We start from the raw sequence: 70,650 nt of genomic DNA on the forward strand, positions 1-70,650 counted from the left end.
TCTAAAAGTTTTTAAAGTCTTCTTTGTTTATATTGACTTTTGAAAACATTTTATGTTTAATAATATAGTGAAAATCTCATCACCAACGCCGGATCCCTCGCAAACAAAACGGAGGAGCTACAATCAGAGATTTACTACATTCCCCATTTCGTGGTACATGTACAGTGACAATAAAGGGCTATTCTATTCTTCTATTCTTCTCTAAAATTGAGCCTTTCCCTCATTGTTAGTATTTCCAGGTTTATAGAGTCATAAAATAACACAATATCCCCTCTGTAGAAACTTTTCACTCTAAGATGTCAAATCATTTAAACAAGAATTTTGAGCTTGATGTTTTTAGGTTTTTAATTTGCCATCTTTTTGAGCTCTAGTCTGAATAAATATGACAAATTAGTACAACTTTCTGAGATTTGGCTTCAAAAATAATGATCTAAGTAATCATCTGGGAGAGCTTCATTGTCTGTCTTTCACCTGTAGTATCATTAAGCAGAGCTGCACTTTGCTTCTTTCTTTGTCACATACATTACCTGCCTGCCTATCTATCCTCAGTGACTTTATAAAACACATAGTACATGACTGAATTATAAACCTCCATGCTTCACATTCATCCTGCCTACTGGTATGCTAAATTCTGGTATGCTAAATAAGTCCCACGGTCACGCAAGGTGAGGAAAATTTTGTGGCAAAGTCAAAGCAATGCCCAAGTATAAAAGAGGGATAAAAGCCAGAGAAAATCCAGAGGATTTTGCTTGCTTGCCCCCCGTCAAAGAATTTCAAACAGCTGGTTCAATGATTCAGGCAGCTTTTCCCGGAGCAGATAAAAGAGAGCTCTGTGGAGCGAGCAAGCCAGCGAGTGAGTAAGAGCGAGAGAGGAAGAAAGTGGAGGCTGCTTGACAACAAGAAGTGAGAGTGATTCAGCGTAAACTCAGCATCCCTGCATGCCTGAAGCTCAATCACTCAAACCAGTAAAAGCCTGACGGGGTGAAGCTGCCTCAGCAGGATGTTTCAGTTGCCTGTGATTGTGTGTGCTGTGGTGCAGTATGAGAGGATTTGCCTCCATTGTGCCCTGCGGTGCGCCGTGATGCCTCAGGCCTGCGACTCCTGCCAGGTGACTGCGGGCACTCCGTGAGCCAACGTAGCTCCTCGGTTTTCCTCTTTCTGTATCTTTTTACAGATTTCAGCCCATCTCATTTATAGATGAGGGGACTACAGAGTGCTGCATCACTGCGACACAGCTGGCAGTCCTTCTTTACTTAGGGCTCCTCCTGCTGGTAGAGATGTGGCACCTACAACAGTAATCCCTGTTGCAAATAAATAGAAAAAAATGTTAGTAATGTAGGAGGAGATGAAGTCAGCTAAAAAAGCACGACCTTTGGCATCTTTGAGAGCCGCATATCAGGTCATTCCATATTTAATCTTTTATCGATCTTCTACTGAGGAAAAGATCGTTTGACAAAGTCTAGACAACATCTAATACGTTTTACAGGGATATGTGTGATCCCCAAGCTCAAGTCCTCTAGCAGAGGCCTGGGTTCTGCACAGTATCATAGATGTTCCTAAAACTGCACTCCTCTTGACGGAGACCTCTGATGTTGTGCTGGGTCTGCTGGAGTTACAGCTCCTTTAATGCTCCTTTGACCACTGGAACCACTTTGGACTTTAACTTCCACATCTGCTCCAGTTCTCAGAAAGCTGATTCTGTTCATCTGGATGAAGCGTTTTCAGTAATAGAAATTTTTCGTCACTCAGCCAAATAAAATACTGAGATGAGGGCCCAAAGACTGAAGTGGCACAACATTTCAACTTCGTCCAGATGAACAAAATAACCTTTCTGGAGCAGCTTTACCTGGATGATTGAGAATGCTTCAAGATATCTGCCTCTGGTACGTCTCTGTTTTCTCATGCTCCTTTTTCCTGATCTTGCTGTCCACTGGGATTGCCACAACTATCACAACTGCTTCTGCTCCTTGTCAACCACCATTATGTCTGGTTGGTTGGCCAACAGCTACTTGTCTGTCTGGAGGCTGAAGTACCTGAGGACCTTAGCCGTGTCGATCTCAGCCAGGTACATATGGGGCACAGATGTTCCTGTACTCTATCCTAGCCACTTGGTTATGTCATCCAATGAACACTGCTGCTACTATATGCCCGACTGTCTCTATGGTGTCTTTGCAGTCTGTAACTTGGATCGGCTGTGATAGCTGTGTGCTGGCCTCTGTGGATCTGGAGCCCTCTTGGGGCTTGTTTATGTACTGTCATGGACTAGCCACTGGTAGGGTTTCTTTAGTCTGTCACTTGTACATCACATGGCAAGGCTTGATCTTGCACAATACTTCTTCATCCTTACCACCATCCCTGTCTGCTATCAGCTGCCTGAAGCACTCTTGCAGCAGCTCATCTCAGGGACACGCTTCCCGATGTATTCATGCTGGTTGTTTCATCCTGGATCATGGCACTGGCACTCCACTTTTTTGTTGCTCACAGAGCTGCAGGGTCCTGGATTTGGATGAAAGCCTCCATGCATGGAAAGGAATTTTCACATCTGGATATCTCCTCCTTTGGTTAGCTTATCATGACATCTGTGTAGCTGATGACTGCTGGACATGTGGGCTGATGGCTTGGGACCTAAAGGCACATTTTAGTGTCTTTTTTATCTTTGGTGATTTTGGGGGATTCTTCCTCTGTGTTGAACTCTGCTGTCATTTGCTTTCCCATTCCAACCAAACAGCATTCTAGCTCCCCATTGGGCCATTTGATGGAGAACACAGAGGTGGTTCTCTACAACCACTGTGTTGGTTGATTTTCACACCATCTCTCTCTTTGGATGGCCAATGTTAAGCAAAGGGGACAACAAAAGGTGGTATATGTCAAAGAAACAGGACCCAAGGTTTCCCAGCAGAACATTGTCCAAACACCCCAGAAGAGCTGCATCACAGTTTGGTCAAATTCTTACACTTGCACATGTTCCCTCCTAACACCTCAACTTTGAGGAAAAAATGTCACCAATGGGTGCTATGATGACGAGATGATGAATGTTATTAGCTGTCAGCAGTCATACTGTTAATGCCTGACTGGTGAGCTGCATGACCAAGAAGCAATGAAAATAACTGAATGGACTGTAATTCATTAGAATACAAGCAGTAAAGGTCATTCATTGTTTTTATTTAAAGGTGCAACAATAAGACAGTGAATGGGGCTCATTGTGACATAAATACGCTGTTTATTAACAAGCAACAGTAAGACAGTTACTATTTCTACTTCCATGTTCCCTGCTGCAGGTCTGTTCACCCCTCCCTCCCCTGCTTATGACTCCTCCGTTCCACATACCCGTCTACATGTACATAATCTATACATACAATCGATATTAACAACAGGTTAAATAAAAGTGCTGAAAATTCATGCTACAGTGCTGTGCTAAATCAAGACCTACAAGTCCCCTTTTGCAAAGAGGTAAAACTTCATTTCTTTACAAACGTTTCATTTGTAAACCTCCCAAACAATTCCTTTGAATCAGTCAATTACTGTCAGATTCCTAATAATAATTTAACTAACCGAAATCTAATGTTGAGCCGTTGAATGAACTCTGTGTGATGCTACAGTTCAATGTGTGTAAACCTTAACCTCGTACAAGACATTCAACAAGTTTACAGATACGTACCACATCCTATCCACATTATACAGTCGAAAAAGTCCAAAAGTGTTTACGCTTTATAGGAGACACATGAGAGCGGCTGTCAGTGAAAACAATCTAAGTTCACAGGTGTCTGATACACCATGTCAGCGGTATAAAAGTCATCCCAGATAAGGCAGAACGAAAGCATGCCTCGTGACTTTAAATCAGAGCTTCACTGAACAGTGACATGAGAGAAAACAAAATAAAGTGCCTATTGTGTGAATATGCAAAGATGAGAGCTGCTGTACATGAGCAGAGGTTCTGGACAGAGTTGTTTTTGAAGTGTGTCGAGGTGCTGTTAGAGCGGGACGTGTCCTCAGGAGCTCAGCGCAGCGAGTTGGTGGGCATACAGTCACACAGAGCCCTCCTCTCCGTCCTCAGCACCAGCGTCTCTGTCTGCAGCAGGAAACAAACAAACAAAAAAACCACAACATTTTACTACATTAAATATCAGGTTTCTGACCTGTTGTCTTCATCAGCTGCAAAATGTTCTAAAAAAATCAAATATTAAAACGTTTCATTTAAAGCATTTGATATGTTTCTATGTTCTATTGTGAATAATTGCACAGTATCCCAGTTTACTTCGATTAGGGTTTGTATTTCCCTGTGATATTTTGATACAATTATAATTTTACAGTTTAAGTTTTAACCATAGATGCTGCCACGGGATTTTTATTACATGACAGCTTTTTCAAACCTCGCAGATTTAAACAAATATAAGCCACAACATCACGACTGCAAATAAAACATAAACATCAACATAAAAGAAAACTGAATAAAGAGGTTTAACCGAATTACAAAGAATTTCTAAGGTTTACAAAGTGCTTACTGTCCATGTCTTGCACATCGGTTTTTATTCTGCTAGTCTGTAACTCTGCAGTTCAGTAGCTTATTGGAGGCTGGAAGGAACAATAGCTTCAGGCAGTTTGTTTTGCACTTTGGCCCTCCTGAGTCTTCTTCCTGATGGCAGAGGTTTGCCTTGAGAGGAAAGATGTGCAGTGTGCTTTGTTGCTTGTTCTGTAACAGCATGCTCACACGGGCTCTGTAAGGCCCGTACTCGTATTCCCATGACCTTCATGGCTGTTTTACCCAAGCCTGCTGTTAAGTTGCCAAACCATTGCAATTCCATATTTAATAAGGACGCTCTCTAGCATCAGCAAGCTCTGAATCACTGCTGCAGGCTTGCACACAGATTATTGATGTGTATCTGCCAACAGCTAAATATTTATATGAGGACGGCTGACAGTTATTGAGTGGATTCTGATGAGCACTGGTTCATGATCAATAACCATTTTCTCTGATTTAGTGATGCTTGGAATCAGACGATTAGTTTCACACCATTTTGATGAAGTTGTTCAATCTCATCATGGTACACAGAAGAATCCACGAGTGTCAAACATAATCAGCCCGGCATGGACTCCAATCCGAGGAGGAGAGCATACATTTTGGAATTTTAAATTATATTTTAATAGGTTTTGCAGCTTCTCCTGATACTACACCAAAGTAATTAAGTAATATAAATATTTAAAAAAAAAACAAATTGCAATAAACTCTACACATTTCTGTTTTCTACAATGTGTCTACAATAAAAAACAACATGCTATTTTCAGTGAAGTAACAGAAACTTTCTGTTTTCTTTCAAACCTCACTCTGTGAGGTATCTCACTCGGTTTTCAGAGAACTGGGGTTACATTAGTAACCGAACATTTTTCTTTAATCTTACATTTATATCTTACAGTTTAAATCATGCTGACACACTTCTTTCATTACTACAGCAGCATTTCTTTATCATGTAGAAAAAACTAAGAAATACTGTTGAACTTGCCTGTCGTTATACTTTTGATGTTTCATGGTCAGGAATAATGTGTCAACGTGTAGACAGATGATCCCTGTGAGCTAACAGTTCATGTTTCAGGCTGCCCTAAACTTTCATCTTCGTCAACATTTTTAGTCTTGGCTCTGTATGAAATCAAAAAGGGATTACTCCTGATGTGGTCCTCTCAGGCACAGAGCAGCCCCGCCCACCTGCTGTTTAAACGTTTTGTTTGCGATGGGCAGCCAATCAGATACAGAGCTACTCTAGTTCTAAGAACACAGCTGAAAACATCATAATGGATGCTGCTTAATCCACAGTCATATTAATATTAGTCATATTAGGATATGTTCTCCTACAGCAACTTGTGCACAGTGTAAAGTGTCATGCCACTTTCTCTCGCTCCGTTTCCTCCAGCCTCTCTGTGCGCCTGTGTTTGACTACAGGAGTGGAGTGAGGTGCGTGGGATGTCGGGTCACCAGCTGCCGCTCAGCACTTCCTGCCATAAATAAATCGTACCAGCTCCAGCACGCTGCCTGATCGTAGACTGTTCACTAGGTTGAGCACAGTTCTGCACATCTTACACCTCCTCTCTGTCTCCAGCCTCTACCTTCCTCCTCCTTCCACTCAGCTTTAGACTCTCCTCCTAGACCTTTCCCTTCATTTCCATTTGGACCAATCCATTTACCCCCCCCTTCCTGGCAACTGGCCATGCTGTTTGGGTCACAGTGGCTGGATCTAACTTATCTCCTTGTCTGTCAGAGTAATCGAGGGGTGCAGCGATTGTTTTCAGTCGCATTAACCTTCATTTCTTGGGTCCACACAATTAAATTATATAAACAGAGAATAAAAGTCATATCAGCTGATCCAAAAGCAGGTATGTGTGCCCTGAATTGAAATCAGTACTACAGTTCACACGTAAGCTCGGTGTGCTTGGAGTTAAAGTGTAAAATGTACAAATTCCAAAAATATTTCACAACAATCCAAACTATAGCGACAAAAAAAAAAATCCCTATTCTTTGCAGCACAGGAATTTATAGGCACAGGTATTATGACTGCTCTTTGGCACAGTGATGGGAGTGTGTGGGTGTCTGAGGTCATTTGGAAAATGAAGCACAGCAATCTCTAAAAGCTGCGCTCCACAATTTTCATATCTAAAAACCAGGAAATAAATGAAAAAGGACTAACCCTGCGCTAAAATGCAGATGTAGACATTAACATATTCTAAAACGTACCACATAATGTCACATTTACTATATAACAATATGGGAACTGATAGAAGCAGTTGCCACCCCACCACAAAGGCTCATGAAGATCAGTTATTTTATGAAATACATCAGCTGGTGCATGAATCTCTGCAGTAGTCTCTAGAATGAAAAGGAAATTAGAGAGGACTTACCCTGGCATCTAGGTTGAAAGCGGTCTTCTTTAGATCTTGCAGCGCCCTCTGCATAAACTCAAAGGCATGACAGTCCACACACGGGCGACCTGGAAACAGCAGAAATGAGTTCAGAAACAAAGGCAGCGGCGTGAGATACCAAGTTAGTACAGAGCCAGTATCACCGATACTTCTAAATGCAAATGATGTAGGTGGGAGTAGCATGCCGTGATTTATGAGGTGAATGTATCACTGATAATGATAATGTGAATGCAATTCAATGACCTCTAAATGACTGTGAATCTTGCTTTTTTCACTTTTTCATTAACACAACAGAACACACACTCATGGTTTTTCACATTTTGAGCCTGGATTTTTTTTGTATGTGTGCATGACTGGAAAGCATCAAATTAGACTCCAATTTAATGCTGATTTGGTGTGTTCTTGTGGCTGCAGACGTAAACTATAAAGTGTATTGAGTAGAAGTAGAGAATCAGTGACCTGACCCAGAGTCATCATTTACAAAAAGGAACCATAAATCTTATTAATGAGATTAGTCTGTAGCAGAAAGCGACTGACTGCTGTGCTTTGTCATCTTTGAATTGATCATTTATTTGAAGAAACAAATATTTTAAACAAATATAGAGAATTTAGCTTTGTGGAAGTGTTCATCTAGATTTTTTTTCTCATCTAGCTTTTAATTTACAAACAACATAATCAAGCTTTTCTACCTGAGCATCCATGAAGTCACACTTATGTATATTTTCCTTCTAACCTGCTCGGTATGTGTGCCTTTAAGCAGCAGTGGAGGCCCAGTTTCATGATCCAAGCGTACATTAATTAAGATGACCTACAATTCCCTCAACAGCACCCCTGTGAGACCTGCAGTCATTAGACTGTGGAAAGATCACCGTGGCGGACACATACTCGTCTAAAACATCTCAAAACTTGTACTCAACAGGTGGAGGGAAAAATTAATCTAATTTTTAAATCCACCTACTTTCGGCAGGGATGACAGTCCCCGTCTCATGATCCGCATCAGCTGCCCCGACACAGACGAGCTGCAGCGCCAGCAGCAGCACCACTGCCTGCACATACCCGCTGGAAGCCATGGCGACGGTGCGATCACTTACTCACCTCTGATCTGGAGAGTACAATTAGGCAAAATGTATAAATTAAAGGGCAGAAAATGTCCTACACGGCCGTCAGCCAATCAAATGAGGGGGAAAATGATGGGCTTTGTTCAGATAATGCTCCAGTTTCCAACCAGTAAATGTTTGTATGTGTTTAAAAGCTCAGCCCGCACAGAGTAATTACCGCTTATCTGACCACCTGCACGGTAACCTACCGTCAATCGGCCGATGATGGTTTGCAGATCGCCAGATGAGCGCAAGATGCCCACCGAGTACTGTTGTATGGAGATTAAATTAGTGCGCATGCGTGTTGGTTGGCTGAAATTTTCTCCAGGGGCCTCGAAAACGAGACTTCCGGTGACAGCACTTAAAAAAATAAAAGCCTTGATGGGCAGTTTACCCGTAGAGTTTATTGATGGGTAGGTCATGCATTCATTAACAGGATAACAGACAGAGAGCTCGAGAGAGCAATATTTACTTAAAAACTCAATGTAAAAAGCAGTATAGTTATTATTATTAAAGATACCTCATTTGATTACCTACATTTTAGAGATCAATACTGCATTTTGTTCCGTAAATTGAGTGCAGTATATACATACATGCACAGTTTCAGCTATAATTCCAATATTTAAAATTGTGTATTTCCATTGACCTATTTTTACATTAATATAAATCAAATACAACTACATTTTTATGATTTTCTTTTTAAAATAGGGTGCGCGATTTACAGCCACGTTGAACAAAAGCACTAAACTGAAATAGTTAGTCTGTTACTGCAGCACACTGAATCTTCATGTTTTTGACATTTACATGTTTATAGTCTGGCATTAAATGAGGCGACTATACAGTGTAAAGATATAGATACATATCCAATTAATATCCCATGTAATAAGTAAGAGCAAATAATAATTGACTATATACTTGTAAACAGCACAAATTAGTGAAGCAAGCTCATTTAAGATGTCTTTGTGGATCTAGAGAAAGTGTATATAAGGATGCCAGGAATAGCAGAGAAGTATGTGAGGGTGGTGCGAGACATGAATGATAACAGAGTGGTGGGTGTGCAGTAGGAGTGACGGATGAGTTCAAGGTGGGAGTGGGATTACATGAGGGATGGACTCTGAGCCCCTTCTTGTTTGCAGTGGTGACAACTTGGCTGACAGATGAGTTCAGGCTGGAGTCTCTGTGGACTATGATGTTTGCAGATAACACTGTGATCCATGGAGAGAGTGTGGAGCAGGTGGAAGTACGCACAGGAGAGAAGAGGAATGAAATCAAGTAAAAGCAAGGCACAATACATGTGTGTGTGGAGAGGTGAACATTTACAGATATTGAAGGTGGATGAGTTTAAATACTTGGAGTCAACCACCTAAAGCAAAAGACAAGTGCACGAGAGGGGTGAAGAAGAGAATGCAGGCGTGGTGAATTGGGTGGAGACAAGTGTCAGGATAGCAGCAAGAGTGAATGAGAACGTTTACAAGAAGGTTGTGAGACCTGCTGCGATGTATGAACAGTGGCACTGACAAAAAGATGGACTCATGATGAAATGAATCCATCAAAGGGATGGCTCAGGTTCAGCACTTTGGATCTTTAGAGAAACAAGGTTGAGATGGTTTATACATGTGCAGAGGAGGGATAGTGGATATATTAGACAAAGGATGTTGAAGAGGAAAGCCCCAGAGAAGATTCATGGATGTAGTGAGGGAGGGCTGGTGTGACGGGAAGATGTCAGGGATACGGTGGCAGGTGAACTGCTGTGGCGACTCCTAAAGGTCGCAGCCCGAAGAAAACACATTTTAAGATAAGAGGACATAATAATAATATACTTTATTCATCCTAGAGGTGGGAAAGTTTAGCACAGCAAACATATGACATCGATTAAATGGGTTGGATGTGCTGTGGTTTAACATAACAGGCTGCTTAAATGCAGTAAAAGCAGCATAGCAAATATCGGGGACCAGTGAGAAGTGTGGCTGCCAGTAGTGTAGTAAACTGTGACAGGGCAGGGTTGAAATAACCTGTTATTATGACAATACAGATGTTTCTCTGCTCGGCAGATGTGTAGCACTGTATTACATGAGGTAACAAAGACTTCCCGCATCTGCCCTTGTTTACACCTTCCTTCTTAAAACTTTATTAACCACACACTGTGTACAGTTCCACACTTAAAGGTGGATTTCACCCGGTCTCCTCACGGCTCTGCGTTCACAATTGCCCCCCACCCCACCCCGGGTTATGGGCGGGGTCCTGACTGCTGTTTTCTTAGGTAGCCTGTTAAAATGCCCGAACTCAAAACACTTCTTTTTCCAAGATGGCGTCGATGAAGGACAGCGACACCGGCCTGTGGCTTCACAACAAACTAGGATCCACGGACGAGCTCTGGACGCCTCCGAGCATCGCTTCGCTCCTCACCGTGTCGGTTATCGACAACATACGGCTATGTTTTTCGAGCTTGTCGCCGCCGGTGAAGCTGAAACTCCTGCTCGGGATGCTGCACCTTCCGCGGAGGACCGTTGACGAGGTGGGTTAGCTCGGTGTTAGCCTGGAAGGTACGATAAGTTGTTACCTCGGATACACGGCTGAGAAACGAGCCGATAATTGCGCTAGATTTTAAAAAGCACTGAGGTCCCTGTGACGGTTTAGTGGCATATTTAAAAGCCTAACAATATTAATAAACCTTTCCAGCTAACATTATGCTACCATATTTATCCGAAGGCTAACTGAAGAAGCGGCAAACTCGTTATTTCCTCGACATGCTCCCCATTTTTTCTTTTCTTAAACCCCGGCTTCAATGCACGAAACACTTTTACCCTCTAACGACAGGATGCTCCCGAGCTGACTTTACCCCTGCGCACATTTGTCTTTCCAGCGGTTGTTTACCGGCTACAGCGAGCAACGCTAGCCTAGCGGTGCTCGCACGGACATTGTGGTGGGATGGGCGGCTGAGAGCTGGCGTTAGGCTGGAGGGCGGTACTAGCTCCCGGACCCACTGATCACCTGTTCCCCCCGCAGGAAACGATACACAGCCGTCATTTGTGTGGCTTATATAGCCAGACTGTTCAATAACAAATGCAAAATTATTAAGCTAATTATTAATGGGGTTTCTTAAAACAAGCATTCAAGTGTGTTGTTTAAGTGAAATTGGCGGCTAAGCTCAGGAGTAATTTCCCGTATGCAAACCACGGAAGCTCTTGGCTGTTTTAATGCAAATATTTATTTTAATTAAGTGGTTTTGAAGGAGAGCAGCAAGTGTGAAAGGGAAGGTTTACTAGATGGTAGCGAGTCTTGCTATGATGAATGTTTTGGAACAGTGGCTCTGACAAAAACAGACAAGACCGAGCTGAAAATGTTAATATTTAGATAGAAATGAAAAGAAATCAATTGAGTTCAAGGCTGAGATGGTTTGGACATGTGCAGAGGAGGGAGAGTGGATCTATTGGAGAAAGGATGTTGAAAATGGAGCTGCCAGACAGGAGGAAAAAGAAAACGCCTCAGAAGAGATTCATGGATGTAGTGAAGGAGGACATGTAGTAGGTGTGGAGGGAGAAAAGGCGATGCTTCATAGACACAGGGCCACCAAATATTAATATTTTGTAGTTAAATGCCTTCAGCTCTTTTTAACCACCATCCTGCGATAACGTTAGCTGAGCAAACTTGCATTAAATTGGTTCAACTGTTTGAGAGCAAGCTAATGGCTCAGTCACAGGAGTAAAAGTAGTAGAGCTACCTCCTTATAGCTTAAAAAGAATTGATGTCTGCCTGGTGATTGCATGCAACAGATTATAACTTGTGGTTGCTCACAGCTTGAGGATCTTGCACTTATGACCACTTTTGATCACAAGGAAATTGCACAAGTCCCCTGATAGGAGGCCACCTTTCTGCAGACAGTCACAATCGTGCTTGGACTGACTCCAGTCACTCTTAGAGACACTGATCAAGGCTTGCAAATAAGTGCTGTCTAGCTTATAAACACAGACAGATTGCCAACATGCTGCCATCAGTCTGAATGACTCTTCGTCAATGAGCGCAATGCTACTGGCTGCCAGCTATTTGTGGGATACAACTGATAATGAAAGTTTAAATTTGAGGAAAAATTGCTAAATCACAATATATTTTGACGCAATATTCACCATATTGAAAAATGATAAAAAATTATGATATTGCATCGTGGGGTGTCTGGTGATGCAGAGGGTTGGTGTGACAGAAGAGGATGTTAAGGCTAGGGTACATGACAATATAGCTCATGCTGCAAACAATATCTCTGTGGCATTGTCCGCTATGGCCATAAAAGGGGAGAAACTCATGGCGTGGTCCTCATGCCCCCCTGACCTCAACCCTATTGAGAACCTTAGAGCATACTCAAGGAAAAGATCTATGAACTCAAGTTCAATGGATGCAAGAACTGCGAAGGTTCTATGAAAGAAGGGATCCCATGTTAACATGTAACTTGGTTTGTTAAGATGTTTTTGATTGAAACGGCTTTTGATTTCAGTAATGCTGCATATTGAGCAAATGACCAATTTTCAGTTCTTTACAACCAATAAAAGATTTTGAACCTGCATAAACATTTGGAACGGTGCATTTTGAGTTTACTTTTGCAAAAACATAGTTATCATTGTGAGGTTGCTCTAATGTGTGATGACTTGAATAATACTGACTGTCATTTGCATCGACTATGGAGGAAAGTCAGTGACAAATATCATTTGCAAAGTATTTTGGAACAGGGTTGATTTTGGCAACACTGAACCTATAAGTGCAGGGAGGTGGACAGACTCTATAGCCTTAACTCTGTCACGTGGATATTAACATGACTGCATTTAATGGTTGGTTGAAGCTGGCGTCCTCCTCGTGTTGCATGTTGGATGGCTTCCCTTTGATAAACATCACTGCACAAAATCAGGTTTCTTTGTATCCAGTTGTTAAAGTCTTGAAATCGCAGTTATGTGAATGTTTATTCATGCTGGATTTTCCAGAGATGGAGGAGGTGTGAATTTAAAAGATGGAAAAATGGAAAATACTCAGGGATAATAACTAGTATTCAGAATACTTTTATATTATTTCAGTCACACTCTGAGGGTTTGATTAATCTGGACTTTTTTGTCTGTACAGGAGTGATTATTTATCTTACAATTTGTAAAGTGTCGGGGTGGTGTGTGTCAGGTGTGAGCTTTTTTTAAAGGAAAAGTGTGTGTCTGAAAAGTTAAAGTGATTACACACACTCATATTCAAGCTGTCCGGGAGGATATGATGCAAGTTGTTTCTTCATGTAAGCAACCGGTGTTTTCTGAACCATGAGTGCAGACCAAAAATAGATTCACAGACTCGGTTGTGTGCTGTTAACCTGTGGAACTAATGCTAAAGTAACTACAGTGTCTGTAGGTTTCACTAACACCACCTTTCTTGCCAGATGAAGGAGGCCCTGTCGGAGATAATCCAGCTGGCTACGGTGGACTCAGAGCCCTGGGTGCTGATGGTTGCAGACATCCTCAAGTCCTTCCCAGAGACCGGCTCTCTGAATCTGGACTTGGAGGAGCAGAATCCAAATGTGCAGGATATTCTCGGAGAGCTCAGGGAGAAAGGTAGTTTTATATTCATTTGCATCATTTCCAGGTGAGCGCTGATGTCTTACACATTTAAATAAATGCAAGTGCATAGCTACAGTGTCTTTGCTTTAACTATATTCAGATGACTTGCGGAGCCATTCTGAGCCATGAAAACTACCCAGGTGGTTTCTGGTGTAGACGGATCTCATGTAGTACAGTGGTTTCCCCTCATGTTGTTTTATCTGTAAACTGGAAGGCAAGATGACCACAAGCAAGACTCAAAAGGTTTAAAGTGGAAGCACTTCTGCTGTTTTTTCCTGTCGCTGTATTTAGATTAGTGTTGATTGCAGAAACATAACTCCACGCTTTTATTTAAATTGTCATGTTTTGATATTTTACTTAAATATTTACTTCTATTTCATTTAAATTTAGTTCCTTAATTTTATATTAATTTTAAGTTTTTACTACTTGAGCTCTATTTAACTTATGCGAGCTGTCTTATATGTTGAATTCAATTTTTTTCAGCAGTAACAAAGGGATAAAGTATCTGTTAATGAAAAACACTCGTCAGCTCAGTCTGACCAGCCACAGACAGAGGAGCACAGTGGTCAGTGCTGCAGTTAACATCCCCACCTTTCTCTTCCTCCTCAGTGAGCGAGTGCGAGGCGTCGGCCATGCTTCCTCTGGAGTGCCAGTACCTGAATAAAAGTGCATTGACTACTCTGGTGGGACCCCTCACACCTCCCGTCAAACATTTCCAGCTGAAGAGGAAGCCCAAGAGTGCAACCCTGAGAGCAGAGCTGCTGCAGAAATGTAAGTTCATTTAATAATGGCCAATACACACCACGTCCCACAGCTATGGGGGGGAGAGACCGTGGGGTGGGGTAAAAGATGTGCATTTGTGTTCGTTTTACTGTGCCTGCCAGATTGTGAGTGTCTGGTGTTCTTCAAAAATTGATTGTCCAACTTAACACGTTTTAAACCAATTTGTTTTATAGCTACAGAGACAGCCCAGCAGCTGAAGAAGACAGCCGGAGTGCCTTTTCATGCCAAAGGGAGAGGATTGGTCAAAAAGATTGACACCACAAGTAAGTAAAAAAAAAAAAAAAAAAAAAGTCCTACTAAAAAAAGATTTAAATTATTTCACTGCATCCACGTTTGCATTACAGCTCCTCTCAAGGGGATTCCCAAAGCCCCATTCCGCAGCCCCACCACCCCCAGTATGTTCAGCCCTCCCAGTAACCGCACACCTATTGCTCCCGCACGGACGCCCCTGCGTAAGGAGCGGGGGGTCAAGGTAAGTCGTACCCAGTGTATCGTTTTTCTTACGGCTTTCATTCTTTCATCCTTGTTCTTCGCTTTCATTGAGCTCCTGCAGGATTGGAGTGACAGAGGGGTTTTTTTCTCCTATTGTTCAGCTGTTAGATATTTCAGAGCTGGATATGGTTGGAGCTGGAAGAGAAGCTAAGAGGAGGCGAAAGACTTTGGGTAAGTAAATTTACAGCCTTAGTTAGATTTTCTTGAGCAATAAAGTGTGACACTGTCGGTGCTTAACCTGTGCTTCTTTTTATGATATAGAAACCGAGGCTGGAGAGAAAGCAGCCAAAGAAGAAGCTGTGGTGGAAAACACCACACCCGACTACGCTGCTGGCCTCGTCTCCGCACAGGTATTTAACCCAACGTATATCTACTGTTCTCTGTCACACCAGCCCCCGTTTGCCTCTCTGCCATCGTAGGTTCACTCCTTTGTGTTGTTTCTCAGAAACTGGGGTCGCTGAACGAGAATCCTCTGCCGTCAACCAGCTACCTACCAGCCACACCCAGCATGGTTCCCTCCTCGTCTTACATTCCCAGCTCCGAGGCACAGCCAGGTTAGCCGCCTACCTCCCAGGGCTCAGCGCTTTCTCACTCAAACATATAAAGTAAAATTCCCTGCTCATGCGTTTCCTTCATGTCCTCCTCCTCCAAAGCCAATGCTGGTGGTTCGGGACGGGACACGCTGCAGGCGGCCCGTCAGCCAGAGGAGTCGGCGACAGCGACCACAGGTGCCAACGCCACCTTACCGGGCCAGTACAAGCAGAGACCGCCTATGTACAACGCGGGAACCACAGCAAACCCTGCAACTCCCACATCCCCCAGCACACCGGTATCCACCCCCGCCAGCAATGGACCACCAGCAGCTGCGACAGCCAGCCAGCCAGAGACCCCCACTCAGCCTCCCAGCACACCTCAGACCCCCACCCCGACAGCAGCCCCTACGCCACCACAGCCACAGCCCAAAAAGAACCTCTCACTTACGGTAAATAAACACCATTTCAAGACTTTCAAAGTCAGAGGATATTAAAACGTCAGCTAAATTATCTGTCCCCACTGTTTCCGACCGTCAGAGAGACCAGATGTACGCCGCCCAGGAGATGTTCAAGACCGCCAACAAGGTCACGAGGCCGGAGAAGGCCCTCATCCTGGGCTTCATGGCTGGATCCAGAGGTATGAGAGTTTTTAGCTGCTTGATGCAAATATAAAAAACAACAGCTTTTTCATAAATGCATATTACTCCCTCACAGAGCCTGTATCCAAAAGTACAGATTATTTATCTAGTTTACCATTTTACCAGTTTTATTTCCTGTCAGACCCGTTTTCATTCACTTCACCCTTTTTTTCCCCTTTTTTGCAAATTAGCTTTAACACAATGTGACTTTGGTCACTAGCAGATTGCTGCAGATGCATGTTTGGATGGAAGATGGAAACTTGTCTGCAAACTCTCAAAGTGCAGTAAAACTTGGAGATTGTGCACCTTTTTAAATAAAAGTTAAACCTGTTGTAGCAGTGAGGCACATCTTCTACTATGAATGTGTTTGAACAGTCTCAATTTCCAGTTTGCATTGAATTCACCCAGCACCTGCCAGCAACATTTTTCCCAACAAATGAAGGTCAATAAGGTCACTGACTGGTCTCAAGGCCTGTGTAAATCTGAATTCCCTGTAGTCATTCAGAGTTTCCCCACATTTGCTGCAGGATTTTACAGAATATGTTTCAGTTTAAATGCAGTTTTAACTACAGTAGATGTCCCTCATAATTTCTCAGCATTTATGCACATCTGACAAGGCAAAAACTTAACCAGCCTACCACTCTAACTCCACCCTTCCCTACCCCCCATCCATTCCCTGCAGAGAACCCATGCCCGGAGCAGGGGGACATCATCCAGATCAAGCTGAGCGAGCACACAGAGGTTTTGCCCAAAGCCGACGGCACTGGCAGCACCACCATGCTGGTAGACACAGTCTTCGAAATGAACTACTCCACAGGACAGTGGACCCGCCTCAAGAAATACAAACCCATCACCAACACCTCCTGAGGCGATGCGCTCGCTCAGGAATCCCCACTTCAGACGTGTTTACGCACAGTTACAAAGTATTTGCATACACATTTGGGCCAAATCGAGCACGGGGAGGGTGAAAGATTGTCAAGGAGAGAAAGGTTCTCCCTTTTGCTGCACCTCCAAAATGTGGGACTCTTTGAAGACTTGCTTTTTTGGGGGGTTGTTTCCCTTACCCTTTTATTGTTTTTATGTCACTTCCGATTTCTGAATGATGCTGTTGACAGGAGAGAGATACGAGTTATTCTCACGGCAGGCACCTTTGAACATTTGTACTGAGGTACAAGCATGTCACGTGTTTAGAAAGACGACGAGCCGTCTGTATTTTTCTGTGCAAATGTGACGTTTGCAGCTTATTCTTCTACATTTCAGAACCAAACCATGTTTTGTGATGACACAGAAATTAACGAAGACGGTCATTGTAAAGATGAGATGAAATAAAGAAAAATAACTAGTTCTTAATGCTGTCCACCTCTGTTTTGGAGCCTTCTGGTAGATGTTTAATAATTTTTCATCCTTTTTATTCCAAAAGAAGGGAAGAAAATAAAATGACAGACTCCAGCAGGTGTCTCTTTCTTACTCACTTTGACCAGTGGGGGTTTATTATGTGTTTAACTTATATTACACCTTTAAACACATGCTTATTAAGATATCTCCAATGAGACGGTGTGTGTCTCCAGTGTGGTTTTGTTTCAACATTTAATCTGCGTCCTTCCTGTGTCTGACTTCCTGCCCTGCTCATGAGTACCTTGATGTGGCTTCAGTCAACAATAGTTAATTTACCAACACAGGGCAGAGATCTGCATTTGAAACAAGTATAATTGTCTTTGTGTGTGGCATGAGCATTTCTCAAAGTCTTAGCACAGCATGAATTAGGCAGCATGTGTCCTTCCACCTGAAAACTCAGATCATAACCTGGACCTAAAAACACCTGCCAACCAGTCCAAGCTTAAAAGTGATGCTGGAGAAAGCCTGAGAGAGGAACTGACCACGACTTTAAACGGCTTCAGAATAGTGTGAATGCACTTTTTTTTTTTTAAATATGTGAGCACAGGTCACCACATAGGGATCAATATCCCATAAGTGATCTAATACACCAAGAGAAAAATGTTTCTGTAAATCTTGTTGCAGTGAAATGAAAATATGAAATCCGTTCACTTTCATTGTTTTTAATTAACCAACTTAATTGTTTACTGATTGTGATTCATGTCTTGAACTTGACAGAGATACTGTATTAAAAGGCCAATTCCTGTCCTGAGCCTGATTCAGCTTCAGGTTTATTCATGTTAAAAGTGGGTTTGTGTTGCGCATAACAATCACCTTGAATTCTTCATTGGAATAAGTCAAACAGGGTTTTTAAAAGAAAAACAGCTGTAATATGAAACAATACTTTTTTTATTAATTAAAATGAGTTGCAACATAAAGCATGCGCCTCAGTCACTGCACTGATCTGCAACATTCATGTCATCATTAAATTAAGGCCGTTTTCCTCTACCGATGTCAGATAAGTATTCCTTCATAATCTCTATTCCACTGGTGCCTGCCATTCTGTTATTGGACCATCTAATGTCATCTCTGAAGCACTTTGGTTAACACTTTATTTCCAGTGTTTAATGCATGATCATGTCTAGCCCATACCTGATTGTCAGCTCTGTCCGTTTGCCTCTGTAGTTGCGGCACAAATCATTATTTAATGTATTCAGGAGACTTCTGCTCAGGTTCACGCTGAGTGTTTGCAGAGGTCCAATCAGTTAGAGCGACAGTAACAACCTGGGTGGCTGCGAGTGTGAACATAAACAATCAAAAATGACCTTTTGAAAGTCAAAACAGTAACAATGAGTCTGCACGTACATGAGTGAAGCAGGTGGAAAAACCAGGGAAGTCTAACAGTGCGAGGCTTGTCTACACAAACACCCTGTCCTATGTCATACAGTGAATGCTCAGAGAGAGCTGATAGCCTTTCAGTTTGTTAAAGCTCAGGTTCATGGCAGTCTGTGAAAAGAGTAGATGACAAAATCATGACTGAATTCTTATTAGTGCAAAATCTTTCCTACTAAAACATTCAAAGCAACGACTCTAGCTCTCTCTGTGTACTACATCAGGCAGTACCGCTACCTCAGCCAAACCACACCTGCTCTGCAGGCTTGGTGATGACTGCTACTGTGTGAGCGTGTGCTTTTAGTTTGCTCCGGGGTCCTTCCAGCCTCCGAACGTCTTCTCCAGGTGGAGGGCCACAGCGAGGGTCAGGTGGTCCTGCAGCTTCCCTGCAACGACCTGCACGCCCAGAGGCAGACCCTCCTCACCCACACCCAGAGGGCACTGAGTCACCGGCAACCCCAGCATGTTAATTATACCTGTGTATGGAGGGGGGAAAAAAAAAAAAAAAAAAAAAAAAAAAAAGCAAAATCTTTTTAACAGCAATAATCCAGAAATAGCAACTTCGAAAATGACTGTCAGACATAAGATAAATCACAGACAGTTTCCAGGATGTAAAAAGGTTTTGAAGTCTCCCACAGTTTTTTTTCAACTGAGCTTTAACCTCCTAAGACCCGAACTCTTCCACGACATGCATTTTTAATTTCTCTTTGATATTTGGTCATATTGGGGCCCGATGAATGTAAAAACAAAGAATTACCAGATTTTTTTTTCAACCTTAGTTTTGTTTTTAAGAAAAATGAGAGCCACATGAGGAAATTCGTTTACAACTTTGATAGAACAGTAGCAGTATAATGTCCTCGTAAGTGGATATCAGGCCCATGTAGAGCAAAATTGAGTATTTTAGTCTAAATAACCCAAAATGTGATGTCGACATATGTGGACGCCAGGTCCTAGGAGGTTAAAGGTTATTTTGCAAAGTGATGTGACTGAAAAGCACAAAGGATAACCTGCACACAGACTGCAAGAGTCCAGGTGCAAAAAACAAAACAAAACTGACCACCAAAGAGCTTTGTGTATTCCTCACTAGTACTGGTTTGGATCCTCTTGTGCCTTCAGACCTGCTTTAATTCTTCATGGCACAGATTCAACAAACATCACACAGCTGCTGCACATCCATGATGCGAGTCTCCCGTTCCAAAAAAAATGCAAAGTTGCTCTACTGGTGAGTAGAGGCCATGTGAGTACAGGGAACTCACTGTTACGGTCAAAAAACAAGTCTGAGAAGATCTGTGCTTTGTGACATGGTGCACTGTGGTCATAAAGGGACATGATCAGCAACAATACTCAGGCAGGCTGTGGGGTTTAAAATCAGCTGATACTGAGGGGCCCAAAGTTATTCAAATTACTGCCAACCCATCAATTTGAAGCAGCATTCTGCTTTGAGAGTGAAACATTTTCTCCCATTTTCAGACCTTTCTTTGTAAATGATTGTGTGGGAAAGTCCCAGCAGATCAGCGGTTTCTGGATTTTAATGTCTGTGATATTAATCGTGATGTTGCTGTGCAGATGTTGGCTGTTAAAATAAGATCAGGTGAGAAGTGGAACGCCACTGACCGGTGTATGAGAAGTCGAAGGGTCTTAGGAGCGGGTGGTGGTGTTTGGGGGCCACTTTGGGGTGAGAGGGGTAAAGGAAAACACCGTCAGCACCCAACAGCTCATCCACCTCCTTCTGCAGCTTCTCCTTCATCTGGATGATGGAGGACGGTGTTTTGGACATGCGAGTCATCTCGATCAGGCCCACAGCTGAAGACGTCGGTTCACAGAAACTTTAAATGCTATTTATTCATTTATTGCTTAATCATTTTTATATATAACAGTGTTTTGTTTTTAAATTGAGAGCTACTATTGAACACTTTGGAAGTCTGTATTGCAGCCTTTACCGATAGCAGCGAGGGTGTGGTCTGATCTTCCTATCATCCACTTCAGCAGCTCCCACAGAGGCCAAGCTGGTCGTCCTGGTTCTCCCATCAACTCAGCAAACATCTGAGGAGGCTGGGAGAAAACAAAACAAAAACAATTCAGTTCTTTTAAAGGTCATAGAAAGGACACAGACTGTATTACTTCTCCATGTTCTTTATTGCTTCCTCTCAAACATGGTTGCTATTTTCTGCTGACAGACTGTCCAAGTTGTCATCATTATCGTGCCAGTAACCTGCACCTGTGTGGCATCACTACACCAGGCTCAGGTTTAAAGTTAGTAATGATTTATTAGTCATTGAGCACCTGAAAACAGCAGAAGCCCACAGGCCACAAAAATGTTCCCGTCATGAAACCACTTCAGTCAAATATCACAAAAATGGATGTCAGGGGTAGAGAGTAGAGTAGAGTGGCTGTGTCACTAATCTTTTTTGAGTGACAGCTCTAAAATCTTTTTGGGATCCCTGCACTGCAGTGATGCCACTCTACTGCCCACTTTGTAAAGACGAGTACACTGGTCCCTCGTTTATTACGGGAGTTACGTTCTAAAAATAACCCCCGATAGGTAAAATCCGCGAAGTAGCCAACTTTATTTTTTACAATTATTATAAATGTTTTAAGTCTGTAAAACCCCTCACTACACACTTTATACACTTTTCTCAGACAGGCATGAACATTTTCACACTTTTCTCTCTTGTTTAAACACTAAGTTCAAACCTTCTAGAAAAATAAGTCCAAAATTAAAGAATGAAACCAAACACACCTGTAGTTGCCTTTGACGGTGCAACACGTTTTGTCGCCAGTGTTGTGTTTGTTGGGGAGAAAACTTACAAACATACAGTGCAGCACTTCAGAGTCACACTGCTAGCGATCGAAGATTTATGTAAATTTGACAAGCTGAACGCATTCTGCACTGTACAGGAGACACGACATGAGATTGACTGACAATGGTCAACAGCCAATCAGGACACAGAACAATACGCAGTAAAACAAACAAACAACAACAGTGAAACAGCGAGGCCACAAAAGGTGAACCGTGTTATAGCGAGGGACCACTGTATAACCCAACAGGTGGGTGTGAAATGATTCACGGGTCAAGGAAAGAAGAAAAATAGTACAGCCACATAAATTTTGGGTTTTGGTTGCGAAGTTCACCTCACTGGTTCTTATGGAATTCAAAATACAGACAAGATACAAATCTGATCTGAGAAAAAGTGCAGAAACAACAAAGACTGGAAACCAGTGTTTCAATACTTAACTCCTATACTGGGCATTTTGATTTAGCTCTCTTTAACTTGGTACATTTAGATGCCTGAATGATATAGATTTGGTTTAAAGAATACCTAGTTTACCCATATTTTTGTTCTTGGACTCTACCACAACCCTTTTATGCTACAGTACTTGGAGACCAGAGCAAAACAAAAATTACTGCAACCATGTCCACTGAAGTTGCAGTGTTGCCTTTGAAAGTGTTGCTTCAAAGACTGGGACTGGGTTTGTGATCACTCATCAGCTGGTGTCTTCAATTCAATCTGTGTAGCAATATGTCAACTAACTGATAAATCAGAAGGAATTGCAAATCTGTTCCTCTCTAAATACAAACAAGTACCTCCATTGATATTTGATGTAGTTGATACAGGACGGTGATTTAACTTCAATACAGCAACCTTGCTTTTATATAAGAATAAAACTAGAATACAACCAACTGAGTTGAGTCTCATATTACAAAGAGACGGATTAAAGACGAGGCTCAACCTCTGGATGATCAGATGATCGCTGCAACTACATGCAATCAATCACTGAATGCTCTTATACTGTGCCTGAGAAGACCACATAAGGACATCCCCTTACATCACACAGAGCCAATAGTAGGAAAAGAATAAACTCCATGGCCATGTTCAGTATGAGCATCCAGCACTGTGACAGTATAAGACATAAAATAAGGAAAAGCATAGTAAGTTCACTTTAAATCAAACTGGTGATCTGCATTAAAGTAGAAAGTAGCAGTAAACTGACTGTGACTAACTCACAGCCTGGTAACAGAAACGTTTCAGATTAGCTGAAGAGAACTGCGTGGATGTAACTATGTGGGCACATAAATCTCTTCCCAAGCACATAACTCTGAGTTAGAAACAAAAACTGATCACATTGTAAAGCTTTACATTTTAATGAGGAGACTTGGTTTAATGCGAGGCGTCTGCAGGAAATCTAGATGCGGGTATTGTCCTCTGAAGTGGCAGAAACATTACTCTGTGTGTGTGTGTGTGTGTGTGTGTGTGTGTGTGTGTGTGTGTGTGTGTGTGTGTCGTGCACAGGCAGCTAAACAGATTAGGCGACCATTTCTGGGCAGCAGACTACAATAGGTGCTGTGACTAAGACTCAGCCTGCTTTCTCTCTTAGTGAGACGTGCCTTATTAGCTGGAAAGTCCTGGCAACAGCAAGAAACCAATGCCTGTTTCTCTCCCTTGTCTTCATCATTCACCCGCTGACTCTTTGTCTGCTGTAAAGTTAATGTTCTGGACCTACTTTGCCCTCCTTGTCAGGAAGGACCATGTAGGTGTCCCAGATCTGAAAGCTGTAGCGGAGCTCAGGGAAATGCACTTCTTGGACTTTCACTCCGAGGTCCGCCTCCAGGCGCTCGGCTACCTGTGGAAGACCACACGAGGATTTAAAGTGTAAAACAATTCCTCCTAAGTGTGTAGGAGTTCTGCAATAGACAGGGAAAAAAACCAAAAAAACAACGCACCTTTCTCTGAATGTCTACAAGCTCTTTGCTGACGGGGGTTATGAGAGGAGAGCCGCCGTCATGAGGGATGGTGAAGAACCGCAGCTTCTTTAAGTCGACCTTTGTGTTTAAGGACAACCTGTGAGCACAAGTGGAAACAATCAACAGCACTGCTGAACTACTGTAGCTAACAAACACAGTTGGGGTTTGGTTGTGTTGAGTCAGAATCTTCTGTGACAGAAATCTATACAATTCCTTGTAATTTTGGACCATTTGATAAACAAATGTGTCCATTATGCTGATGTAAATGAAACCTCGAGATCAAGTGCTGACGTTATTACAGCCCTGGTAAAACCCTGTTCGCAGGCTACCCAAAATACCTCTCTGTAGTTAAATGCCTGTATTAAGTCTCTGTGAAGGTTCTTAGTCATCCAGGTCATCGTAGTCTAAGGAGCTTGCAAAGAAAAGCGTCTGGACTTCTTTAAGTTGCTTGAAGACGTTTCACCTCTCATCCGAGAAGCTTCTTCAGTTCTAAGGTCAAATGATGGAGAGTCCCAGATTTAAACCCAGTGGGAGTATCCCCCCCCACAGAGGGACAAAAGGACCCCTGATGATCCTCTAATCACCTGACCCAAGGTGTGAAAACGGGTGTGGGTCCCAATCAGCCAGAGTTTTGGGTTCCTGAGGTCAGATGGCCCAGGATGTGAGTGGGCGTTAAGGCGTCTGGGAAGGGATCTCAAAAACTGGATTATAGATGGCAGAGAGTTGGTGTCGTAAACCCCCGCCTCTGTTCAAAGATGGTCGCTCACAGTGGACATAGATGGCTTCTTTCACTCCTCTTTCAAACCATCTGTCCTCTGTCCAAAATGTGAACATTGGCATCCTCCAAAGAGTGTCCTTTATCCTTAAGATGCAGATGGACTGCTGAGTCTTGTCCTGTGGAGGTGGCTCTTCTATGTTGTGCCATGCGCTTGTGAAGTGGCTGTTTGGTCTCTCCAATGTAGAGGTCTGGGCATTCCTCGCTGCACTGTACAGCATACACCACATTGTTAAGTCTGTGTTTTGGCGTTTTGTCTTTCGGGTGAACCAGTTTCTGTCTGAGCGTGTTGCTGGGTCTGAAATGCACCGGGATGTCATGCTTGGAGAAAACTCTCCTGAGTTTTTCTGATACACTGGCTACATAGGGGATGACAATGTTGTTGCGTCTGTCCTTATCCTCCCTCGCTGGTGTCTGGTCTTCTTTTCTGTGCCTCTTTGCTGACTTTAAGAACGCCCATTTAGGATAGCCGCACATTTTGAGTGCTTCCTTTACATGTGTGTGTTCCTTCTTTTTTCCTTCAGGCTTAGAGGGAACATGTTCTGCCCGGTGGTGTAGGGTCCTAATTACTCCAAGTTTGTGTTCCAGAGGGTGATGGGAGTCGAACAGGAGGTACTGGTCCGTGTGTGTGGGCTTCCGGTAAACTTCGATGTTGAGGTTGCCGTTCTCTTCAATGTGCACAGCGCAGTCCAGGAAAGGCAAACAGTTGTCCTTTGTGTCTTCCCTGGTGAACTTGATGTTTTTATCCACAGCGTTAATGTGCGCAGTGAAGGATTCCACTTCTTGTGTCTTGATTTTGACCCAGGTGTCGTCCACATATCTGTACCAGTGGCTGGGTACTCTTCCTTTGAAAGAGCCAAGAGCCTTCCTTTCCACTTCCTCCATGTAAAGGTTGGCTACAATAGGTGACACGGGGGAGCCCATGGCACAGCCATGTTTTTGTCTGTAAAAGCCTTCGTTGTATTTGAAATATGTAGTGGTGAGGCAGAGGTCTAACAGTGTGCAAATCTGATCGGGTGTGAAGTTGGTCCTGTCCTCCAAGGAGCTGTCTTCTTGTAGTCGTTTTCTGACAGTCTCCACGGCCTCCGTGGTGGGTATGCAAGTGAAGAGAGAGACTACATCAAAGGACACCATGGTTTCATCTGGATCCAGGGTAAGTTTCTGGACCTTGTCGGTGAAGTCGGTGGAGTTCTTGATGTGGTGTGGGGTGTTCCCCACGAGAGGAGCAAGGATGGTAGCAAGGTGTTTAGCAATGTTGTAAGTGGCTGAGTTTATGCTACTGACTATGGGTCTGAGTGGGACAGCTTCCTTGTGGATTTTAGGAAGTCCGTAAATGCAGGGTATGGCATCCCCTGGGTAAAGGCAGTGATATGTAAGGCGGTCAATGATTTTGTCCTTTTCAAAGTCTTGAAGGCAAGCTATAACTTTCTTTTTGTAGCTGCTTGTGGGGTCTCGCTTTAAGGCTTCGTAGGTATTGTTGTCCCTGAGGAGAGTAGTGATCTTTGTATGGTAATCTGTAGTGTTTAGGACCACGGTGCATCTTCCCTTATCAGCTGGTAAAACAGTGATGTTGTGGTCTTTGCTCAGGAAAGCGACGGCCTTCTTTTCCTGTATTGTGAGGTTGGACGGAGGGACTTTGGCACTGGAGAGCGTGGCTGAGACTTTCATCCTGATTTGCTCTGCTTCTGTCTGTGATAATTTATTAATCCGTATGGCTGTTTCTGTGGCTGTGATGAGGTCCACTATGGGCAACTGTTGCGGAGAAATGGCAAAATTGAGTCCTTTGGCTAATACCCTCTTTTCAGGTTCAGTGAGATGAAAAGTTCTTCACCCATTTCTCCTGACTGTCCTCAGGTGTGTTTTCTTCTCCGAGTTGTGTAGGTTCAGAATGAGGAGTGTTTTAGAAAGCAAGGTGTGAAATTTCCTGTGTTGTCTTTCTTTTCCTTTAGAGTGTTGGGCCCGCTGAGCCTTGTCCACAAACTTGTAAACCTCTAAGATTGGAGAGCGTAGAAGGGACTCTCCACCATTTGACCTTAGAACTGAAGAAGCTTCTTGGATGAGAGGTGAAACGTCTTCAAGCAACTTAAAGAAGTCCAGACGCTTTTCTTTGCAAGCTCCTTTGACCTGTATTATGTCTGGCATCTCCTGCGTTTGGCTGCACAAAAACAAAGAAAACCTCAATATTCTTTAAATTAAATCAAAATTATTCATAGTTACTGAGTTGTTTTATTTTAGGTTGTTTTCACAACAGGTGAGCCAAACTCAGAATTTTTAATAGCGAAAAGAAAATAATAAAAATCATAACAGTGACATCAAGTTGCTTTATATTGTAGGGTAAAAAGTAAAGGGGTTGGTTCTTATGTAGCAGGTTTCTAGTGGAGCACTCAAAGCGCTTTATACAAGATGCATTATTCACTCATTCACACGTAATCATACAAGCACTTTTTTAAAGTGCTGTCTATTTCTAACATTCACACTCCAATGGACACATCGATGAGCAACTTGGGGTTCAGTATCTTGCCCAAGAATACTTTGCATGCACACTAGAACAGCCAGGGATCAAACCACCACCGTTCCACTTAGTGGATGACGTGCCTCATCTCCTGAGCTGCAGCCACTCCCTAAGCCTTAAATATTGGAAAGATACAAGAATAAGGAATTGAATATATTAGAAAGAAACCCTGACAATCACAAAACCCCATATGAGGAAGCAATTTGAGGCAGTGGGAAGGAAAATCTCCCTTTTAACAAGATATGGTTGGGGGGTGATGGGGACGAAGAAGACAAAAGACATGATGTAGTTAGTTTATCATCGTGGCCAAAATATTACATTTAAGCCAACATCCAAAATCCTCTTATGTGTGAGCAATCATCAGTCACATAAAATGTAAGAAGTTTAGGAGAGTATAAAATGTTACTGCGTGTGGATCATTATCACATCCATGAAGCACTAAAAAAAATAAATAAATAAATAAAAAATTAGCACTGAGATAGCTGGATGCATTTTATTGTGCAGATTAGGGATATGAAACATCTGCTATCAATTTATCAATGTGGGTGTGTCCAGTTAGCCATAATTTGATCACACGCACACACACTTTGCTTTAGAAGGTCTCCAGCCTCTTCTAAGTAAGCCCCAGTTCTTACCTTGGCACCATAAGAACTGTATTTGTGCATGAACACAGATTGCACACTGTGTCACTTATACATGTAGATAAACTAATACAAATAAATAAAAGAATTAACACATTAGCCCCGAATTACACTCAGATGAAGCAACAGCAGCAGGGCCTTACATGTCAACTCTGGGTCCGGCCATGATCTTGAGCATAGGCAGAAGGTCTTCAGCGTAGCGACACATGGGACCAGAGCTGAGGTACTCCTCCTGCCTGCCAGAGGAAGGAGGGTACTGATTCTCACAGGACACGACACCTAAAGGAAAAAGTATTTTTTCCTCTATTAGTCAGCCTTACAAACAATCTGTAAGCAAAACGCTGTCATACATGAAGATTTCAATCTGGTGCAGTGGGTAGCAGCTGCTCCTTCAAAGTTTCTGTCCACCTGATGAATGTAAAACCCAAGGCTTTGTTTCAGTCACAGCTTGTTTGCGAAGAGGGCCCAGATAACAACTAGCGTAGAAAGCTTTAATGCACATTTTAACAGCGCTGAACAGAAATCTCCTGAGACAAACCTGCCTGTTTAGCTCCTAAATGCTCCACTGTGTCCTCAGCTGGGCTTTAACTGCCACTGTGCTATGCGAGCAGTTAGCTGTAAAGTTGTGGGCAAAGCTGAAAAAGAAGCAGAGGGGAGCTGCAGGCACACATGATAATCCTCTGGAGGTTCATGTCTATGAGTGATCCTTGTCACATGTTTTTCCTCATTAACTGCTACTAACCCCCCCCCCAAAAAAAAAACAAAACAAAAACAGAGCTACAACATTAGCTTATGTGGGGTTATCAGACTCACAGCCAGTGTCTTTTACCTGGAGTAGTTTTATGGCCAAATATTCCATTGAAGAAACAGGGCATACGAATGCTGCCGCCGATGTCTGAGCCCACACCGATGACTGAACCTGCCGCTCCCAGTATGCTGCCCTCTCCCCCTGAGCCCAGAGGAACAGGCGATAAACAGTGAGAGAGCAGAGATAAGTCAGTGGAAGTGGACTTTATCTGGACCATTATTGTCAATAAAAGTCCTCACAGAGTCAACAAAGTACGTTTACCTGCAGATACGAACATTTTTGTTTTTGAGGAAAAAAATGGCAACATAAAATGTATTTGTTCATTAAATGTATGAAATAAGCAGCGTTACTATTATAAAAATAAAGCAACTCGACTAACGATGGTTTGGTTGCAGATTTTACGCTTAAAATTGCCTTAAAAAAATAAAAAATAAAAAAAAGCAGCTCACAGAGGTTTAGTGTAGTCTTCACACACAAAGACAGAAAGAGACATCACAAGGTTTTTAGATTTTGTACAGCTCTGCATACAAGACATCATTGAACATTTTCCACATAAAATAGCATTCAACCAGACCTGAAAGCAGGGAAAGGTAAAAATAAATAAAAGCACCACAGCCAGAGCCTCAGTAATATGATTAAAACCAGGACGACTCCTGGCAACAAAAACAGACGCAAAAAAAATAAATAAAAAAAATTCAACTTTGTCTCAACACCGGCTGCTAACCTGAGCTTCCTCCCGGTATCCTCTCCAGGTCATACGGGTTGTTGGTGATGCCATAGATGTGGTTGTGCGATTCATACCACATGCAGAGCTCGCTTGTGTTGGTGACACCCAGCGGGATGGCACCCGCTCTCTTCAGCAGGGCCACAGGTGGAGCGTCGACTGTGGCCACGATCCCTCGCCTGGAGACCAGGCCTGTAGTGAAGGGCATGCCTGCAGAAGGGAGACGTGTCACATGTGCAGAGTGGATTTGCAGTGACTAACTAGAACTAAAGACTAACAGCTCTGCTTTTCCCTCAGCATCATTTTTAACTGACGGAAAACGTTTCTGACTTCTAGTTTTCTCCTTCAGTGAACAGCAAGTCAAAAACCAGAACTGAAGTTTGAAAACTAACTACCACAGTAAAACCTTCTAAGAGGATTTACAGCGCTTAAATGCATACTTGCATACATACAGTCCAAAGTGCATGTGTGGACTGAGACATGTTAACAGTATCAAATACTGAGTAAAACTGAGGTCACCTGATGCAGGTAACCACAGTAAAGTGTCAAGTTTCACGCAGCTGACGGGAGATTAAATTTCTGGAAGTTACCCTGGAGGGCATAAGACTCTTTCACAGAAAGTGGGACTCCTAATAAAGGCAGCCGGTCCTCCAGCACTTCCTCTCCTCCAGTCTCCTCCTCAATCAGCTTATCGACCTGAGCCGCCTCCTGGAGGGCAGCAGCAAACCTGGACAGACAGAAATGCAGTTTACGTTTACTGACAAATTTAGAGGGAAAAGATTTTGACCTGATGCTAGTAAAATGTCAAATTACAGCAGTGCAAACTGTGCATTGTATTGTCACTATAATTACATGTTTTCATTTGCTGAGAAAACTTCAGCACTTAAATCTTTTTTATATTTTCCTCACACTACCTTTGCACATTTACCCACAGCAAACGTGATGTGACAGAACAGACACACATCAGGCACTGCTAAGGTTAAACACCATGTTTTTATCCCAATAGTCTGATGGCATTCTTCAAGGCTGATATATTGATACATCTTCATTTTTAGTTTCATTTCTGAGTTAAAGAAAAAAAAAGCCTCACATCATCATACCCTGTGCTGGGCCAGGAAAATGTTTGTCTTCCTGTCAACAAAATAATCAATAACTGCAGCTCAAGAGCACACTATCAGACATCAGGGAAATAGAGATGATCGTTTCTTGCCTGTCTTTCACAACAGCATTCACAAAAGGGTTAACTTCCTGGATCCTGTCAATGTAAGCCTGCACCACCTCTACGCTGGACACCTGCAGGGACATAACATTTAGACCACGTAAGGACATGTTATGGTTCATTGCAGAAAGAATGTCACAGAACAGGAAAACAAGTCAAACTGAGGGTGAAACTTGAATATGATTTGTCCTAAAGAAAAAAAAAATTAAAAAAGGAAATAAGGTTTTGACTTCAGTGTCTTTAGGGTGGATTATAAAAGCTGCTTCAGCTTCTCTACAGCTGCAAGCGCTTTGCAACCCACAGTTCCTCCTTTCAAGTTGTTTCTGCTACGTCTCCTGTCACTGATGCCTGCTGCTCTCCCAGGATCACAGACGCTATTTAAAAAAAAAAAAAAAAGAAGGAGGAAAGCTACAGTGATGTGTCATTGAAGTCTGTAGCTGAGCACTTAATATCAACATGTTTTTTATGAGTGAGCAGTGGATGTGCCAGTGACACTCCACACTTATTGGCTAACAATTTTGATTGACAAGCTGTTAGCATTACCAGGGTAATCCTCTCCTACTCTTACAATAACCATAAACTAAAAAAATGGATTTTATGTTTTGTTTTACTGAAACTAGGGCTGCTCAAATAATCGAATTTTAATCACGATTACGATCTGGGCTTTCAACGATCATTAAAAATGACTGAGCCGATTATTAGCCCCTCCCTCATGCTTTACTCTCGCGCTGCTCCATGGGGCAAATCCAGCGCACCTCTCTGCAATTCGAACACGCGTCACAACAATTAAGAGCAGCGGTCCCCAACCCCTGGGCCTTGGACCGGTACCGGTCCGTGAGTCGTTTGGTACCGGGCCGCGAGAGTTGAGGCTCAGGTGTGAAATGTATGGTTTTCAGGGTTTTTAATCGGTTTTCAGCGTTATTTTGTTATCGTTTTGATTGTTAACTCGGTTTTCCTGGGTCTTTTCACGTGTGTTATGAATAAATCTTCTTTTTTTCGGTACCGGTACTAGTTTGTTTTTTTTTTTGTTGCATTTATCCGCGACACCTTAAAGGCCGGTCCGTGAAAATGTTGTCGGGCATAAACCGGTCCGTGGCGCAAAAAAGGTTGGGGACCGCTGATTAAGAGGACCCGAGGGAAGCTCGGAAAGCTAAGCAGAAGTTATTTGGAGAGGAGAGTGACTGCTGTTGGTTGAAAAGAGAGGTAAAAAAAACTTCAGTGGTGTTGCACACTATTTTATATTATTTTTTAAAGTCATTGTTAACCCTTTAAAGCCGGTCAGAGCAGCACGCTCCATTTTGCGTAACTATTTTTAAATCCCTGTAGAACCTGAACCGTGTAAGCTAGCGCAATAATTTGTTTTGCATATGAAACCGGAGGAGTTGTACTTACATCTGATGCCATCAGCTTGTCCTCGGTCACGGTTTCCTTCCACATATAGCTTTGCAAAAATTGCATAAAAAGCGCTTGCAGCAACAAAAACATAATATTCCAGAAACACGCTTTGCCGATCTGATCAGCTGTTCGTAACACTTCCCACAATGAAACAGACGTCAGTGCGAACTATCGCATGTCCGCCATTTCCTGCCCGAAACCGGAAGTGACGTCATTTTCGCGGAAAATGTAGTTTTTTTACTTGTAGGCCTTAAAAGCCTATACTGGTGTTTTTATAAGTCATGTTTACTTTTCTGAATAGTTTCTGGGATGCTTAGAACTCGAATTGCACTGCTGGAAATAGTTTATTTTGATGCACCTGCTGTTTTCTTTGCAAATTTGCATCATAGGATTGTTTTTTCGTTTTTCCTGCAGTATATAAAAATTGGTGTATCTCAAAAATAAAACTATGAAGACACTCAAAATAAATTTCCTGTTGTTGTAAACTATTTTTTGCAACTTTTTTTGTATTTAAAGTTTTGAGGGATAAACCTCTTAAATTTCTCTAAGTAGAAATATATGTAAAAAAAACCAAAAATGATTTTCAATTTTTTTGTAGTTTATTGCACTTTTTTGTAATTAATGTAGTTACTATGGACTTAATGCATACATATTATTAAAATGGGCTATAACAGTTGTATAGCAACTTGAAATGCTCCCACAAATGGCACTACAACATGTAAAAAAAATAATATAAGCTCTGGTGGACTTGGTTCTATAGTAGGTCTTAAAGGGTTAAATAAATATCGTCAAATAATCGAGATCTCAATTTCAGTGAAAATAATCGTGATTATCATTTTTGCCATAATCGAGCAGCCCTAACTGAAACTAGTAACTGAGACCAAAGGAAATTATCAGGAAATAAGGTGTTTACAGAAGTGACCTCTGTAAACGTTGTCAGGCCAGAAGTTTTCTGTAATCAGTGGAATCGCCCTCTGCTGGTCATTAGGAAGAATGCAGGTTTAAGGCATTAGCTTCATTTTTCCTGGCCAAAAGTTACATCCATCTTTTATACAGGTTATGTCCAAAACAGGGCCCTACCACCAAACATCAAGCCTTCTGTTTGATATAGTTATCCAGAGTGAATTAGATTACAATAAGATACTGTAATCTAAAAACAAAGGGGCCCTGTACAGGAAAGGTCATTCAGTAACAGCCTGTTTTTTCCCCCACCCCTCAGTAGACTTGGTGATTTCAGTGTCAGCTTTTATGCTACTGTGAGGTGGAGCAGCTGATGCAAATAGACTCAATGAGCTCATCGGGGATGATGATTCAGTCCTGGATACAGAGGAAAGCACTTAGTACTGTGGATGATGCCTCTCATCCCCTGCACACCACACTGGAGTCATACTAAAAGTATATATGTGCGCGAAAGGTGCGCGTTTCTCAAGGTGTGACCAATGAAACTGTCATTGTAAAGAGGTTTAAAGACACGTTTAATTCCCGATATCTTAATATAAGACAAAAAAGTGCAAATAACCATACATCTCAGTTTTTCTACATTATAAAGAAATGGTGCTGTAGTAAGCAGTCTTTGGGCTCAAATTATAAGAGATTACTTCTAGTAAAGTTCTAGTAGGTCATTGCCCAGACCATCGTTTAATTATAACACTGAAGATTTTTTTTATTTTTTTTTATTTACTCAGAACAATTATGTGAAAAAACATCTTTTGTTAAATGTTTTATATTACTTAATTACTTTGGTATAATGTCACAGAAGCTGTTATCTGTTAAAAATACAAAATGCATGCCCCTCCCATTCCAGAGCCATGCAGTGCATGGCCAGACTGGAGTCTTTGCCTGACCAATTCTGGCCCCAGATCCTTATGTTTGACACCCCAGCTCTAAGGTGGATACAAGTTTAAAATTAAAAATGAACAGTCTTATTTGGGTTTTTTTGTTTGTTTGTTTTATAAATCATTGAAAACTCTCTCTCCTCTCAGGGCCCGCAGCTCACAGCAGCTTCACGGCCCAAATGGGTGTCCCGCGCCCACACTTTGGGAACCCCTGCTTCCTGCACTATTGTAGTTTTCTTTTCTTTTTTTTTAATGTTATCACTGAGCAGTCTTTCCTAAAGATGTTACTTTCTTTTATCTCATCCCATCTCGGAATGTCTGTCCAAAAGCTGTTAAAACATTTGTGAGTAACTCATTAATCAGCATTTACCGCTCCAGCGCCACATGAAAGCAGCACCTGCACATGCGCCATGTGTGCGTTCCAATAAAACCTAGCAACAAGTACACGATTTGTTCACCTCCAAGTTCCACACATCTGTCTGGAGCAAAGCACAGCCCGACAAAAGGCTGCTCCCATTCTGGCTGTACAGGCAGCACAGGTGTGTTGTTATTCCACAGGTGTTACTGTCTTACTGTGGGCGTGGAGACTTGGGAGCAGAAAGCAAGCGTTGGGAAACCGTCCCTGAGGAGCGGACCAAGGTGCTTCAGCTCCAGTGATTGTAAATAGAAATAAGAATGGAAATAGAAGCTAAAGAGGGGATGTAAGAAACATGACAACCCATGACCTCCAGATTTAACACCGGCTTATGTGAGTCTAAATCAAACTGACATGAAGATGGTTAAATCTACTCGCTTGGAGCAAGTGTTAAACAAACACACACCCCTCTCCTCCTCCAGCCGGGAGGTCTGACCGGGTACACACCTGTTTTCGCCGGATCTTCTTGGCGAGCTGCGTCGCCGACATAAGCAGCAGCGGGTTTCTGACGGGCGGGAGCTTCTTCCCGGACAGAGCAGGTCTCCGAGGGGAGAAGAAGCGAAAAACGATGACGAGGACCTCCGTGACCGCCTTCAACAGCCATACCTGAGCTCTTTCCAGCCGGCTCAGAGCCATGTTTCAAGCGCGTGAGAGGACGGAAGATCACCGGCTGGTCGACCGCAGTCAGAACACTTCCTAGCTTACAGCAGCCGATCTTTTTATATACATCCGCGAGACAAGTTAGCGACAGTTAGGTCGCCACCGGAAATGAAGCGGTTGCTTTCAAAACAAAATCATGACCTCATTTTAAAGGGCCAAAATACTCCAGTACTAAAGTCAGTTTTTGGAATTTACTCAGATTCCCATCTTATGCTGCTTAATACAATATTCCACTACTTTCCAAACAGTAAAGAGAAAAATGCATAATATTTCCTTCTGCTTCAGTTAGTGCTTAGTAGTTACTTTCCTGCTTGATCAAATAAGTAGTTTATGTACCTCAAGTACGACTATTCATTGGAGAGTTTTATTAGTCATTCACACTTATTTGGTGATACTTTTTGAAAACAAAACATTCATTTTTAATATATTGTTATAAAACAATATTACAAGTGTTTTCATTTTTTTAAATTCTGCACAGTGCATGTTGTTATTGACTTTTCATCACTTGTACACTGTTATTTCAGTAGAACTGTGATGTAATTATTTAACTGATAGCTTTTTACTACTGACAGTTGTCTGCATATCAGTTTTTACTTCTATTAATATTTTTTTTTAATTACCTTTTTTGTTAAACCATAATGGCGTTATTAACTAACTAGGTTAACCAAATTTTCCAGGAGCTTTTAACTGTATCTCATCATCTGCATCAGCAAACAGCATTATTTTTACTGAGTGCATTACTATGCAAAAAATGCATGAAGTGTGATAGGGTCAGAGTACTTTGAAGCAGTTGTGCGGCGGAGACGTTTTATTTTGAAAATTACTACCGGAACATAAAACAATATATTGTGGTTTACCTGTCAGTGACCTATGCCACCATTCAGGGTAATTAAAGGTAACGTTTAACTATGAGTGTAATGTAAATGTGGTTGCGTAAATTACTTGGTTGTGGCTGTTAAACTAGTGCCTGCAAAACATAGATAGCCTTCTATTTGATGTTTGCTGCCCAGTATCACTTGTTTATATGAGTTATAAGAAAATAACTTGGATTTTGTGAACAAAGTTTCTGATAAAGTATAGATACAGTATGACATCTATACTTAACAAGATGAAAATACAGTATACCAAGTACACTGCATCTTGAACTGTTCTCCATTAGTATTTAGTATCAGTACTGGAAAAGTATCAAATTTCAGGCCAATAAGATGTTTGAGTTAGTATCCAGTATGATTTGAAGGTGGGGCATCCTTTTCTGTTTGTCCTTGTAATCATATTTAAAATGACATAAACTGTAAATCTAAAACACACGTGAGTGTAAAAAGACGTAGAGGCAGGTTTATGAAGTTATTTTAAATTTTGCATGCTCAGAAATCCAGTTTTTGTTTTTGTTGCCTCACGACAATGTTTGGCGATAAGAGCTACTTTTGAGGGTAACTTTGATAACAGTGTGTTTGTATGTAATGATATGTTATTTCATGTATTTGTGCATATTACGTGTGCCAAAGTCAGGGATTAAAAGTGAGACAGTGGGATATTTTTTTGCAGTATTTCAGCATTTAGTTAGAAACCGAACCAGCATTAAGGGAGTGACGTTGTTTTTAAGTAGCAGGTAATTTCAAATGCAGCGTTTCTATCAGTTCAGCAAACATCAGCAAACACATAAACAGTTTGTGTGCAGTTTGTCTCACAGTGTGTTGCTAACTAAAGGTCCGGTTGCTGTATTTAACAGGGAGAGAAAAGCAAGAGAGCCAACTTCACTCGGAGATGGAGAAAGATAAGAAAGACAGGACAGGACAGGAGAGGACAACGGGAGGTTAGATTTAAAAGTAAGGAGTGCTCATTTAAAACTTACATGTAAGTCTTCGTGTTTTAAATCAGATATTGGGTCTGTTCAGGCGACATTATGTTTTCTCATATTGTGAAAAATGCTGCAGAACAAACCAAGGTGTTATTTAAAGGCTGCATGAAAACCATCTGCAGGTTAGTGCAGGATAAACAGGTTAGTTTGCTGCACAGTGATGGATTTAAAGTAAAGAACAGTGTGTGACTGGTACACAGTGGCTGTTAGGTTAGGTTACATCAAGTGTAGCAGAGCTCCATATGAATTTTAGCCGATTATGCTGAGATTCATTCACCAAATTCCACTTTCATATCAACTTTATACCTTCTAGAAAAAAAGGCGTAAACCGTACAGCGTCAGTGTAGAGGAGGGTGAGGTGTAGAGGATGGAAATCATCCAGGACTACTCCTGAAACATCTGCTGACATCTGGTTGAATTAACTTGTGTAAATCCACAAAGTGCAGCAGGTCAGCTGATCACAGCCTGTACACTAAGAACATCTACTGGAGCTCTCAATGGAAATTATTGTGAGTTATGATTCTTTTCCCCACATTACAACTAATTTTAAGGTTCCCCCACCACCCAAGAAACAACAACAACAACAAAAATGAAGTTAAGCAACCATCAGTCAGCAGCAGAGGGCAGCATTGTTAAACATAACGAAACCTCTTGGCTTAGCATTTGAACATGCAGAGCGCATACCAGCAAGAAAAAAAAAATCCTTCTGCAATGCAGGTCAGTGGGTTAGTGGAGAATCCACAGAGTCTGTTTGAGTTTGTGTCTCACTGCACCACCGAAACTGATAAAGAGCCTCGTGTGAAGCTTTGTTTGGATTCAGCTCCACACAGACGTCTTTTATTTTGCTTTATTTCCCTGTTTTGTATTCAAAATAATCAAAATACAGGATAAAATGAATGATGATATGCTTCATTTCAAATGTCTGTAATCTGACTTCACCGCCTCCTTCTACATTACTTCAGACAAACCACTCTGATTATGTTTCATACATGCAGGCTGAATTTTTTTTCTAAAAATCTGGTAGATTTATTGAACAAATTCATATGTTTAGAGATTTAACAGGGCCACGCCTGACAGGGACTAAAAAGAGAGAGCATATTTCTCCTGTGTTGGCTTCCCTTCACCGGCTCCCTGTTAAATCCAGAATTAAAATTAATATCCTGCTCCTCACAGACAAGGTCTTGAATAATTAGGCTTAAAACTTTAGTTTTTGATAAAGCATATAGTTAGGGTTATATCAGGTAACTCGTGGAGGCTTTCCCTGATGCACTTCCTAGTCACTCACTTTTTCTCACTCTCTATGTACTTTTACATACCTCTGTCTCTTTTGTCCTGTCTCCCTCCCCTCACCACCAACCAGTGGCAATATAATCTTCTTCCTGAGCCTGTTTTTGCTGGAGGTTTCTTCCTATTAAAAATGAGTTTTTCCTTCCCACTGTTGCCAAGTGCATCCTCAAAGGGGGTTGTCTGATTGTTGGGGGTTTCTCAGTATTATTGTAGGGCCTACCTTACAATATAAAGCTCCTTGAGGCAACTGTCATTGTGATTTGGCACACAAATGCCACATTAATGCATAAGAACCAGTTTGTACTTTTACTGATGCGTCCATATTGATAACCTTTTTATTTAAGTTTTTTTTTTTACATTTTTTTGTAATTTGACATTAATGACATATGTGGAATGAACAACAAACCCCCCTAAATGCACAGCCATGCATCCATCTGCTTATCCGTTTAGGGTCGTGGGAGGCTGGAGTCTGTCCCAGCTGTCACAGGGCGAAGCAGGGTACACCCTGGATAGATTGCCAGTCTTTCACAGATTAACATGCACATATATGATTACATTTTTTAAATATTTTAATTCACAGTGATCCTAGCACTGAATAGATGACCTTTGCAACATACATCATATTTCTATTTAAAGATAAACCATAACAGCACCAAATCTTTATGTTAGTTTGTGTGTTTTTTATGTGAATTAAAAGCCTGATATGTGCATCTGCAGTGTGAGGAGGTGTGCAGGTACCATTACGGTGAAAAACATCATATTAGGGTTTGACCCTGTGCATAAAAGGAGCATGTAATCAATCATGTCCACACAATAGGTGCACCACCCTGCTGAGCTATTTATTGATCCTCTTCCACCAGGACAGACCTCCATGGTCATTTGTAAGGAGTTGAGTTCACTATAACTTCTGTTTGCCTAATTTGCATGCTTTAAAACTCTGGAGCTTTTTTGCGTGCAGACTTTGACCTACAGCCAGTTAACCCACATTATAGCTGAGACCCAGTGTGTCGCCTTCAGCGAATAAACAACACTTTCTTTCGGCAGGATGACGTGACGGTCACAGAATAAAGGCATAAATGTTCCTTGACGGGTACACCCAGTCTAAAAAAAACAAAACATAAACGTATCACAATACCAACCGAGTGGAGAAAAACAGACAACCTGATCACCTGTAAGGCGACACCTGAGGCCCAGACACAACTGCTGGGCATGTAGAGACAAGAAGGGAAAACCAGGGGAAACACACAACTGACGGCGCTAATGTCTCTGTGTAAAGCTGCAGGAAAAATGTGGCCCGCAAAGCAATTATAGCTGCATTTAAAGTGTGTATAATTTTCCGGTTGCAGGGAGTGTAGCTTGCGGTCTTCTGTGTTTTAGGAAAAACCTTAAAGGCTTTGTTAGTGCACGCCTTCGGGGTAAAATGATATGGGGTCAGTGAACAACACAAGGAAGCCTTTGGGCGCTTTTCCATCTTCTTTCCTGTGTCTGCCGACATGAGATATCCACCAAATGCACTCTAGCTGCGGCTCATTACTGTGTCTCTCACAGTTTACACACAATGGAAACAACTCAAGCAGCGTCACCTATTACAGCATCCAACCGACAGACGCCAGCTGATAATGTTAAAGCCTCTGCTTCCGGATAAATCAGACAAAGCATCGCCCAGACGTTTAATTTTTCTAATGAGATCACAGACGTCAAATCCAGTCATCCTTCACTGGACAGTAATTTACTTTACAGTTTGTTTTGAAAGGAGCACTTTGCTCTCATCCACTTTCCAGCACCTCCACTCAGCCCTGGAGACCAATGCAAGCTGATCTGGCTGTCCCTCGGGGTGCCAGAGCAGAGTGTCTGCAACTGTTGTGCCTCTAATGGACAATTTTCATTATTAAAATGACAAGTATTTAAAAGGTTCCCCCACATTCCTCTGCGCAGGGTCGGAAAATCTTCTGGAGATAAAGAGTCACCAATATTAGGGAAAAAAGAAAGATACAAAAATTATTTTAAATTGCATTAAAAATGCAGTGTGTGAAAATGGACAAGTCAAAGTGGTTGACACAGGAAAAAAACACAAACAAAAAAAGAAAAAGGACATTCCACCTCCCCCCCCCACACACACACACACACTGCAATTCAATTCCAGCAGCAGATTAGAATCAAGCACAACAACATTTCCACATTTCTGCATCAACAAGTTCATAAATGCACACTCCACTGATAATGCAATGCACAGTTTACGCTTCATTCAGGGCTTTTACAAAGGTACAGATGCACATCCTGCACATATAAAACATATTCACCCAACAGAGAATCTATATCACCTTTAAAACATTCTGTAAATAAAAGAATCAGTGAAGACGTGGTGGTTGCACAGGATTTGAAACTGAAACTTTCAAAGTAACCTTTTCCTGACTGTGTTGTGTGTTCAGCATCGGTTACCACAGTGATTTAGCCAGGTAGAAAGAGAGTCACTTCTGTGACACAGAAAACTGTCTTTAAGTTCAACCTAACCTGCTAACCCATTAATTTTGCTTCCTAGTACACCCCTCTGGTTAAATAGGCTCAGCCCTACACTGAAAACAAATCCATAGACAATACAAAACGAGGTACTATTTTAAAGTGAATTCACAATAAGTAACCTGCCTTTGTTTATTAAGCCATGGTGTTTTTCTACAGGTCCTGCATTTATAAGGAATTAATATAGAGAAAAACGCAACTGATGTTAATTTTTGGAGTAGATAGTAAATAGAAGAGTGTATTATTTACTGTATATTTTTACATGCATGTGCCATGCGGTGTTTCTTAATGCAGCTCCCCTCACCAGCTGCAGCATCTCTGTTCTCTTATCTAGCTTCACATTTTCTTCCACAGTAGGAGGAGGGATGGGGGGAGCTGAAGTGGAATGGGCCCAGGGGGAAGGTCCCATTGTGGCAGCCCCTACCTTACCCCCTAACCCCCTCTCACCTCACTGGTCCTCCTTTGGGGACCAGCATGCAAGCACATGAAACAGCTGGTGTGCTCCAAAAAGCAATTATAAAGCCCCGGGCCCCCTGCCTGGCTGACCGGGGCAGGGGATAGTGTGGTCATTAGCACCCCCGGACGAGTTTTAACGAGAGGCCACCACAAGGACGGTTGGAGGGGAGACCCAGCAGGTTCACATCACTTATGTCAGGTGGAAATTGGAATTTCAGATGAAGGAGATGTGTGTGTTTGATCTAATATTTACACGTTTTTGAGGGGTAAAACAGGTAGTCCATACAGTTTTTTTTTCTTCAGTTAAAGCATAAATGGCTAAAATAAACAAATAAATAAATGAATATCAAGCCAAGTTTCTCTATGCTGTGGGGATGTTATTCAGTTGGTGAAGCTAATGAAAAGCCTGTGTATCTGAATTAGTCCTTGTTCCTGTTGTGCTCTCTGTGGATTGATTTGTCCCCTGAAGGGAACTGGAAGCTCAGGTGTTGACTGTGCTATTGATTCGCCTCCTACCAAGTGTTGTTAAAACTCTTCAGTGGGGGAGCAGAATGAAAAACCACATGAACCAGCCTCATTAAAATACATGTTTTGGCCCCTTCAGGTGACTGCAGGAAAAATTGAGTGAGAATGATTTTTCAGCCTAACGCTACATGTAACATTTATATAACGATCTAGTAAGATCTAGTGGCTCAGATAACTGTGGTCTGTAGACTGTGCCTCAGACATTTACATACTGATTTGGTTCTTTGATCGAGGTTATTGACAGCAGTCGCCTATCCATTCATCAGGAAGGACACAGTCCACAGATCACTGATTATTTAAATGTCATGCTAGCTCAAAGATGATTAACAGGCTCCAGAGGTCTGGTAAACTTAGAGCAGATCTGCAGACCTTATCAATCCATTTCATCAGGCACACAGAGTATAGCCACTGTGATATCACTCACAGGTTAGTGAAGTCCTGTAGTAAAGCTGTAAGCTTAGCATTTTTGCAGTTAGCCTCCTGGTGTGTTGAAATCAAATATGATGGAAAGACTGGTTCTGCTTTTTAGTGCTTTATGCATTTATATACTTACTCCTCAATGCCCAAGTGCGTTTTTATCTAGCATTCACATACAGCAGATATCTATAGGCTGCAATGTTCATGCGGTTTACATGAACAAGTAAAGCATCTCTGGCACTACCTGCTGTGGTCATTCCTTGTGAATAAGGAAGTAGATGAAAGTAGCTTTTTATGGACTGTGCTTCTTTAAATAAGACTTGAAACTAATGACTGAGACATAAATCCATCATTAAAGTGTTTACTGATGTCACAGAGCAATAGAGCAGGGGGGTCTTCTTCTCATAGAGCCCTCCAGCCAGATGTGTTGCCCCCTGCTGGCCATTACAACAAACAGAAACCTCTGCGTTTACTTCACAATTTAGACCTGGAGGATACATCACTGTTTGCTCTGCACCAAATTGCAGTGCAGTCTGCACCATAGCTGCTGAAACATTTCACCAAAAAACAAAAATGTGAACCTCAGTGGCCCTAAAAGTCGCCATCTTCTTCTCCTTATTCTTCTTCCTCTTTGGGCTGCTATCTGTAGGTTCACCACAGAACCTACAGATAGCAGATTAGGGTGTGTCTCTGTCACACCAACCCTCTGCATGTCATCCTTCTCTATATCCATTAAGCTCCTCTGTAGTCTTCCTCAAAGCATGCCTTCTTCTTCTTCTTTGTGTCGGGTGCCGTGCCTGAAGCAGCCCTTCTCATTCTGGGCTTGTCAAAACATGCAAATGGAAAGTTAGACATTTTAATCCCAGAAAAAAAAACATCTGATTGCATAGAAAGTGATAGTTTTATTTTGGTGGAGAACTGCTCAGCAGCGTGATTTGATTGTTGTTTGCTCTTCTCACATGAAATTTATCTGAAGTCCGTGTCAGGACAACAAAAACTAATCAGAGGTTAAAATGGGACACATCAGTCGCTCACGTCACTGGGGAAGGCTCAAGTCTAGTACAACTCAGGGAGGTCAGCGGGGGTCAGAATAATCCCCCATCTCTCTCTCTCACACACACACATGCATGAATGCTTACACATAATCCCCACAGCATGCTCAGTGAAGCCCAGCCTGGACTCACAGCAAATCAACAGTTGTTGTGATGAATAAGTGATCAGCAGGACTGAATAATAAATGACATGTTTTATTATAATGTGACTTCAGTGTTTTATTTTTTATTTCCCCTGCTTTCAGGATAGAGCTCATAAGGAAGAGAGCCACTAGCCTCCAGCTGTATGTGATAACGATGTGTCGCCACCCGAAGTATGTGGCTGTGAGGTGTGAGATGGCTCCACGCCGTATGATGGGCTTTTTTTTAATGCCTCTCTGGCATCCAGAACCTTCAGGTGCCCCCAGGCAGGATTCACAGTTGCCTGTAATGAACATCAAAATAATTTCATGACCGAATCTCATCTTAAAACAGGGACATTTATTTATTCAGCTATTTGTTTTACTTTACATCACCGGGGTTGATTTGGTTTGTACTCAGTTTGACTAAAGTTGTTTGTTTTATTGTATTTAATATTCTGTGCTGATATGAATTAACCTACTCTGTAGGTGAAAAACATGTTTGCAGCTGCATAAACGCACAGAACATTCAATGAGCCATTACAGGGCTTTTTTTCTATGCACGTGAGCCTCATTATGACGCTACCCTGAGTATTTAAACCAGTGTAAAAATGTTTTAGGACACATTAAACCATAAATGTCTTAACATAAGAGAAAAAACTGTAATTTCAACACCACGTCTCAAGATTTCTATGTAAAGATGTGTAAAATTATAGAAAATGACAGAGAAAATCCTCCTAGCTCATTATGCACCCTGTCTTGTATTTATAAGACATACATGTTTTGTTGATTCACAGAATTTTTTATTTATGTTTATCTGTTACTTAATTCCTTTTTGGTTCAGCGTGAATAGCTATGTGGGAGCAATCAGCAGAAAAGGCTTAAAACTGATGAAAATACAGTTAAATGTCCAAAAATAAAAGCCAATCACATTTTCCAGCCTTTTAGTGGACCTGATTGGAGTCTTTGCTGGGCCAACTGTAGCCCCAGAACCTAATGTTTGACACCCCTGCATTATATATATATATATATATATATATATATATATATATATATATATATATATATATATATATGAGGCAGCTCGTGTTTATTGCCACTGAATTGTCTTGCTGATCTGTTAGAAAGGAATCATAATAAAGATCGTGTCTAATATACAGCTCAGGGTTTCCGCACAAACGGACTCCTCATCTTCTCCAGACACTAAGCGCATGCACGCAGCAGCACGACCTGGGGCACTTCAGGCGCCCCCACAGGTGCATTTTTGCGGTGATCACGTGTGTGCCCGCCCCGCTCAGCAGCCTCCAATAAAGCACGGCAAAAGTCACCGCTCCTCTCCCTTCTAGCAGCCAACACCGCAACGAGGGAGGCACAGATCGGCAGCGGTGACGTGAAACGAAACAAGCACCGAGTCCGTACCCGCGGCTCCAGGAGGCTTAATTGGTAAACTAAAGCTCTCGGTAACCGGACGCCGCTGGTGGTGCTGGCTCGGAGCTCGGCAGAGGACACCGGGCCGTCCGGCGCATGTCGAGGTTGTGTTTTTCAGAGAAGGCCAGGTAAGTCAGACCCTCCTCCTGCTTTGCGGTGAAGCACGTCTCCGCTCTGTTTCAGTGCAGCTTCTTTTTATACGTCAGCGTATTTCTGTTTGAACCATGAGTCTGATGACCATGTGTGCGTGCGCTCGTGTCAAACTCAGCTCACCATAATTTAGAATCCGCAGTGAGCAATGCTCCGGGTTTTTGCGGAGCATCAGCACCGGAGGCACACACGCGCTGTCTGAGGATTGCTGAGAAACGACCCCCCCCCACCCTCCTACCCTTTCGGCGTGACCGTGGGACCATTAGAGCTGTAAATGCCGGCTGAATCAGCTGTAAAAAGCGACTGTGTGTGTGCAAAGTGCAAGCAGCGGCAGCCAGGGCTGATATGTCTGCGTTCTGCGATGTTATCAGAGAGCAGGACATGGCAGACTACCCCAGGAATGAGAAAAAGAAAAGATATTTAGACTCCATCGTGGAAATCCATTCTACAGACTTCACGAGTGCACATCATATTTCAATGGGTAATGTAAGAGTCGCAGTTAAACCCAGCCACGCTTTTCCAAAATCGTCTTGTTTTATTTTTGTGACATATACGATGATTCGTCACAGCTGTAATTAAAGTATTGTCCCCCTCAGCACAAGCAGCAGGAGTTTTATTTACAGACTGATCGCATCAGACGCGCACACGTTATGATTTATTGAATTAACGCCCCTGTGCACGCTCCGCTCTCCCTCTTTAGTTTCAATAGGCTGGAGCTCGAGTGAGGCAGGTCTGCGCGCACTGGAAGCCTGGGATTCAATTGGTGGAAGTAGAAAGTGGAGCCCCGTCCTCCTTTCTTTTTCTTTTTTTCCTTTGCTGCAGGAGGAGCAGACTTGGAGGAAATTGAGAGAGACGCCGCTCAGCAGCAGCAGCAGCAGCCTGCGCAGTTTAGAGAGAGAGCACGGCATGAGGGACTTCACCCCCAAACTGCGCACCGACTCTGCAGGATGCACCCCTGCAGCTGTGTAGCTGCTTGAGGACGCACTGAGACGAGCTCGTTCCGGACGTGTGCAAGAATCTGAGGGACTGGGCTTGACTGGTTTCAGACCGCAGCTGCAACATTTGGTTTATCGTTCCTGCTCTCCTGAGAGCCGTGCGCTGTGGCCTTCTAGCGGACATGGGAAATGTAAACAGTAGTCGGGCTGGATTTTAAACTACGCACACGTCCCAAGTCCGCCTCCTCCTCCCGGGCCGTCCGAGACGGAGATGGAGACGGAAAGGATCGTGCATGAGCAGGAGGGAGAGGCTGAGCCGCCCATGCACCACGTCCATGGAACCAACCGGATTAGACCGTCCTCATACCGGGCCCTGCGCAGCGCCGTGTCTACCCTGGCCCGCCTGGATGACTTCAGCCGCGAGAAGATCGGCGCAGGGTTCTTCTCTGAGGTGTTCAAGGTGAGAAAACGGGGTCTAAACGGGGGGACGGGACAAGTTTTCACTTAACTTCCACGAGCTGATTTTGAGTCTCGTTTGTGACAAGCTCGAAGTTTAACGTGCACATCCTGCTCTGAGTGGAGCCTCTAAACTTTCAGTATTTTAAGACTGCAAATAGATGTACTTCCTGACGCCCCAGAATGAGTTGTTGACTTCCTGTCAAGTCTCTTGATGGTGCTGAATAACTGCTGAGGAAGCTGATGATGCATTTTTCTTTTTCTTTTTTTTGATGGATGGCATCATGGTGTCCACACCTGTTTGCAGTGACCCATTAGTTGGTGAAAGATGGACGCAGTGTTTTGTTTTTGCCTCCCAACCCTGTGTGTAAGGGGATATGGTCAGTGCAGGTAGATCATGTACACCTGTAAGGTGACCCTACTCCTGACTCTGCTTGCACCAGTGGCCTTCATCCCCTTTTGTCACGCTGCCTTTTCAGTTGCGTCGAGCCTAATTCTGAGGTACGCCTCATTAATGATGGCTCTGAGTTGCCAGGGTGTGATGGCGTGAAAGAGATCACTCCAGGAGGAGCTGGCTGCGAAGAACCTTAATGCAGCGTAGCAGGTAGAGCTTTAATCTCTCGAGTCTGTTTCATCACGGTTGTCTAGCTGCACCAGGAGCTCCCGGCAAGGTGTTTTAGCAGGTGTTTGTCTTTGTCTGAGGAGATTTTGTCAGCATAATGGTGTCACAACTGTCCACAGCTCAGTTATGAAATGTTACAGGTGTGTAGTTGAATTGGCAGGTGGGTGTGGCGCGACCTAAGACTTTATTAGGCTTGATTCAAAGATTGAGGATTAGGGGGTTTAATCTAGAGCATACTGGGGCTTTATGGGAGCACTTGTTGTCACTGTTGATAAAGCTGATGTTTTTTTGCTGCAGATTAATGAGCTAATGGTTGCAGCTCTGTATTTATTCGCTGAGCAGCAGTGCAGGTGACTGCAGCAGCATTTGGTATAAATGAACAGTTCAAGCTTCGTTTTTGTTTTGTTTGTTTTTTTGTTTTTTTTAAGAATCTAATAGGATCAAAGTTGGAACAATAATTTAAGTAGGTTTTGTTGTTTAATGAAGGCAAAACGGCCTCATTTCTAATCATTAAGTTGACTACCTGCTCTCTTAAGCGTTCTGATGAAAGGTGTTTGCCGTTTAGTCTGTTTCTTCTTTCATACAGACTTGGAATTAACCGAAGTACTGCTAAAACCTAAACCCCCAAAATTCTCAGGCAGCGCAGTTGTCAAGTTAAACGATCCAGCTGTAGTATTTTATAATGGTGTGTTTTTTCACACCCTACATCACACTCGCATGTGATTCGACAGGCTTTTGCAATAAATCTGCGTCTTTAAATTGAATTTACTGTGCAAAAAATAATCGTTAGACACTATTCACTCTATAGGTGATGAAGGCATTCCTCTGGGGTTATAGCTTCTGTATATTTTTTTAATAAACTGTTCAAGTTTTATTTAATTTGGTTTTATGTTGGTAGAAGGAAATGAACTCCGGGTTAGTGCGTTGGACTTTGTTTAACCTTTTAAGTGGTCGTACAAATGTCGGTGTCAGTGAGGTTGCTGGTGGAAATAATTTGGGTGCAGCTCTTATCGTGTGCTCTGCTCGTATACGATCGCCACACTTCTAGCAGCAATGCTTCATAGGCTGTATGTACCAGCCTGGACTTAATGACTCTAATCTAAAGCTTTAGAGTATTCATAGTTGCATTTAAGTTGCAGGTGTGGCTTTCCTCCATATCACTCCTGTCACAAGTGTCTGTGTGTGGCTGGTCAGGCTTTCTGTGTGTATGTATAGAAATAGAAACACTTGTATGTTAACCTGCCCTACAGTAAATCACTGCCTGGCTGAAGAATTTCTTAATTATCAGTTGATGTGTTTGACTTCAAAAATCTAAAATATTAGAAAGGGACAATGTGATTTAATTTGGTAAATAGTTTATCAAAGGATTGCGAGCTCTGCTGTTCAATACTGACGTCAGTGCCTATAAAATAAACACTCCTTAAAGGTAAATCTGTCTACAGTAATGACTAGTTCTTGTTAAGAGATTATTTTGAGCTCCTTCATTTTGACTTGCCAAACACCCAGATGAGGTAATGTGTCTGATCTTTGGATCTGTGGTAACTCACAGGTTAACAGCTGGCTGTAAACAGCTCCAGTTGTTTTCAGTGTGATGATCTTGTCTTTAAAAGCATTAGTGGGACTGTAGAGGATGAATTTGGTCCTCCTGCAGATTGTTGCACAACTAAACTCGTGATATGAAATCACATGGAGTGGGTGCATAAGATGCTGAGTACAGTAATTATTTCCATCATCGATCATACTGTTGAACAGGCGTTTGTCAGAAATGGTGGCACATGCTTATTGTGGCAAATCATGAAAATGAAAGGGGTAAAAAACACAAAATGATCAGTTTCATGTAAGGCAAAGAAAAGCAGCAAAGGTTTTCATGTCAAAACGGGACATTATTTCAAATATTTCTAAAAAGTTGGTCTCTACTTCTAACATTTTAAAGGTTAAAAAATTAATTGGCTGGGCTGTGGAGTCTAATGCCGTTTTCACACAGGCTTTGGAGGCCTGGACTTATCTACACGCGTAACCCAGTTGGCGTGCACGAGCGATCACAAATGACTCAGGCATCAGGTGTCCTTTATCACGTCCGTTCCTTGGTACAAAGTTTAAGGAAAAGTGATGACTGTGCAGCATCTACGCCGTCTCCTGTGCGCTCTGCTCGGGCCAGCGGATTTCCAGAAGGGGGAAGTCCTGATGATCATTTGTGCATTCATTTGTGAAATAAGAATGTTGTTTTCACAAGAAGTTGACTCATTATACAAAACACGATTAAGTAAAAATATCTAATTCTTTCTTTTGAGTGCTTCAGTTTAAAAGAAGTCCGGCTCAGGTCGACCTTCACTAAACGAGGCTTTTTGTGTTCGGACTTCACTCTTTGTGCTGTTCTCGTTCTCAAGGAAAAATGTTCTTGAGGCCACTCGGCTTCTTGAAGCCACTCCCTCAGCTTTGCCCTTTGAATGGCCAATGAGCATGCAAATGTCACTGTGCTCACTGCAGGCTTGTTAAGTTGCCAATTGAGTCTGGATGAGTGTGCTCTTTGATAGTGCTATATAAATGCAAAATTGTTACCACAGCTATCAGTCATATTTATAAAGTGTGCTGACCGAATAGTCGCTCCTGTGTCCGGGTTTAGCCCGGAGGAAGAAGGCCCAACTGTTCTGCAGAAAAATCCCCCTACCTGATGTTTTGTTTATGAAACTTTACTAAACTGAAAGTGTGTATGGGCCACGCTTTGAAATGGATGCTCCTGCACTTACTCACAAAGGCCTCCTGGCCTCCTGCCATGTGTGTGCTGCTGTTGTGCTTCAGATCAATGGTGACTCGCAGCAGCACAAACGGGCAGCCATTCACATCTCCAGAGTGAAATTGTGCAATCTGGGAGGGGTCGGGGGGAATAGAGGGCAGGGCGATTTAAAAAAAGAAAAAAAAAAAAAGAAGAAGAAAAAAAGGAGTGCACGTGTTAAGACAAATCCTCCAGGTGCTGTAATTTGTCTTTTTAATATTGTTCAAAGCAAAGTTCTGGACGTGTCTGTCTGTAAGTGCCAGCTTTTGCACTTGTGCAATACTCCTAATTCATCAGCCTGATAACCCAGAGGCTCGAAAGCAATAAAGCGCCCATTCACAATTAAACTGCATCATAAGCCAAAGGTTCAGTTAACTGTAGGATGTGGTTATTTATTCTGTCCCTTTCTCAGGGCTGCAGGGAGTTGAGCAAACAAATTGGATCAATTTCTAATTGGATTATTGTTTTACTTCATATTACTGCGTCACGCTCCGGCTGTTTCTCTCCTGATAATAGATGGCATGTTTGTGAACGCAGAGAACGTTAGACGTCCAAGAACAAGCACACGTAGAAGATTTGGTTCTCATTTGGACTTTCTCCATCATTTGCATGAGACATGGAAATCTCAGCGTCCACAGAAAATCCCACTTTCATATACATGTGTGGAACCCACATGTATATGAAAGTTTCCATGTGGGTTCCACACATCGAATTCAGCTCACTGTGGCTCTGGAAGTTGTTGCACACAGGAAGTGACGAGGAACCGGATCCCGGGCTGAAGACGTCACGTGACTGCAGTCACACCTGAGCTGCAGCACACCTCGCTCTTAATGTGTGAGGGCTCTATCACGTCTTGTTCTTTCAGTTATAAATGTAAAACATGAACTGATAGTTGGCTGGGTAAAGGTAACATTTGCCACCTAGATATGGGAATTAAGCTGGTTCCAGATCCTTCAATTCATTGGACTTGTATACCTCAAAGCTTATCAGAGTATCTATTATCAGTGCTGGTATGTGTGTGGGGTTTTTGTGTTTGTTTGTTTTTTTGTGCATAGCTAAACTGTGATGTCAGTCTCATGCCATTGCACACCTCCACATGCAGTTTTATTCTCTGCCGCTCTGCTCTGTTAATCAGTTGGTAGTTGATGCTGAAAACTTTTCTTTCCCACACAGAAATTCGATCACATAAAGTAGCTGGTGAATAATCGAACCTTTAAGTAGAATAGGCAGATGTGCTGCTGTCAAAGTTTTATCTGTACTCATCCATAGTTCTTCCTCCAGGTATAGCTAAAATGATTTAATCTCATTATTTTTGACCTGTCTATAAATACATGACTGCCTAATTTGTAAATTATATAAAGCAAAATTTAAGCTGCTAACAACTGCTGTGCATTTGCAAGCCTCTTTGCAACCCACCTCCCTTCTGGCTTCTCCTTTTCATGCTGTTTCTGATTTAATCAGTGTCCTGTTACTGATGCCTGCCCTGCTGTGCGCCCTGTCTCCAGTTTTCCAAGTATGTGTATCGAGTTCCCAGAACGGAGCCATACCAGCAATTATAAAATTACTGCAGATGGACCACTAGCAGTCTTATTTTTCACTTACTGTGCTCCTGACTGAGCTGAGCTTAATAACGTCAGAGCCCAGATGTTATCTTTCAGTGTAGCAGTTGTAGTAGTTTCACCAGTGCGTTCCAGTCTTTCTGCTCATTACTACAAGCAGCCTGTTATCTTAGTGTTATATTTAACAAACATGCTGTACGTGATATAATTCCCCATTTCCTGATTGCTTTATTCTTTTGGTAATTGAGCTTCAGCATCACTGCCAGTTTTCTCACAAACACTGAATTTCCATGAAACTCCTCACTGTAAGAAAGCCAGTCTTCCTGGTAATTATCATACATGCTGTGATTAGCCTGACTGGAGGCTGTGTGTGCATTTGTTTTGGACTCTGCCTAAACCTGATGTAAGATAACAAGCTCATGGAGAGTAAGTGGATAAGAAGTGGGATTTAGGAGTGTTGTCCCTGTGATTGAAGTGTGTCGGTCAGCTGTATGTGACGAGTTGGTAAGATGAAGGAAATGGTTTGTCAAACGCTGCTGTGCTGCTGCTGTTTGAGTGTTTATCAAGTTTATATCTGCCATCAAGACCTGTTGCTAGGCAAAAATTCACTATCATCAGCTATATTTGGCTTCTAGCAATTAGACTGTTTCCTGCTTTCTTAAATGTAGGGATTTTTTTTTCTTAAAAAAAAATTGTAATAAGGGCTTTGATATTTGAACATTTTAAATCAGGTTTAACATAGAGCTAGATTATTTTCAGCCCACCCGCTATAGTTAACAAGCTGTCATTTATCCACTATTTGTAGACCTGAAATTAATTTTGTTTAGTTTGCGGGTTATATGTACATTATGTTTAGCAAATAAACGTGCTAGCTAATAAAGTTTCTTCCTTAAATATTCCTTAATAGAGTATGCTTTGTAGGTAGGTTGTATTTTTATTCAATTTCAGGATTATTTTATTTAAGCCACTTAACATTGACCTGTGAATCATTTAGGTACATAAAGATGCCTAACTCGATAAATGAGCTTGTATCGTCTGCATATAACAAACAGCATGGTAAACAATGAGACTGAAGTTATGTCTTTTGGCACTTTGTTACTGGCAGCCTGTCACAAAAACACAGAACTTGTTCCAATTTCATTAGTTGAATCTTGTGTGTGTGTGTGTGTGTGTGTGTGTGTGTGTGTGTGTGTGTGTGTGTGTGAGTGATAAAAAATTGAGGAAAACTGGGCAAGTAGAGGACAAAAGATGTGTCAGGACTGGGGAAAAAACATCTACAGTAGATTAACGATATCTGAAAGTCCTTAAAGTGGGAAAAATCCAGCACAGGACCTGACTGATGCATCTGGCCCTTCAGTCGACCCATGTACTGTTCACTGAAACCTCATCAGAAATGGTTGCAAGTCTTACAGTGGGGCAAAAAAGTATTTAGGCAGCCACCGATTGTGCAAGTTCCCCCACCTAAAATGATGACAGAGGTCAGTAATTTGCACCAGAGGTACACTTCAACTGTGAGAGACAGAATGTGGAAAAAAAATCCATGAATCCACATGGTAGGATTTGTAAAGAATTTATTCGTAAATCAGGGTGGAAAATAAGTATTTGGTCAATAACAAAAATACAACTCAATACTTTGTAACATAACCTTTGTTGGCAATAACAGAGGCCAAACGTTTACTATAGGTCTTTACCAGGTTTGCACACACAGTAGCTGGTATTTTGGCCCATTCCTCCATGCAGATCTTCTCGAGAGCAGTGATGTTTTGGGGCTGTCGCCGAGCAACACGGACTTTCAACTCCCGCCACAGATTTTCTATGGGGTTGAGGTCTGGAGACTGGCTAGGCCACTCCAGGACTTTCAAATGCTTCTTACGGAGCCACTCCTTTGTTGCCCGGGCGGTGTGTTTTGGATCATTGTCATGTTGGAAGACCCAGCCTCGTTTCATCTTCAAAGTTCTCACTGATGGAAGGAGGTTTTGGCTCAAAATCTCACGATACATGGCCCCATTCATTCTGTCCTTAACACGGATCAGTCGTCCTGTCCCCTTGGCAGAAAAACAGCCCCATAGCATGATGTTTCCACCCCCATGCTTCACAGTAGGTATGGTGTTCTTGGGATGCAACTCAGTATTCTTCTTCCTCCAAACACGACGAGTTGAGTTTATACCAAAAAGTTCTACTTTGGTTTCATCTGACCACATGACATTCTCCCAATCCTCTGCTGTATCATCCATGTGCTCTCTGGCAAACTTCAGACGGGCCTGGACATGCACTGGCTTCAGCAGCGGAACACGTCTGGCACTGCGGGATTTGATTCCCTGCCGTCGTAGTGTGTTACTGATGGTGACCTTTGTTACTTTGGTCCCAGCTCTCTGCAGGTCATTCACCAGGTCCCCCCGTGTGGTTCTGGGATCTTTGCTCACCGTTCTCATGATCATTTTGACCCCACGGGATGAGATCTTGCGTGGAGCCCCAGATCGAGGGAGATTATCAGTGGTCTTGTATGTCTTCCATTTTCTGATGATTGCTCCCACAGTTGATTTTTTTCACACCAAGCTGCTTGCCTATTGTAGATTCACTCTTCCCAGTCTGGTGCAGGTCTACAATACTTTTCCTGGTGTCCTTCGAAAGCTCTTTGGTCTTGGCCATGGCGGAGTTTGGAGTCTGACTGTTTGAGGCTGTGGACAGGTGTCTTTTATACAGATGATGAGTTCAAACAGGTGCCATTCATACAGGTAACGAGTGGGGGACAGAAAAGCTTCTTACAGAAGACGTTACAGGTCTGTGAGAGCCAGAGATTTTCCTTGTTTAAGGTGACCAAATACTTATTTTCCACCCTGATTTACGAATAAATTCTTTACAAATCCTACCATGTGGATTCATGGATTTTTTTTTTTTCACATTCTGTCTCTCACAGTTGAAGTGTACCTCTGGTGCAAATTACTGACCTCTGTCATCATTTTAAGTGGGGGAACTTGCACAATCGGTGGCTGACTAAATACTTTTTTGCCCCACTGTATATAGCGTCTTTCTGTGTGTGTGCTTGCAAATATGTCTCACTGTCCATGTAAAGTGTAAAGAAGTGACGGTTTTCCAAAGAGTTTTGCACAGTACTGTACTCGTTTAAGTTTGCATTTTCATAACATTTCTACTCTGCCTCTCACTCATTTGGTTTTTATTGGATTAGCTGAGCTTAACTTTCAGTGGATCCTCTAATTACTGAAGAAATACCCCCGATGTACCTGTTACTCAATGTTGGGATTTCTGTGATGGTGGCAGGAATGTTTTCCTCTTCTTTCTAACATTTTATAGATTTGGCAGTTGCTTTATGGATTTATTACCCAGGTCGATTTATATTAGAAAAAACGACTTTCTTGCAGAAAACAAAATCTTTTCTTCCATCGTATTGGTCTTACACTTCCTGAAATGGCATGGGGGAGAGGGAAATAAAACATTTTTGTAACCAGCAAATCTGGGAATCTCCCAGCGTCCTGCTGGATCATTGTCATGTTGATTACATCCTGACACGTCCTGTGTCAGGATGTAATCGGTTCTTAGTAAATCCCGGTGGCTGGAACGATTTCAGCTCTGGAAATCTAAAACGACAACAAAGGAGGAGAAAAAAACAGATCTCCTGTGTTGCATACACACAAACCACGATCCATCATCAGCTGTCTCCTGTGTGCCTGTGATCATTTTCAGTGTTTGGGATTAGGAGGCGGGCTGGGTGTATGTGCTTGTGTTACTGTTGGATGGTGGTGTTGGTATGGGAGAGCCAGTGCAGACTTGAAAATGATTGCTTTTAGTGTGGCACTTTTCCCTCATTATTCCCTTCCTCTGTCATTCCAGTCGGGGCCTGCTTTGCTGCAGCTCGCTGCACAAATATTTATCTTTGTTTATATTCTGCACGGCCACACAAACTCGAAAGTGCTGAGCGTGTGGTGTTTCACGTCTTCATTTAAACCGCTGTGTTTATTGAATGCAATTTTTCAACTTGACTGTGGATTAAAATAGGTAGTTGGGCAAGAGTTGCCCAACACTTATGTTTTCAGGTCCTTCCCTTTTTTTTTTTTTTTTTTTTTTTTCCCTTTTTCACCCCCTCTCGTGGTTACCAATAGATTTATATCAGGAGACACTTTGTGTGTTTACATTGGTGCACAATGAGCGTTTCCTCCCGTCCACTTGTTGGTGGGGCTGTAGTCTTAGCTAAACCTCAAGGAGAGCAACTCCCCTGTAAGAAGGTAAACAAGTGGTTCAGTATTTGTGTCGCCAGTGACGGTGGCTCAGTTCACTGTTCCATTAAGGAGTCACCTCAAGAAAACAAGATGTACTCTCTCTCACTACTTGCAGTATTAAAGCCACACATGGTAATTTATTGGCTGTTTGTGTTTCATACATATATCTTCCTCCAAAATCTGCCACTTCCAAATCCAGCGGAAATATGTCCTCACTATATTTGATAAAAACATAAATTCCCCTAAAAATCTGAAATTAAGGACCAGTAATAGTCAGGTAATTACAAATAACACTTTCCAAAGTGTACCTGAATGAATTTCCACCTTGGACTTTGTTTCTTTTGGTCTTTTATTTTGAAATTCACTTAAAAATTAGGCCTCCGGATGATTTCCTTGCATTTAAGAAGGTTAACACGGCAAGGACCCAGGTCTGTCTTTCTTACTAGACTCCAGCACAGCTCCCAGGTAGATCCAGTCTTGGGGAGGCGGGGGTTGTTAGGTAATAATTTTTAAAAAGTTGGTGTTGTCATTTATGCGCATGGATTTGATGAGGTGTTACTTATATTGTATTTAATATGGACTCTAGAAGCTATCACTACAGCTGTATAACATCTTGTATGTCCATGTATCAGTGAAGGAAGTAATTTTTCTAGAAATAATCAGACACTCGAGGACCTTAGTTAAAAAAATAAATAAATAAATAAATAAATAAATAAAATATCAGTCATGTCTCATGCATGTATTAATCCAGTCGATCCAGACCTGGTCCTCATGTTCCTCTGTCTGCTTTAGCAGCCTCTCTGGGGTCAGCGATGATGACAGTGTGTTGCTGCATGCGTGAACTTAAATGACCCCTCTTTGTTTTGGCCTGTGTGTGAGGAGGCGTGGCCGGCTCAGTGTTGTTGTTGTGCAACAGACAGTGATCGGTTTTGTGACAGCTCGTGGACTGCACGCCTCCTGGATCAGGTTGTGTTTCTGAACCTGACCTGACCGCGCAGAGTGGGACCTCCCTGCTCGTTCACTGATGGACCAGCGCTTGGCTGGGTGCCTCGTCTCGGTCGTTTCCACGCGTGCGTTCTTATTGAAACGCAGTCTGTAAGCTTCTTCACGCTATAACTGAGAGCAGTGCCTCAGGCAGCAGCTTAAGCCTTGAGTTGTTTTGCAGAAGTAATTTTATCCATCAAACACAAGTTTACTTCCCCCCCCTCGGGACTTTGCTTGGTCTCTTCACACTTCAGCGTAAACCTCACGTGTCAGTTTGGTTGATGTGTTGCTTCCTTTGTTAAAAATGTCTTGAAATGCTGATTGTGAGATAAATGTTGCTTTCCTTTTGTTAAAATACTGTGTAGGAAGCACATTTAGTGATGATGATTATTACTTTTTTTGAAAGGGATGTTTTTCTTTCATATGCATCTACAAGCCAGTACTGTGAGGAGATTTGCCACATTTGTTTTGCTGTATACTACAAGAAACGCATTTTAGTCCAGTCTCCTTGTATTTCCACTTTCTGATGTGGTTTGAAGGCTGATTTACTTTTCATTAAAGTAGCCAGAGACGGGCTACTGCTGGTGGGAAGCTGAAGTAACCATGAAATCCTCAAGGCCTTTGGAGTTGACCCCATGTCTGGAGGCAAAGTCAGTGTGTGTGTGTGTGTGTGTGTGTGGTGTTACAGCCAGCCACACTCCACCCTCTGCAGCAGTGTGTGATCTGTTCAGCACAGATTTTACATGAAATGAACATCAGCTTAAATGTTAGTGAAGCTTCTTTGATATTCAGGAAAAATTGTGTTTGCATATCATAAAATGTAATCTGCATTTTACACTTTACCAAAAACATTTATGTTTGTTTCATTTATGTTTATAGTCCAAAATCCTTAAGGTTCACTTGTTTGTGGTGAAACCGATTTGTTAAATAGGTGGTAGTAATAGTAGCAGTGACTGCATTTTTCAGTGTATTATATTCTTCGTGCCAACATAAACAAAATGATTTTTTTTATTTTTTTTTGGTTAATTTTCCCTCTTATCCACTTTGCCTCAAAGTCAGTTAGCAGCTCTAGCTAACATTAGAAATGGATTCATTAATATTAAAAAATATTAATCGCAAATGCCAAAACAACTGCCGTGTTTTGGCATTGAGACTCCTTACAGCAGTTCGCGGGCTGAGGGTACCTTGCGCTTGGATTAAACCCTGGCTGCAGCTTGCTGCATTAACCGTAAGAAGCCTGGCAGTACCGCAGCACTGCAGAAACGACCATCTGTCAGGTTAAACTACAGGTCTGGTCTCTCTGAGGCTGCAACAAATGTGTAGTTTTTCTCATAGTACGGTTTACATATGCTCTTTTCAAACCAGTCTTTCCTTCCAGTGCGTTGTCCATCTGCATCTCTGGCACGTCCTTCCCTCCCTCGCTGTGCATCAGTCTGCCTCATCGGGCTGCTGGCTAATGACAGACGCTGCTGCACGTTGGCTCTACTGAGCGAGACGGCAAAAAATGCCAGTGACCTTTCCTCTGCTGACAGCAGCACTTTACAAGGCTCTGTGTGTTTGAAGGCGAGCGTTAGGGTGTGGCTGGGCACATGCATGTGAGCAGAAGTCTTTTTTTTGTGTGTGTATGTGTGTAATTGGTTCATATCATGGATAATCTCTCTATGTAGGCATGGACATTCCAGTGGCGAGTCCTTGGAGATGACCATCAAAGTGCTTGGAATGAAAAACACCACGCATACGCTGTTAGCCTTACAGAGTTCAGCTTTTCAGATGGCCAAAAAAACCAAACTGCACACGTAAGAAAGGTTTGCACTTGAGCTCCATGCTGAGTCAGGCTGACTCTGTGATGATGAGTGAGAGGTTGTTTGTTTGGGAGCTTAAACTGTCAGGACAAAATTTGACAGGTCGAACAGGGCTGCAGTTCCAACCACTGCTGTCTCAGCAGTTGGTGCATGTTTGCAATGTAACCTGCCTGTGCGAGTCAGTGTGTGTCTGTGTGTGGCTGCCCGTTAATCACAGGATTACACAGAGTGTCAAAAAAAAAAAAAGATATCGTCTAAGTGTGTGAAGGCAGAGAAACCTAGACAAGTGTGATGTGAATCCACAGCCATGCAGGCTGCTTTCCAAGAGAAATTGGTGCTAATGTGTGCACAAAGAGGCTTTTTAAGTATAAAGTAACCTTTAATCAGCTTCAAGGCTCCATCTTCCAGCCCACATGAGTCTGCATCAGCCTCTAAGTGCAGCAGATGTATAAAGAGAAGTGGAGATTAGTCCTGCACTTCTACCCTCTACACTTGTGCTGCTCAGCCTTCCTTTTTATTCTGCAACAGGAAGTAAGCGACTGTTCACAAGTGCAGTTGTGTCCGTGTGCGAGTCTTACATGTGTGCACCCATGCATGCGTGCAGCGCTTGCAGTCTGGAGTCCTCGAGCGACCTTTTTAAGAAGAGACACAGCAGCCAGTCGATGAGAGTGTGTGTGTGTGTGTGTGTGTGTGTGTGGCATTACTCACTGCACTCTAGTCTGTACTCTAATAGGCTTTGTGGTTTTTCTATCATCAGTCAGATCCAGAGCTCAGCTAAGATCCAGGCCAGTGTCACTCTGACTTTAGTTCACGACTGCAGACTTTGACCCTCTCTCACGCTCTCTCACTCCTTCGCTTCACATTTATGTCACAAATGAAGATAAAAGGTTACCGGTTTAGCTTTTATTGTTAGCTAAAAGGATATTTGATGTATAGCCAAGCTTTAAGGTCACTGTTTTAGACTGTGCATGTAAATAAGACTCCACGAGACACTGAATTGCATCCTGCTAACCCTAACAAACAGACTGAGCGGGTTTAAAGGGGGTTTAGAGACCGCTTTAGAAACATTTAACACTGATTCAGTCTGTTTGGCATGTATATGTAAATTATACTTCCCAAAACCACATCATAGTGCTGTCAGTGTTAATCTCGTTAAAATGATGTTAACGCCATAACTGCATTAACGCAGCAAATCTCTGTTAACGAGTTACCGCGGATGGCCCCGTGCGTGGGGCTGGCCGGTGTTAGCACGGTTAGCTCGTTAACGCGTTGATGCTGTCCAATGCTTTCCAGAAAGTAAAAATGCTGTTGAATTTCTACCACTGAAAGGTGTTCATGTGTGATCACTTTAACCTTTCTTGGTGTTGTCAGCTATTGAAGGCTCGACTGATGTGATTTGACCGATAGAAAAGAGCAGATTTAAAGTTGGCGGCTAAAAACCTGAGCAAAAGAATGAAGCATGTATGTCTGCATGCGCCATGTAAACGCTTGTACCCTTATACTTAAATTTGTCTGGTTTTCTGACCCGTGTTGTCCAGAGTTATGTCAAAAAAGTTGTAAAAAGATATCAAATGAAGTCTTCTATTCTGTATTAAGACTTTTTATTAATATAGTGTTTCACAGGACAGGAGCGAGTGGATATTCTAGCAAATCCACCCCAAGTTCAGACGGACGTCTCAAATTCTGCAAGCTTCAGGTCACATGTTAAAATTCATGATGGTGCAGTTTTTAAAAAGATAAAGTATGGCCTGTTTGGAAGGATTTCTAGAAGGAAGCCTCTTTTCTCCATGGCAGCATTGTTTCAGTTTTCAAAGATGCATTTGAACAAAGCCGAAGACTTCTAGAGCAATGTGCTTTAGACAGACCAAAGTGGAGATGTTTGGCCGTAATGCACAGCTCCATGTTTGGCATGTTTGCTGTAAACCAAATGTCAGCATGGTAGTGGAGGGATGATGATTTGGGCTTGTATAGCCACAGGACCTGGGGACCTTGCAGTCACTGAGTCGACCATGAATCCCTCTGAATACCAAAATGTTCTAGAGTCAAGTATGAGGTCAGCTGTCTGACACGTGGCAGAAACTGGGTCATGCACCAGCACAATGACCTGCAGACATGGCAGGAAATCTACAACAGAATGACTGAAAAAGAATTAAAGGGTTGTAACGGACCAAAGTCCAGACTTCAACCTGACTGAAATACTGTGGAAATTTTTTTTGAGAGCTGCACATGGTAAATGGCCTGTATTTGTATAGCGCTTTACTAGTCCCTAGGGACCCCAAAGCGCTTTACACATCCAGTCATCCACACATTCACACACTGGTGATGGCAGCTACATTGCAGCCACAGCACCCTGTGGCGCACTGACAGAGGCACATGAATGAATGCCTGCAAACCTTAGCGAATTGAAGAGTGGCCCAAAATTCCTCCACTATAATAAAGGTGGTTCTACAAGCTGCTCAATCATGTGGTGTACTTTTCAATGTCCTTTTCTCACATTTACGTACTTATTTTTCAGTAACTGGTAAATTTGTAAATGTACCGATACCCTGTTACAATTGTTTGTGGTGAGATGTTACAACAACACTGTTGCGCGTCATAGCAAGGCTCAGCATTTACTGGAGCAGTGCAGCATGTTGTGTTTTTTTTGGTGTTGGCTCCTTTATGCAAGAGTACGCTCTCACAGAGCTGCTAGACATACTTTTAGACATTTTGGACAGGACCCAAAGTAAACCAGTTGAATACACGTAGCACTACTAGAGGACAAATGAGTTATTTTAATTCCAGCTTAATTGGCTGTAACAATAATGCTTTGGACCAGTTAAATACTCTAACATCATCGAGCTATATTTGTTTGCACGCCAAAGTATTTGTGATTGCTTTAATGGTAAAACAATTAACTTTTATAGACTTGTTAAATTACAAAAAATCTCTAAAGGCAGCAGATGAAGCGTGAGGGGTCAGAATGCATAAAATGATAGAAAACGAAGTCAGAATTTAGCAGCAGTCCTCTCTAATTGATTCACAATGCCAACATTTTCCTTTCACACTTACTCGTACATGTAAAACACTTAAAGTGCTGGCCTTTCTCACCACGCACACGCACAGCAAACCTTCCCAGTGTTTTGCTTTCATCTGCTGCTCGTACACATTTCTGTGGAAGTCAAACTACTTGCCAAGCAAATATGCACAAACATGCACCCGCCAGGAAGCATGTCGCATCGCCATAGTTACCATACCAGACGGCCTCATTGTCATGGCAGCAGGTTTGGTCAGACGAGCAGCCAAGAGGAGTGTGGAAGAAACTCGACCGACCCTCTAAATGCTTCGTGGCCGGTTTCCAGATATCATTCAGTCAGCACTTAGATTTTTATTGCTTCAGAGGGTGTTGATGGTGTGACTGATGCACGTGTGATAGATCCGTCATCACCAGCGCTGCGCCGCACGCCTACTCTCCTCAGCCATACATCTGTTAACTGTGAGGCGTCTTAAATATTTCTTTCATCCAAATGTGGAGCAGTCATGGATTCTTCCGGGGTGTGAGGCAGATTTTAAGTGTTTTTGCTTGTGATGACAAATTGTCTTTTCGGCTTTTCAGCTCTCGTTGCTTCAGTTGATCTAAATAAAGCGTTTGTGCTCCTTTCCCTTTCATCATCCAGGTGCAACACCGTGTGTCTGGTCAGGTGATGGCTCTGAAGATGAACATCCTGGCCAGTAACAGGGCCAACATGCTCAGGGAGGTCCAGCTCATGAATCGACTATCGCACCCTAACATACTCAGGTAACTGAAATGTTGGCTTTCCATCTCACTGTTAACATAAACTCAGTTTTTACCTTTTTCATTTAAAAACATTTCTTTCCAGTGTTTGATTTTCATTGTGATGGCATGTCTCATCGTACACTGTTTAGAATAATCGGCCTTCAAACACTGGTGATAGATGTGGTTTGTGTGGTCCACAAGAAGAGCCCACAGACTAGATTTTCAGTGGGTTCATTGTCAGTGATTGCACTGCTGTGTCTGTATCGTTCAGTTCTGTCCGGTGTTGAACTGTTTTGGTTTTGTTTGTTTTGGTTTTTTTTTTTGCACAATTGCACTTTGTGTAGTCCTGCGTTTGTTTGTCATGTGTAGCACCACATGGAGGAACGTTGTCTCGGTTCACCGTGTACTGTACCACTGCACATGCTTGAAATGACAATAAGGCCACTTGACTTGAAAATAACTTTTTAATGACCTTTTAATAAGAGTCTTTGGCACTTTTTGCCGTAGCCTGAAGTGTACATGGATGTAAAAGCGGGTGGGCTATAAAAGGTCCATAGACCACATTGGTGCGCCACACCTGATTTAAAAACATTTAAAACAAACAAAACAAACGGCAAAACAACTTGGTGCAATTAGCTGCACAGCAGACCATGTTATTGAACGATTGCAATAAAATGCTCCAGAAGCCACAAACTGTCTCGAGTTCCAGCTCAGTGATTCAGATTAGCAGATGCGACACTTGCCCGGCAGCTTCCTCTGTCGGGACATGCCTCTCAAAGCAGCCGTGCTTTGATAAAACCATTTTTTAAACTGTTGACACTGTTTAAATGGTTGTGTAATATACCCTGTGATAGAACCTGTCCCGGGTGTGTCCACCATACTAAAAAAAAATCCTTGAAATGTTTAAAAAGTTTAGACTTGACATTAATATATTTTCCTGTACTTTACCCACAGGTTTATAGGAGTGTGTGTCCATGAGGGGCAGCTCCATGCTCTCACAGAGGTAAGTCTCATTAATGTGCTACAGCACAGATGGCGATCTGGTTTTGATCTCCTCATTTTGCCCTTTGTAGTGGTAACAGGCGGCTGTGTGCATCTGCATGAAAGCAATGATGTGACCAGAAACTGATATTTATCTGCCTTTGTCCTCACTATAAGCATTGTAGCAAACAAGGTTCCCTTGAAGCAAGAAAAAAAGTCAAACTCATCAAATGGAGGGAAAATATCTGCAGCCTCAGTCTGTGGTTTTTAATTCAGTCTGTATGAGAAAGCCAGCCTAAATTAATGTTATACATTGGTTTTTGAGCTCACTTTACACTGAACGTGACATTTATTGTGCATTTTATATCTTTTGCATTATTTATCTAAATGCTTTGAGGCATTTATGAAAAGTTTTGGCTCTTTTGATTTTGAAATCAAATTTAAATTGCACTCTGATCTCACCGTCTGAGTTTTAAATCTGGCCGTAAAGAGATGGTTTCTTCAGATCCTGTACTTCAAACTAGTATGGGTCGAGTTATTGGTCCCGGGGGGAGGAGAAAGAGAATCAGGCCTGCTGTAAGGCATCGGCTGGCTTTTTAATTTGCTAAATATACCCGTCTAATATCATCTTTGTTTACTGTTGTGTAAACTTTACATGTTGCAGTCAGTTATTTTTGAGAGGTTGTCTGACGTAGGCGTAGTGTCAACCTCATTAATTTAGTCAGTTAATTTGAAAATTGATCTTAAAAGACTCATAAATATTATTATTCAATTAACTGAGCCCTGCCCTCCAGTTTAAGTGTTTAGGCAGGTTGGATGAATGTGATTCTCAGGATTTTTCTTCTGAAATTGGTGATTTCATTTTCATTTCTCCACATAAACCCAGAACAGGCGGTACAAGCGTCTGTAACTGCGGTACACTTAATCCTGGCCAGACTGAGGTCACACGGTTCATAACAGGTCACCTGTTTCTTAGATGTTGCCATAGTAACTGAGCAGCTGGTCAGTAAAAAGCATAAAGGTCAGGAGAGAAGAGGCGTACCTGCTCTAACGTCAGGTAGTGTCTTTAGTGGGTCGTGTTGGTCAGAGGTTTTATAGCTTTTTGTTTTTCTTAATTTTTTCTTTTATTTAAATGATTGATTGACCAAGAGGTTTTATCATCATTCACATTTTTAGAAATGGGGAAATTCTTGTCACCTTGTGGTTAAATTGTTTATCATGCAACCTCAGTGGCTTCCCGTACAAATGAGAGCTTCTGTTGCATATCAATTTACAGAATATCCTGGGGGGGGGGGGTTTTTGAGGTTTTTTTTTTTTTTTTTTTTTTTTTCCCCCCCAAAATTTGGCTGTCAGCTCAACTTCTCATAAATGAAAGTGACATTTTCAACCATTGAAATAACAATGCATACAAACAGATTTCCAGTCTTCACCCAGCAGATGACTTGATGAATATGAAAAGTCGTGGCCTAAATAAACTACTTTAATCTTCAGTGAGGTTTGCCTGGCACAGTTCAACGCAGGAAGATTAAGTGCTTGAAAACTTGAGATTTAATTCTGATCTGCTCTTAACTATAACAAAATGCACTAAAAAAGGATCCGTAGTTGTTGTTGCAGAAGACTTGATGTTTGAGTGCGTATGACAACATTTTAGTTCAGTTACATTGTATTAATATAGCACAACAGCAATGCTGGAGACTGTTTGGCCACATGAACACCTGCACCCTCACATACTTTGGACATGCAGTAAAATTCAAGTATTTTAGGACCATCTGTGTCAACCTCTAGAGAAGAAGGATGCTAGGCTATGAAATCGCTGTAGATGCCATGGCACTGTATCTTGAAGTAAACTGAGATGATGTTTAAACAAACATGAAGAAAAGGAAAGCGGATGCTGCCTTCTTGTAACGTGGATGGTTGTGGACACATGACAGTGTGCTCTAAGAATGCAGCGATGTTTGCAGTATCCAGACTGCTGTTGTCCTTGTTAAATAAAGTTGTTTTTGAAAATAAAATCATTTGACTGAAAGCAATGTCAGGTTAAAGATTAAAACCTACAGTAAGAAGAAACCCAGATGATAAGCATTAGCAAGCATTTGGTGTCTGTGTGGAGGAAGAGCTTCGTTTTTCCTTTTTCTTTTTTTAAATAGGAAAACACCTCTGGAAGCATTTTCCTTTAACAACACTGGAAGCAGCTTTTATCTCAACATTTTTAAGCAGAATGAGATGCATGCATAATCAGTATAATTAATATAACTAATTGTGTTTTTGTTTGGTCTCCTGATAATTCAGTACATCAATGGTGGCAACCTCGAGCAGCTGTTGGACAGCGACGTGTACCTGTCGTGGAGTGTGCGACTCAGCCTTGCTCTGGATATCGCCCGGGGACTGAAGTACCTGCACAGCAAGGGCATCTTCCACAGAGACCTGACCTCCAAGGTGATTACACACACGGTGCTCATGTACTGCTCGCACACATCACTGAGAATCAACACTCACTGAACCCACTCGCTCAGAAGGTTGTGACGCACATAGGCGTATGAATGCGCCACAATAGCACGAGGGCTACAGGTGAGCGCGCACACACGCACAGGGAGGCGCAGGAGTGTAAATACTTCGTGATTGGTAAACAGAAGGAAGGTGAAAAAGATCTGAGTACAGATTTAAAGGCGCTGCAGGTGCGTTACAAATCGTAAAATTACATCTGATGCTATCACAGAGGTCCAGTGTTGCACCTGGATCTGTGCCAAACAGCAGCCAAAACATCTGTGGGAGTCTTGGCAGGCGACCTTTACACACTTAGAGCCCCTACTCTCGTCTGTTTTTTTTCTCAAATTTTATTTTTATAGGTTGCTACAGGAGCCTGTGTGTTTTATTGTATTTAAAATGCACATTAATAAACATTGTGTAAAAATGTACCAGATTTGGTGATTGCAGGCTTATCATCTGTGCTCCCGGCAGGTCGTAGACTTTTGTAAACTACTGCCAGTAACGTCATTATGCAACAGCTGATAATCCGCTGCATTCAACACTAGTGAGTGGGCATCACGTGTCGTGCGTCCAGAGTATTTCTAGGAGTGTAAAGGAAATAATTTGGGGGGGACGCTGCGATCTGATGCTCTGAATGTCTGAATTTTCTTAAAGTTTTCTTCTTCTTGCAAAAAACTAACCAAAAACATCTTTGCAGGCATGCAGAAAGCACCGCTCTCACATATTGTGGATGCACAGTTTGCTGCAGCAATAAAGTGATTCATGTGACCTTTGCCCCTCTGTTCAGAACTGCCTGGTGCGCTGGGAAGGTAGCGTGTGCTCGGCCGTGGTGGGAGACTTTGGCCTGGCAGAGAAAATACCAGATTACAGGTCAGTCCGTCGACACCTATCAGCTGTGTGATTAGATAAGTCGTGCTCAATAAATTCCACTCCTGCACTCGTCTCCGCTCTGTTTATATTCCATGCCATATCTTTCTCCGTGCACTCTCGAAATATTTCCCTCAACTTCTGCTTTTCTCCTGGAGACGTTCGGATGAGACACAGTCACACACAGAGACTGTTGCTCACTCCCGATCAGTCAGGTTTTTCCAAAGTACACAGGCACACGCTGCCTCCGCTCTGTTTCATAGGTCCAGGGGAAGGCAGACGGGACGGCACTTGGCTCGCAGTGATGTTTTCAGTGGGGGGTTTTTTTTTGTTTTTTTTTTTTGTGAGCTTTTATGACACACCACTAACTCACAGCTCTGTTGCTGGTGTCGCGTTATGACTCTTCCCCTTCGTTTTTGCAGCTGCATTTCTAGTGACATTTATGTGGTTTCTACAATTCATCACTGGCCTGTACAGGCTATAAATGACCAGCAATCCTCAGATGTGTCTTTATTTTAATTTCTGCAGCTATTTTTCCACTGACATCATGTCTGTTAAGTGGTGGATGATCAGATTCTTGGCATAAAAGGGCCCCGCTCTAAAGATTGAGGGGAAAAGACGTTAAAATGTTTACAGAAGAAAAAGTCGTTCAACAAAGTGTTAGTAGAGGGGACAAAACACAAATTCTTAGGTTCTCTTTTAAATTGTAGACTTGTTATGCAAACTGTTTTGTTTTTTTGTTTTTTTGTTGTTTTTTTAAATCTGACAGTGATCACATGTAAGTATATTCTCTCTGAATCTGTAAAATGACCAGCATGAGGGTTGTTGCAAGATAGTTGGGAAATAGAGAAATTATTCAAGAAGCAGTGCAGCATCTTAATATTTTCTCTTGCAACGAAAGAAGTGGTGTGATGGAGACGGTCCTGATGTCTGTGCCTGAAGTAAGGAGGTCTTGAAAACTTTGAAATGAAATTGTCCCACGGTTCATTAATTAAAATGCAGTTTTTACATAAATGGAAATGAATTTCCACTAGTTGTTACTTGGCTCTAGCTTCACTCACTTTTATTTGAAGAAAAACGGGCAGTCATGTAAAAGCCATTTGTCTGGAAATGGTTGCTTTGGAGGAAACTTGGGAATGTCACTGTGTGGGCAAAAGTACTGGGCCACACATCTTTGACTTCAGGTGCTTTGAGTACCGCTGCCACAGATGTATTGCATCAAGAACACAGACATGCAGTCTGCTTTTAGACATTTGTGAAAGGATGGATCATTCTGAAGAGCTCGATCAGTTGAGTGTGGTGCTGTAACAGGATGCCACCTTTGCAGCAAGCCAGTTTGTGAAATGTCCTTCCTTGTAGATATTCCACCATCAACTGTAAGTGGTGCTGTTAAAAAGTCGCTTCTAGGGCACCAGACTGGGACTTGGACTTGGGGACTTAGAACTTTTTATTGTCATTGTGCAGTTTCTTGCACAGCGAAATTGGGTAGCTGGACCACAAAGGTGCAAAAGAAAGAAGAGACCAATATACAACAAGGGGGGGATAAATAAAATAAAAAGCAATGTATATGTATACATATATGTGAGTCAGACTATATACACGGTGTATGTATAAGAAACACTGAAACAGACTGGGACCAGAATATTGCACATGAGCCAAAAATATTGCACAGAACATGGAAAGACTGAGATATTACACATAGATGATCAACAGCAGTGTCAGGGTGGATGTGTTTGGGAAGTCTTTACACACTCTTAGTTTGCATTAAGAGTTCTGACAGCCCACGGGAAGAAGCTGTTCTTTAGTCTGTTGGTTTTGCACTTGATGGATCTGAGCGTTTTTCCAGAGGGCAGGATGTTGAAGAGGTGGTGGTTAGGATGGAGGTGGTCCTTTATAATTGCCCTGGCTCTGGAGAGACATCTTGAGCTGGCAATTAAGTCCAGGGAGGGGAGTGGAAAGCCGATCACCTTCTCTGCAGTTCTGATGACCCTCTGTAGTCTCTTCTTGTCAGCTGTTGTGCAACCAGTGTACCACACAGGGATGGCGTGCACCAGCACACTCTCGATAGTGGCACGGTGGAAGGACACTAGTTCAGTCTGCGGCCTGTTACATCTCAAAACCCTCAAGAAATGGAGGCGCTGCTGGGCTTTCTTTACTAGGGCTGATGTGTTTGTGGACCAAGATAGGTCCTCAGATATTTGGGTGCCGAGGAACGTAAAGGAGGAACCTCTCCACATAGTCACCTTTTATGGATAGGGGAGGGGGATCGGTTCTTGTTTTGCAGAAGTCCATGACCACTTCCTTTGTTTTCTTGGCGTTTAGGGTGAGGTTATTGTAGTTACACCATTCTGACAGTCGCTGGACCTCATCCCTGTAGGCGGTGTCATCATCGTTGGTGATGAGCCCCATCAGAGTGGTGTTGTCTGCAAATTTGATGATGTTGCAGGGGTGCGGTCACTGGTGTATAAGAGTGGACTCAGCACAGATCCCTGTGGTGAGCCAGTGCTGTGAGACAGGGTGGATGATCTCTGGTTGCCAACCTTGACTGATTGTGAACAGTCTGTGAGGAAGTTTTTGATCCATGCACATGTGGAGGGGGGGAGTCCAAGTTTACCAGCTTCTCTATAAGAATGTCTGGGATGATGGTATTGAAGGCCGAGCTGAAATCAAACTTGCCCTAGCATCAACATCAGCACAGAAACTGTGCTTCAGGAACTGTATTGCATGGGTTTCAAGGGCCAAGCAGCTCCTGTATGTTTAATGAGTAGGTTGACCACATGGAATACATAGTTTTCGACCTGGAACAGGGCCTTGGGGAGGTGTTTAAGAATGCCTTAACCCAGGCCTTGCTAGACTCCACCAGTTCCTATGTGTCCATCATCCTTTGAGCTTCCCACCTGCAGGAGGCGCTGTAGGGGATCTGTTGCTTTGTGGATTGGAAGGGGGTTGCAGGTGTAGGCAACCCCCTTCCAGTCTGATATCTGGCAGCTTAAAGCAAACAAACAAAACATAATCCTGTGGTTGCATGTGGTGTTCTTTCATGTGTCTAAATGAAAGCCCTTTCAATGTAAGCAAGCCTTTGTCCATTATAGTGTTGGGCTTTCCTTTTAGGAAGAATTGCATGAGGAGCTGCTCTTGTATTGGTGGCCTGAGGGTGCATGCAGCATGGCTTATGGGCAGGTGTTAAAATGCACGCTATGTTGTAATGAGTTCTCTCTTGCTGTGCATGAATTTTGGTGGCTGCTGATGATTAACGCTGTTAGATAAGAAAAGCAGTGACACCACGAGTGCAGCAGGTTGCTGCGTGTTGTTGAAACAAATAGCTGAACTAAATTTATCTGCACAACTATCTGATAAAGAATGAGTCACTGCAGAGAACTAACAGGTTAATGTAGTATCCACGAGTATAACACATACTTGCTACAAATGACAGCACTTTACTTTCTGCATCAGAGTTTAGAAAGAGGAAATGCAGTACTTGACATCCATCAGTGTTATGAATTTTTTCACTTTTGGAAAATGCCAAAAAAGGAGTTTTAAGGAGACTAAATGTGTCAGACTAAAGAATTTGTTGTCTTTATGTACAGCATTTTTTTGCAGAAAGGTTTTGGCCATTGGTTGAACAATACGAGTCTGACTACTGTTTTAAAAGGGCTGTCGAGGCTGACCTCAAAGCAGTGCCATAGTCAGTGTGTCTCTGCCCACACATGCAGACAAACTTGACAAACACTCTTGTCTCTTTAGTCCTCATCCTCCTCTGTCTCCAGCTATTAAGTTAAAAGTAAGAGTGTGTGTGTGTGTGTGTGTGTGTGTGTGTGTGTGTGTGTGTCCAGCCACTTCACAAGTGTGCGTCACTGTCAGGAGGGGTGACTTCGCTTGTCTCTCTTTCTGCAAAACCTGGCAAAATGTGTCAGATGAGCTGAAAAATAAGGCTGACATTTTTACAGATGCGAGTCTTCCATGTAACTGTCACTGTGGACTTACATACATGCATACTTCCACCTATCCAACATGACAGCTCTGTTTGTTCTAGACTTTGTTTCAATAGCAGCTGGTCAATTGTGGTTTGTTTTTTGTTTTTTTCCAAGGCTGTTTGCTCTTGATTCTATTCAAACACTGTTGCATCCTGCAGCAGGCCGCTAGCAGAAAATGGATGATGTTGGTGGGTGTGTTTTTTGAGTGTGTTTTTGACTGAAACTGCTGTGCTTGTGGCATGGGGAGGGGGAAAAAAAAGGAAAGGAAAGATGATGACAGGGGTTTAGCGCTCCAAATAAGGTCAAACTATTCCAGTCCTCCTCCTTTTGCTCTCCCGGCTTTGCTGGATCTCTGCTGTCCCTCATAACAAGTCATATCAGCAGAAGGGCGAGAGTAATCTGATCTGTTTATGCTGATGACTTTTCTGTTGTGGTGTTTTCCCTGTGCTACCTTCTGCGGTCGCTCAGTTTGTCTCATTTCTTCCGGTCCACTTCTCCAAATGGTGTTTACACTAGGAGCTGTGACCGTCTCGACTCATCCTTTCTCCCTTCTGTATGTTTTTTTTTTTTTTTTTTTTTTTTTTTTTTTTTTTGCTGTATCATAGCCCTCAGTAGCAGATGGAAATAGCACAGAGGAAGTATCTGCCAGCTGTGTGTGTGTGTGTGTGTGCAGGCATGTGTGCAAGCACGTTGTCCTTGCACATTCTTGTCTTCCTTCCTTTTTAATTCGGTCAAAAATTGCACAACAATATCTCCAGATAACTGAAAAACACTGTGGTTTCTTAGATACTGAGGAAGTGCACATAAACACACGTACGCTTGCACAGAGTAACGGCTCACCCCGCACGACCTCTTGATTCGCTTCTGTGTCACTGAATTGGCCTGTG

At 42.4% G+C, this 70,650-nt stretch overlaps 4 protein-coding genes across 6 annotated transcripts in view; 2 read left to right on the forward strand and 2 right to left on the reverse strand.

Annotated features, from left to right (window-relative positions):
- Window positions 1-3,151: 3,151 nt before the first annotated feature.
- nicol1 (NELL2 interacting cell ontogeny regulator 1) lies at window positions 3,152-8,330 on the reverse strand. The gene is made up of 4 exons (XM_082512116.1): window positions 8,213-8,330; window positions 7,865-8,008; window positions 6,886-6,974; window positions 3,152-4,069 (listed from the first exon to the last, which is right to left on the reverse strand). Exons 2-4 carry the CDS (start codon window positions 7,974-7,976, stop codon window positions 3,998-4,000), a joined length of 273 nt encoding a protein of 90 aa, XP_082368242.1. The 5' UTR covers window positions 7,977-8,008; window positions 8,213-8,330; the 3' UTR covers window positions 3,152-3,997.
- A 1,872-nt stretch (window positions 8,331-10,202) lies between these two features.
- Window positions 10,203-17,378, forward strand: nelfa (negative elongation factor complex member A). The gene is made up of 11 exons (XM_082523338.1): window positions 10,203-10,518; window positions 13,405-13,576; window positions 14,192-14,353; window positions 14,539-14,628; window positions 14,710-14,837; window positions 14,959-15,028; window positions 15,119-15,207; window positions 15,303-15,411; window positions 15,511-15,839; window positions 15,928-16,027; window positions 16,711-17,378. Exons 1-11 carry the CDS (start codon window positions 10,309-10,311, stop codon window positions 16,893-16,895), a joined length of 1,644 nt encoding a protein of 547 aa, XP_082379464.1. The 5' UTR covers window positions 10,203-10,308; the 3' UTR covers window positions 16,896-17,378.
- Window positions 17,379-18,293: 915 nt separating this feature from the next.
- faah2b (fatty acid amide hydrolase 2b) lies at window positions 18,294-34,606 on the reverse strand. 3 transcript variants are annotated; one of them, XM_082523352.1, is made up of 12 exons: window positions 34,310-34,606; window positions 30,209-30,291; window positions 29,589-29,725; window positions 28,999-29,208; window positions 28,296-28,415; window positions 27,610-27,745; window positions 23,518-23,635; window positions 23,298-23,417; window positions 20,735-20,846; window positions 20,409-20,597; window positions 19,048-19,270; window positions 18,294-18,908 (listed from the first exon to the last, which is right to left on the reverse strand). In XM_082523352.1, the coding sequence occupies exons 1-11, from the start codon at window positions 34,496-34,498 to the stop codon at window positions 19,095-19,097; spliced, it is 1,590 nt and encodes a 529-aa protein (XP_082379478.1). In that variant the 5' UTR covers window positions 34,499-34,606; the 3' UTR covers window positions 18,294-18,908; window positions 19,048-19,094. The 3 variants fall into 3 exon arrangements, with proteins under 3 accessions (XP_082379478.1, XP_082379477.1, XP_082379479.1); XM_082523351.1 differs by having other exon boundaries at window positions 18,294-19,270; XM_082523353.1 differs by lacking the exon at window positions 34,310-34,606 and adding an exon at window positions 31,610-31,812 and having other exon boundaries at window positions 18,294-19,270.
- A 9,401-nt stretch (window positions 34,607-44,007) lies between these two features.
- Window positions 44,008-70,650, forward strand: part of tesk1b (testis associated actin remodelling kinase 1b) — a 31,877-nt gene continuing 5,234 nt past the window's right edge. The window contains exons 1-6 of the mRNA XM_082526386.1: window positions 44,008-44,309; window positions 45,154-45,726; window positions 61,354-61,475; window positions 62,409-62,457; window positions 64,725-64,871; window positions 65,710-65,792. Coding sequence (XP_082382512.1) covers window positions 45,538-45,726; window positions 61,354-61,475; window positions 62,409-62,457; window positions 64,725-64,871; window positions 65,710-65,792 — 590 coding nt within the window. The 5' untranslated portion in view covers window positions 44,008-44,309; window positions 45,154-45,537. The remainder of the gene's footprint in view (window positions 44,310-45,153; window positions 45,727-61,353; window positions 61,476-62,408; window positions 62,458-64,724; window positions 64,872-65,709; window positions 65,793-70,650) is intronic.

The sequence above is a fragment of the Aulonocara stuartgranti genome (assembly GCF_965226115.1).
Source record: "Aulonocara stuartgranti genome assembly, chromosome: 3".
Taxonomy (NCBI): Eukaryota; Metazoa; Chordata; class Actinopteri; order Cichliformes; family Cichlidae; genus Aulonocara; species Aulonocara stuartgranti.

Coding starts and splice junctions, on each gene's coding strand:
- nelfa (XM_082523338.1), top strand. CDS start 10,309: ATGGCGTCGATGAAGGACAGCGACACCGGCCTGTGGCTTCACAACAAA. Junction 10,519..13,404: donor CGCGGAGGACCGTTGACGAG/GTGGGTTAGCTC, acceptor CTTTCTTGCCAG/ATGAAGGAGGCCCTGTCGGA. Junction 13,577..14,191: donor CGGAGAGCTCAGGGAGAAAG/GTAGTTTTATAT, acceptor CTTCCTCCTCAG/TGAGCGAGTGCGAGGCGTCG.
- faah2b (XM_082523352.1), bottom strand. CDS start 34,498: ATGGCTCTGAGCCGGCTGGAAAGAGCTCAGGTATGGCTGTTGAAGGCG. Junction 29,726..30,208: donor AATGCTGTTGTGAAAGACAG/GCAAGAAACGAT, acceptor CTGTCTGTCCAG/GTTTGCTGCTGCCCTCCAGG. Junction 23,636..27,609: donor GCCGGACCCAGAGTTGACAT/GTAAGGCCCTGC, acceptor TTGTGCTCACAG/GTTGTCCTTAAACACAAAGG.
- nicol1 (XM_082512116.1), bottom strand. CDS start 7,976: ATGGCTTCCAGCGGGTATGTGCAGGCAGTGGTGCTGCTGCTGGCGCTG. Junction 6,975..7,864: donor GACTGTCATCCCTGCCGAAA/GTAGGTGGATTT, acceptor TGCTGTTTCCAG/GTCGCCCGTGTGTGGACTGT. Junction 4,070..6,885: donor CTTTCAACCTAGATGCCAGG/GTAAGTCCTCTC, acceptor TTCCTGCTGCAG/ACAGAGACGCTGGTGCTGAG.